The sequence below is a fragment of the Ochotona princeps genome, chromosome 4 (assembly GCF_030435755.1).
Source record: "Ochotona princeps isolate mOchPri1 chromosome 4, mOchPri1.hap1, whole genome shotgun sequence".
Classification (NCBI taxonomy): domain Eukaryota; kingdom Metazoa; phylum Chordata; class Mammalia; order Lagomorpha; family Ochotonidae; genus Ochotona; species Ochotona princeps.
This window is the reverse complement of record NC_080835.1, coordinates 614,551-683,367: the sequence shown is the minus strand read 5'-3', so window position 1 is coordinate 683,367 and position 68,817 is coordinate 614,551. Positions and strand designations below refer to the sequence as shown.

General features: G+C 59.7%; 3 protein-coding genes across 3 annotated transcripts; all 3 read right to left on the bottom strand.

Annotated features, from left to right (window-relative positions):
• Positions 1–10,236: 10,236 nt before the first annotated feature.
• Positions 10,237–11,114, bottom strand: MRGPRG (MAS related GPR family member G). Its single transcript, XM_004599253.2, is given in 2 exon segments — positions 10,237–10,337; positions 10,340–11,114. Coding segments are annotated over 2 exon segments (876 nt in total).
• A 5,528-nt stretch (positions 11,115–16,642) lies between these two features.
• On the bottom strand, positions 16,643–17,584 carry MRGPRE (MAS related GPR family member E). The gene has a single exon (XM_004599252.2). It carries the CDS (start codon positions 17,582–17,584, stop codon positions 16,643–16,645), a length of 942 nt encoding a protein of 313 aa, XP_004599309.2.
• A 19,602-nt stretch (positions 17,585–37,186) lies between these two features.
• Positions 37,187–66,115, bottom strand: LOC101522851 (mucin-2). The gene is given in 60 exon segments (XM_058662649.1): positions 37,187–37,454; positions 37,549–37,675; positions 37,764–37,803; positions 37,910–38,038; positions 38,565–38,663; positions 38,832–38,951; positions 39,114–39,154; positions 39,368–39,472; positions 39,651–39,828; positions 40,329–40,360; positions 40,455–40,552; positions 40,666–40,735; positions 40,863–41,041; positions 41,371–41,593; positions 41,831–42,014; positions 42,177–42,424; positions 42,607–42,781; positions 42,877–43,286; positions 43,475–43,672; positions 44,687–45,315; positions 45,688–48,658; positions 49,013–49,786; positions 50,141–50,652; positions 50,936–51,137; positions 51,653–51,842; positions 51,898–52,021; positions 52,023–52,444; positions 52,739–52,921; positions 53,045–53,107; positions 53,235–53,325; positions 53,792–54,038; positions 54,361–55,428; positions 56,043–56,237; positions 56,448–56,491; positions 56,992–57,139; positions 57,316–57,447; positions 57,811–57,967; positions 58,456–58,695; positions 58,784–58,963; positions 59,045–59,155; positions 59,358–59,496; positions 59,609–59,760; positions 60,042–60,142; positions 60,224–60,276; positions 60,448–60,703; positions 60,789–60,915; positions 60,995–61,089; positions 61,330–61,494; positions 62,037–62,174; positions 62,280–62,349; positions 62,462–62,572; positions 62,671–62,809; positions 62,882–62,999; positions 63,187–63,312; positions 63,607–63,817; positions 63,911–64,020; positions 64,108–64,195; positions 64,339–64,453; positions 65,040–65,310; positions 66,003–66,115. Coding segments are annotated over 60 exon segments (14,205 nt in total). The 5' UTR covers positions 66,079–66,115; the 3' UTR covers positions 37,187–37,249.
• Positions 66,116–68,817: the final 2,702 nt, after the last annotated feature.

The window sequence follows — 68,817 nt, the reverse complement described above, 5'->3', positions numbered from 1 at the left end:
GAACACACAGGGAAGGAACACACAGGAAAGGAGAGGACCGCAAGTGGGAAGGACAAGCTGGGTAGCAGAGACAAAGGCTTTATGCCCTCTCTGACATGGGTGCTGGCATCGGCCCTGCTGAGGTCCTGATAGGACAAGGAATGTTGACCCTTGTCCATCATTGGCCTGTACGTGGCCTTGGCTGCCTTCGGGGTGTGCCAGATCTCTGGCTGAGGTCACTGTGCTTTCCACCCACTTCTTGTAACCATGGTAACCATCAGCAGGTTTCTTTTTTTTTTCTTTATTTTTGACATTCTTTACATAGTTAATTAGGGCAAAAAGGTTCAAGGGCTACAGAAAAGTGGGTAAGACTATTATTCTCCACCCCTCCCAGGTCCCTGATGTGGGGCATGCTCTGAGGGTCTTGCTCAAGTGGTTTTGATAGTTCAACAGTTCTGAATTGCTGCCAATCTCACCACTCCAAGCACGATGAGGTCGTTGAAGAATCGACTGACTGACATAGTCCATCTTAGAGTCTCCATTTGCCCAGTTTTTCACTACCAACATATGGCTGGTGTAGGAGGACAATGTGACTCTGGAAGGTCAGCGAGCACAGGATTACAGTTGATTGGATAATATTTGCATGAGAACAACCAAATGGCTACCTTTTGTATACCTGATTGGATATCGTTTGTATAAGGACAGTTGAGTGGACCTCACGTGTATGAGAACACTTGGTGGAATATACAAGACAAAAGGAGTTCCAAACAAGAGTTCAGAAACAGTTCATGGATTTTGTTGCTAAGTTCAATACCTCCATCCTTATCCTGTATGACCCTCAGTGTATAAAGTCTGATGCCACTAATAAACTTCGGCTTTGACCATCAGTCAGGGTCCACGCGTGCTATTACTGGCTCCGTGCACCAAGTCCATCGCTGCGGGACAGCGACAGCTGGGGTAGTTGACTTGTTCTGTCCTCTGTTTTTTCTTTTCTTTTTTTTTTTTTTTTTTTTATCTATTTTATTGTATTGTTGTTGACAATCTTTACATAGTTAATTACAGTTAAAGGAAAAAGAAGAAAAGAAAAAAAAAGGTTCAGGGGGATAGGGAAATGGGTAATGCTATTATGTCAATATTGTTTCCATCATGTATCTGAGGTAAAGGGGGATATTGAGGGAGAAGCCCCACTCGGTTTCCCGCCCACCCCAAGTCCCGGATGTGGGGAATGCTCTGAGATATGTGCTCGAGTGGTGTTAATAGTTCTCCGGTTATGAATCGCTGCCAGTTTCGCTCGATGAGGTCGTCCACTGATTGATATGGTCCATCATAAAGTCTCCGTTTGCCCCATATTTCGCTGCCAACATATAGCTGAGATGAATGATTGTCCTGTTCTGTCTTCTGTCTTTTCTTGGTTAGAGTTCTGAGTCCAGCAGTTCGATTGGGGAGATCTCCAAAGATACTTTGAGGTATTCCCAGATTAGTTTCTTGTATGTTCCAGCAAGCAGAGGGCCTGGTACAGTCCATCACCCCGATCAGCTGGTGGTTGCCATTGCTGTGTTGGTTCTGTTTTCGGTCCCGAGTTGCACTGGAACCAATGTCCTCTGTTTTTTCGTGGCTAGGGTTCTGAGTCCGGCAGTTTGATTGGGGAGATCCCCAAAGAAACTTAGTCTGAGGTGTTCCCAGACCAGATTCTTGTATGTACTAGCAAGCACAGGGCCCGGCACAGTCCATTGCCACGATCAGCTGGTGGTCGCAACTGCTGGGTCGGTTCTGTTTCCAGCTCCGTCTTCCACTAGAACCAATGGGTGTGGCAGTCCAGCCTGATTCTGCCCAGCACACTCTTGGCCCTCACATAAACCAGTGGGAGATGCAGCCTAGTCGGAGAGACCCACAATAACCCCCACCAGGCCCGACCCCTACCCTGGTTCCCATGCTTGCCAATATATACTGCAGACTAGTCCAGTCTGTTCCACATCTCATTCAGCTCTCATACATGTCAATGGGCATTAAAACCTAGTTCAACCCAACCAGCCTAACTGTCCAGCCCACACACATGCTGTTGGGTGCCTTTCTGTCTAGCCACCCCAGCCCCTGTCCTGGTTTTCGTGCCTTCCAGTGGGAGTGGTAACCCAAGAGGGAGAAGCCCACTATTTCCCTTCCAGGCCACTGCCACTCCCGAATCATGCCCTCTCCAGGTGGTTCCATCAGCAGGTTTCCAAGCTGTGTCACCCACAGGCTTACAATTTGATTTTACGAATTGTGGTTGGCACATGGCTCTTTGTTTGCAGTCACTTATGCCACTCCTTCCAGTAAGTTCCATGTCTGGGTTCTTATGTTAGACTTCCACCATGATCTACGTAACCCCAACTCCTGGCTCACCACTCTCCATCTACTGTGATGTTGCGCTGAGGTGCACCATTGTCTGTACAACCTTTTTCCCGCTTCCTGTTAGAGTAGTTCCCAGGATTAGGGAGATACCAGGTGTCCTATATAACTCGATTGTTGGTGGTGCTAATCTTGCAGGAACCTATTGGCTGTTCTTTCTGAGGGCTACGCGGATCTATTTTGATCTGTACAATGCTAAAGTTGGTATTATTTTCCCGTGGGACCAGTGCAATGCACTGAGCTCTGTGAGGTCTCTCCCAGTTCAGCACATGTGCTGTTCATTGTTGCTCCTGCTGTCTTAACACCTTTACCACACTGTACAAAATGGTACCTGATGTGCCAGTAGTAGAGTTCTTGATCTGTAGGCCATCAGATCTGAGGACTACACAGACCTATTTTGGGTGGAACCTGTAGGATACTATGTTGTTGCAGTTCACTGAGCCAGGAATGAATTCACTCCCAGCTCAGTGCATGCACAGTACTGTCCATAGCCATTGCCTCCTTACACATAATGGCACCCAATTCAGCTCTAGAGGGCAGACTGGGCTGTGAAATCTACTCTGCTACCACACCATCCATATGGGATCTGCTGCTCTGTCTGCTCCTGGTCAAATCAAACAGACCAGCAGGGTGGTCAGTTCTTTGTCTGGACTCACCTCCCAAGCTCCCACTCAAAGTCCCTTCCCACCTTGCTATTGGTGGACTTCTGGCTGCCAGTGGGTTTCAGATCGCTGTTCGCTGAATGCCGCTGGGGTATTGGTCGCTGCAACACCACATCGTTGTGTCTGCTGCTTTCCTGTGACCGTCAGTCTCCAGGTGCCCCTCTGCTGTTGGTCTGTCCCCTCCTATTTCTTGTCATCTGCCCTCTCTGTTTTATACTGGTTAATGCTTTCCTTCTGTTTAAACATGTAATTACTCTATTCTGCCATCTTGTCTCCATTGAACTGTCCAGTCATTCATCCATTATCCATTTCTCCACCCATCCTTCCACCCACTCACCCATCCACCCATCTATCCACCAATCATCCACCCCCTCCACCCATCAATCTAATCATCCATTCACCCATTCATCCACTCACACATTGATAAATCTGTCTGCCCACACATCCACCATTTATACGTCTACACATCCACACATTTACCCATCTATTCATTCATCCACCTATGAATGTAACAATTCATACATCCACCATTTATCCATCCTGCATTCACTCTTACAACCACCTACCAATGAATCCATCCACCATTCACCCGCCCAGACTTTCAATGCTCATGTACTGATAAACCATTCATCCATCCATCCACCCACCCAACCAACCTTGCACCATTAATTCCCCCACCCATCAACCCACTCATCTACGTATTAATCCAACCACTCACCAATACACCAGTTCACCCATCCACCCATCCATCTGCCATTCATAAATATACCCATCCAACCACCCATCCATCCCTTCATCCACCCAACCACTAACCCATCCACCCACCCACCAATCCATCCACCATTCACTCACCTACCTTGCACCCACCCATCCATCTGCCATTCACTCACCCACCCATCTACTTGTCCATCCAGCCACCCATCCAAATGAACATCCACCCACCAAGCCACCCAGCATCTATTCATCCAACCTGTATATTCATCCATAATTTATCTAGCAATCATAAACGCACCCACCCACCCATTTATCCATTATTTACCCATCCATCCACCCATCCCTCCCTCCATCAATCCACCTATCCACTCACTTATTGACCAATGCATTCACCCATCCACCCACCAATCATTGTATCAATCCTTCCACCCTCCAACCCACCCACAATTCAACCATAAACACATATAGCCATCCATTCATTCATCCATCCAAACACCATTCTCCACCAACCTGCCAACCCACCATCCACTCACCCATCCATCCATCCAATCACATACCCATCAGTTCACCCACCAACCCATCATTGGGCCATCCATCCATCCATCCATCCACACACACCAATTCACCTGTTGATTCACTCAACCACACAAGCATCCATCCATTCATCTGTAAACCATCCACCAATCATAAACTCATGCATTCATCCATCTATTTACCCACCAACCCATCGATTCACACTTCCTTTTATCCAACTTTCCACTATTCATCTACCCACCCATCAGCACACCCATTCACCTATCCTCCCTCTTAGTCCTCAATCCATCCACACAGCCACCATCCAACCATCCATGCATTCACTAATCTATCCATCCATCCATCACCCATTCATCTTGCTCCCCTCTGCACACCCATCCTCCCATCCATCCATCCATTCACCCACTCATCTATTCATCTACCACCCACACACCCACCCATAACCCATCTATCTATCCATCCAACCATCCCTCCACAATTCATCCCCCACAGATCCACCCATCCATCCATGATCCGTATATCCATTTTTCATTGAGGAATCATCTGCCAATTCATTCATCCATTTCCCTATCCATGCACACACCAATCCCTCCAAGCTTCCCTCCTTCCCTTCCTCCCTCCCTTCATCCACCAATCCATTCATCCATCTACACATCTATCCATTCATAAACCCTTCCATCAATTCATCTACCATTCATCTACCCACCCACACATACATCAATCCATCCTTCCACCTATTCATCATCCACTAATCCATTTGTCCATCTACACATCCATTTATCCATCCATAAACCCACTCATCAATTCATCTACCATTTATCCAACCGCTCATCCACACATCTACCCATCCACCCATCCATCAATTCATCTGCAATTCATTCACACACCCTCTCACCCATCCATCCATCCATTCATCCATAATTTATCTACCAATTACAAACCCACCCAGCAGCTCTTCCACCCATCTAATTACCATTTACCCATCCACTATCCACCCATACATCATCCCATGCATTCACCCATCCAGTCAGCAACCCATCCATTTAACCAAACATCCACAAACACGTCCAGCCATCCACCCACCATCCACCATTCATCCACACACCAATCCTCCCAATCATCCTTTCACCCATCCATACATCCACCCAAGCATCCATCCATGCAACTGCACACACCCACCAATCTACTCACCTATTGTCATATACATAACCTTTCATCCACCCACCCTGTCACCCATCCACCCATCCATTCACCAATCGTCCACCCATTCATCTATCCATCCACCTTCCCATCCGTCTGTCTATTCATCCATTCACCATTTATTACACACATATTCACCCACTAATCCACATTCATCTGTCTACCACTTAAGCACAGAAACATCTGCCAATACATTCATCAACCTTCCCGTCCCTACAACAACCCATCCATCCATCCCACCACCCATCCATCATTCCATCCACAATCATCCACAAATTCATTCAGCCATCTATCCAAGCATCCGTCTATATGATCACCCAGCATACATCTACCAGCCATCTACCCATCCATCCATTAACTAACCACATTCATCCATACATACATCCACCAATCATCTCCAACCATCTTGCTAGCCCATCAATTCATCTACCATTCATCCTCCTACCAATCCATCCACCCAACATTGCACTCATCCATCCACCATTGATTTATCTACCCAATCACCCACCCATCAAACCATCCACCCATCAGTCCATTCAAATATTGGTTCATCTACCATTCACCCATCCACCATTCAATGTCCCATCTATCCAGCATCTACTCACCCCTTCCACTAATCCACCCATCCATCCATTCATCTACCCATGTATCCATCTATCTAAAGATCCATGCATATCACAAATTCACCCCTTCTTCCATCCATCCTCCACCATCCATCCATCAATCCACTCATTCACACACCAAACTACCCATCAATTCACCCATCCATTCGTAAATTCATCTATACATTCATTATTCATACATTCACTTATCCATCATTGTGTCAAAGCATTCATCTATCCATTCACCATTCATTCACCCAACAATCCAGTCAAAAATACATCCACCTGCCCATCCCCCTACACATCCATCCATCCGTTTATTCACCCATGAAACCAATAATCCATCCATTAACCATTTATCATTCCCCATCCACAATTCTCCATCCATCTACTCATTCACACACCATCTGCCAACCAATCCATCCACTGCCAAGAATCCATCTGCCATTTATTCACCCACCCACCCAATCATCCATCCATCCATCATTGATCCACACACCCATTTGCTCATCCTGCATTTGCTCATTCAACCACCCATCCACCCAATCAACCACCTGTCAATTCATCCATCCAGCATTCACCCACACATCCTTCCAGCCAACCACATATCAATACAACCACCTGTACACTCATCCATCCATCCGTCAACCATACCACCCACCCACCCACCCACCCAACTTCCATCAATCATCCATCTGACCATCCACTATTCCCTCACCCACTCATCTATATATTCATCCAACCACCCACCTAAACACACATCCATCCATTTACTCATCCACAAACCATCCATCCGCCCACCTACCACAAATCCATCCAGGCAGCCATCCATCCATTTAGCCAGCTACCCACGCAAAAGCATACATTTGTCCACAATTCATCCCATCACCATGTCCCATTCATTCCTCCACCCACCCTTCCATCAATATACCAATCATCACCCCACCAATTGACTCACCAATCCACCTGTCCAACACCCATCACCCACCCATCCATTCATCCACAAATCATGCAACATTCTTCCAGCCACACATCCATACATAACCATTCATTCAACCCACCCACCCATCTACCTATGAACCCATCCACCCGCCATTCATACACACATCCATACATCAATCTATCCAATGCATCCACCCATCCAATCTCCACCCATCTATCTATCCATACATATACAATTCTTCCATCCACTTAGCACCCACCCACTTAACCATTCATACATTTACCATTCTTTCACCCACTGATCCATCCACTCACCACACACCATACATATATACACTTGCAATTCATCAATTCATGCATCTACCCATTAATCCAACCACCCACCAATTCATATCCATCCATCCATCCATCCATCCATCCATCATTCATTCACTTAAACATCTGCCAGCCCATCCATCCACCTCTCCATCTACCCATCCATCCATAAACCCACTATTCATCTACCATGAATTCACCCATCCTCCCAAACACCCACCCTCTAGCCTGTCTCCATTCACCCAGTCATTCTTTCACTCACCATCCATGTATCCATCCTTTTATCCACCCATTCATCCATCCATCAACTCATTCTCCAACCATCCATCCTCCCATGCAGCCATCCATCTATCCAATATTTATCCACCCATGCATCCATGAATTTTTTAATCCATGCACCCATCCATCCACCTATTCATCTGCCATTCTTTCATCTATCCATCAACCCATCTATTCATTCACCATTCTCCCAACCACCCATCCAACCACATACTGCCATCCATTCACCCATCCATTCACCCACCCGCCCATCCATCCAACATCCATGTATTAATCCATCACTCATAAACCCATCCTTCCAGCAATTCACCCATCCATCAATATGTCCACCTATTCAGCTATCTTCCATCATCCAGTCATGATCCATTCACCAATCATCCACCCATGCATTCACCATCCATCGATCCTTATATCCAACCACCAATTCACCCATTCACCCAGAAATCCATCCACCCATCTACTATTCATACACCAACCCAACTATCCATCCACCCAACCACCCATCCATCCATCTATCTACCCATTCACCCATCCTCCCATTCATCCATCCTCCCATTCATCCATCCACCCATCCCTTCAACCAGCTGATTGCCCTTTTATCCATCCATCTACCCATCTACCCACCCATTCCCTCATCTATCCATACACTCATCCAGCCAGCCAGCTATGCATCCACCCATCCATTCACCCACCCAGCCATCCAACATTTTTCCACCCACCCTATCCACTCACCCTTCCGCCCACTCAACTAGCCTCACACCCACCCACGCTTCCACCTAACCTTCTGTCCATTCACTTGACAAGTACTTCTCAGGCCTCTCCTGCTGGTCCTTGGAGATAGCAGCAAACAGATGCGTGCTCTGTGGCTCAGAGCTCACCTTTCATTGAGAGCCCAGGTCTTTGAACAGAACAGTTTGCATGTGACCTGGCTTGAAGCCTAATGTGTGACTGGTGCGCTGCTAAGGCGTGGGAGACCTCCCCAGGTCTAGGTGCTCACACAGGGCAGGTGTGCATCAGAGGAGCTGAGAGTCCCAGGCCAAATTAGGTTGTTGTCGGGGCAGGCCTTCAGTGTCCAGGAGGAAGGTGGCAGGAACTGAGAGGCCAGCAGGCGGTCTGGAGGCCATGGGACAACAGGCGGGCTGTGTGCCTGGCCTGGAGTCTGCACAGGCTGCTCTCTGCTGGGACCTGGCTTTCTGCCTTTTCCCTCAGCCCTTGGCTCTGAGTGGCTAAAGGATGCCCTCATCGTCCCCTAGCTCTGCCTGGGCTAGCATCGCTTTCATCCTGCTTGTCCCAGCTCGGGTAGTGCCCTCACAGCACAGCATGCCCCCAGGCTCCTGATCCCCTTGCAGGAGGCCTCCAGTGCAGGGTCTCGCTGGTTCAGGGACCCACTGGTGGCGGCGCACTTCCCGGGGAAGAGACATGGCAGGGAATCAAGACTACCCTGGGCCCCGGAGGCAGACATAGCATGGTCTGAGGTCTCCTCCCCCTCTGTAGCCCTCCACCAGATCTCTCCACCCTCACAGTGAGCAACACAAGGCGTTGCTTGAGGGGACAGCACAGCTTTATTCAGATGTCCACGGGTAGGTGTATGTGGGCAGGTGAGTGAGCAGGCGTCTGTGGGCAGGTGAGTGCGGGCAGGTTGCGTGGGCAGGTTGCCATGGCTTGGCTCACAGTCAGGCTGTGTTTGAAGGAGGAGGGAACTCCTCAGCCAGGTGCTCCCTCTGGGCAGAAAACACTCAACTCTCTTGCCCTGTTTCCTGCCTCCCAAGGAGCTTGAGGTTTTGAAACCCCAGAACATGCATGAAGCGATCTGTTTGGGAAACTCTGAGGCTCAGCTTCTAGTTCCCCCTCCCTCCCTCCAGCCTCCAAAGCTGGGCCGGGCCGGGCCAGGCCAGGCCAGGCCAGGCAGAGATGTGTTGAGCTGAGCTAGGCTGGACTGGACTGGACTGGGCTGAGCTGAGATCGGCTGGACTGGACTGGAGTGGGCTGGGCTGGGCTGAGCTGGACTGAACTGGGCTAGGTTGGGCTGGACTGGGAGGATCCCAGGAGCCCCCTAGGCGGGCAAGGAGTGAGGGGGGCAGGGGCCAGCTGAGTCTGTTTATTGACAAAGCAGTGCCATCTGGTGGCCTCTGCTGGGAGCGCAGCTAGAGCCTCCTTGCCGGCTGACCAGGCAGGTGGCCCTCGGTTAGAGGGTCAGGAACAAGAAGAGGATGTGGGCTTGGTCCTGAACAGGGAGGTTCTGGGGGCACACGTGGCACAATGACACAGGGGGCGACTCAGCACCTGACCTGGGAAACCCCTCTCCCTTCACCTGACCTGGCCTTGTGTATTCAGGTCCCACTAGGGCCTGGGGGCCAGCTGTGTTCACAGCTGGCAGAGCATAGAAGGGGTGGGCGAGTGTTGGCCGAAGGGTGCATGTGTGTCTCCCTCCCCTTCCCAGGCATCTTCCACCTCACCCTTGCTGGCCTCTCCAGCTCAGCCCCCTCCAGCGGGACAGAGCTGGGTGACAGGAAGGGTGGGCCTGGGCCCGGAAGCGTTTGGGCTGGTGTGGGCTAGGGCAAGCACTTCCTGGGTGTTCCAGTGCGTGGGCGGGGTGGGGACTGAGCAGGAGGGTCCGGCTTCCTCTACATGCGGCCCAGGGGCAGGCCCAGCCCCCCAGCACCTCCCAGCGCTGGGGCTGCCTCCTCCAGGGCCCTGCGCAACACCACTCCCAGCGGCTCCCGCTCCCGGGCCGCCGGCCCACCACGAAGTACATCAACGGCCGGGAGCTGCTGCAGACACAGGCCAGGAGCGAGGCCAGTGGCCGGAACGGGGGCAGCAGCAGGTCCAGGACGGGCCGCAGGCTCCAGTACAGCAGGTAGGGCAGGCCGCAGGGCAGCAGCAGCAGCGTGGAAGCCAGAACAATGCCGTAGAACTGGGGCCTGGGGCGCCCAGAGCAGCAGGCCACCCAGATGAACAGGGCCAGGCCGGCCCCACAGGCCACACAGGCTGCAGCAGCCAGCCAGGTGATGCCAGCTGCGTGCAGACGCAGGCAGGCGAGGGGGCGAGCCTGGCGGCCCAGCAGTCCGCAGGCGTTGGCCGGCAGCAGCACTGCCAGCGGGGCCAGTGCCCACACCAAGGCACAGAGCACAGCTGAGGTGTGCCGGGGGCGGCAGCGGGTACAGCAGCCGGGCACGATGTCCGAGAGGCAGCGCTCTGCCGCGAAGGCCGCCAGCAGCCAGAGCCCGGCTGCGAACCACAGGCAGGTGACCACCAAGTGCAGTGGGTCGCGGGCAGAGCCCAGCACGGCCTGGGCCACGGAGAAGCCCAGCTGGCAGGCTAGGAAGAGGGTGTCGGCAACCGCCAGGTGTAGCAGGTACATGTTGAGCGGGCCCTTCCTGAGGCGAAGGCCTAGGTTCCAGAGCACGGGCGCCTGGCCCAGCAGCCCCCCAATGCCCACAGCCAGCGTCAGGTAGAAGAGTACAGTCTGGAAGGTTCTCCACAGGCCAAGCAGCCGGAGCATCCCGGAGGGACCTGCGACAGGGTGGCGAGGAACCCTCACTGCCCTGAGACATGCCCGCAGCCAGCATACCTCCACCCAGGCCCCCCGGCCAGCATGCCCCGACCCAGGCCCCGGCCAGCACACCTCCACTCAAGCCCCCCGGCCAGCACGCCCCAACCCAGGCCCTGGCCAGCACGCCCCCACACAAGCCCCCAGCCAGCACACCCCCACCCAAGCCCCCAGCCAGCACGCCCCGACCCAGGCCCTGGCCAGCACGCCCCCACCCAAGCCCCCGGCCAGCATGCCTCCACCCAGGCCCTGGCCAGCACGCCCCCACCCAGGCCTTGGCCAGCACGCCCCCACCCAAGCCCCCGGCCAGCACGCCTCCACCCAGGCCCTGGCCAACACACCTCCACTCAAGCCCCTGGCCAGCACGCCCTAGCTTATGTCCCTGGCCAGCATGCACCCCCTCACGCCTCCTGGCCGACACATCCCCATCTCATGCCCCCTTCACCCTCCCAGCCAACAGCTACCAACCCCACCCGCACACACTCCTGCCAGCACAGCCCACTCCTGGGGGCAGCTGAGGGTCTCTAAGAGTGAGGGGCCCCTTTGGCACAGTACTGGGCCAGTGAGGGTGAGGGGCTTTATGAAGTCTCAGACCAAGAGGGGAAGGTGGCCACATGTGTTTCTCCTGGGCATTCACAAGGGTCACCCAGGGACACCCCTGTCCAGTTCAGCTCAGATCCCCCTCCAGGGCCCTGGATGGCTGGGCATGGCCCGTTCCTCTTTAGCCACCACCAAGAGAATCCAATTGGACTGTTTTGGTTGTGGGCAGATGAGGCTGGGGGCATGAGGCACAGGTCCTGACTAGGGGTGCTGGAGCAAGAGTCACAGTGGAGAAACAGACACAAACGGAGGAAGAGAAGGGCAGAGGGATGGGGTGGGGAACTGAGTGGAGGGGACAGAGGGGGACGGGGGACAGAGGGACAGAGGACAGAGGGACAGAGGGGGACAAGGACAGAGGAACAGAGGGACAGAGGACACAGGGGGACAGAGGACAGAGGGACAGAGGACAGAGGGTGATAGAGGGACAGAGGGACAGAAGGATGGAAGGACACAGGGGGACAGAGGGACAGAAGGATGGAAGGACAGAGGTGGACAGAAAGAGTTAGTTCCCTCATCTTCCCCCTGCCTGGTCTCTTCCTGGTCCCCATGATGGTTGGAGGTGGCAAGATCTGGCGGTGTGTGATGAGAGCAGGGGACAGTCCCTCTCTGTGGCCTCAGTGCCCCCATGACACACAGGAGACACCTAGATCCTGTTGTCCTCAGTCTAGGGCAATGGATGGTGGGAGGGGTCTCTGCTCCAAGGAGACACGGCAGAGTGGACCCCTGTGGATGGGGCACTAGGAGACCCTGTCAGCCCTGTCACCTGCAGGGGTGCTGCGGGAGAGCTGGCCATGCCTCCTTTACCTGCTGGAGCACGTGCCGCGGGAAGGATGGAGCCTTCGCAGCCTCAGGGCCCACTCTCCTGGGCTCCCGTGGCCTTCTCCAAGTGGGTCCTCGGAAATCTGCAGAACCTGGGGCTGTGCTGCTCCCGGGCCCTAAATGGCCTCAAGTCCTCTGGGGACCAGCTAGTTGTAACTCGGGCTGCCGTCCAGTTCCCAGGAAGTGCAAGGGCGTGGCACTGATTCGCAGGAACTAAGCATGAGCTCAGTGGAGTGGCTGTCAATGTGGGTGGGTCTCCCTGGCCTGGGAGGGTTATTGGTGTGAGAAGTGGAGGAGGTGAGCAGGGGTGAGTGTGAGCATGAGGGAGCAGGTGAGCAGGGGTGAGTGTGAGTCTGAGGGAGCAGGTGAGCAGGGGTGAGTCCTGAGGGAGGGTGAGCAGGGGTGAGTGTGAGCTTGAGGGAGCAGGTGAGCAGGGTTGAGTCCTGAGGGAGGAGGGTGGGCAAGAATGAGTATGAGCCTGAGGGAGTAGGTGAGCAGGGGTGAGTGTGAGCCTGAAGGAGGAGGGTGGGCAGGGATGAGTGTGAGCCTGAGGGAGGAGGGTGAGCAGGAGTGAGTGTGAGCTTGAGGGAGCAGGTGAGCAGGGGTGAGTGTGAGCCTGAGGGAGGAGCAGGTGAGCAGGGGTGAGTGTGAGCCTGAGGGAGCAGATGAGCAGGGGTGAGTATAAGCCTGAGGGAGCAGGTGAGCAGGGGTGAGTGTGAGCCTGAGGGAGCAGGTGAGCAGGGGTGAGTGTGAGCCTGAGAGAGCAGATGAGCAGGGGTGAGTGTGAGCCTGAGGGAGGAGCAGGTGAGCAGGGGTGAGTACTGAGGAGGGCGAGCAGGGGTGAGTGTGAGCCTGAGGGAGCCTGAGGGAGCAGGTGAGCAGGGGTGAGTGTGAGCCTGAGGGAGCAGGTGAGCAGGGGTGAGTGTGAGCCTGAGGGAGGAGGGTGAGCAGGAGTGAGTATGAGCCTGAGGGAGCAGGTGAGCAGGGGTGAGTGTGAGCCTGAGGGAGGAGGGTGAGCAGGAGTGAGTATGAGCCTGAGGGAGCAGGTGAGCAGGGGTGAGTGTGAGCCTGAGGGAGCAGGTGAGCAGGGGTGAGTCCTGAGGGAGGGTGAGCAGGGGTGAGTGTGAGCTTGAGGGAGCAGGTGAGCAGTGGTGAATCCTGAGGGAGGAGTGTGAGCAAGAATGAGTATGAGCCTGAGGGAGGAGGGTGGGCAGGGGTGAGTGTGAGCCTGAGGGAGCAGGTGAGCAGGGGTGAGTGTGAGCCTGAGGGAGGAGGGTGAGCAGGAGTGAGTATGAGCCTGAGGGAGCAGGTGAGCAGGGGTGAGTGTGAGCCTGAGGGAGCAGGTGAGCAGGGGTGAGTGTGAGCCTGAGGGAGGAGCAGGTGTGCAGGGGTGAGTGTGAGCCTGAGGGAGCAGGTGAGCAGGGGTGAGTCCTGAAGAGGGCGAACAGGGGTGAGTGTGAGCCTGAGTGAGGAGGGTGAGCAGGGGTGAGTCCTGAGGATGGCGAGAAGGGGTGAGTGTGAGCTTGAGGGAGCAGGTGAGCAGTGGTGATTGTGAGCCTGAAGGAGGAGCAGGTGAGCAGGGGTGAGTCCTGAGGAGGGTGAGCAGGGGTGAGTTTGAGCCTGAGGGAACAGGTGAGCAGGGGTGAGTCCTGAGGGAGCAGGTGAGCAGGGGTGAGTCCTGAGGGAGGAGTGTGAGCAAGAATGAGTATGAGCCTGAGGGAGCAGGTGAGTCGGGGTGAGTATGAGCCTGAGGGAACAGATGAGCAGGGGTGAGTGTGAGCCTGTGGGAGCAGGTGAGCAGGGGTGAGTCCTGAGGGAGGAGTGTGAGCAAGAATGAGTATGAGCCTGAGGGAGGAGGGTGGGCAGGGGTGAGTGTGAGCCTGAGGGAGGAGGGTGGGCAGGGGTGAGTGTGAGCCTGAGGGAACAGATGAGCAGGGGTGAGTGTGAGCCTGAGGGAGCAGGTTAACAGGGTGAGTCCTGAGGAGGGTGAGCAGAGGTGAGTGTGGCGCCCCCTGGATTGGGGACCTGTGTGAGCCTGTGGGCCTGCTAGGAGGAAGGTAGAGAGGGTGGCTGGTGCCGGCCTGGAGCAGCAGGGGGGCGTGTGACGGTCAATGTCTCAGCTTCCCAGGCCCCACACCCAGCTGCAGCACGAGGCCCCTTCCTCAGGTTAACCAGTCCTGGGGTGCGGTGAGGTGCCTGGACCCCCACCCCAATGCCAAGGAGAGAGGGTTCCTGGGGCAGGTGTTGAGCACAGCCTGCTGAGTCAGAAGGATCTGGAAGCTGTGGGTTAGGGCTGGGATGTTATAAAATTTCATGAGAAAAATGAACACAGGACTCCACGCCCTGGGTTGGTTGTTTTTCTGGATTCCAAGATGACAGCTGAGGGTGGAGGGCCACCCCACAATGAGGTCAGGACCCAGGAAAAGGCCTTCCATGGGGGTGAGAGGGCCAAGGGGGTGTCTCCAGCCTGGCCAGCCCTCCCTGTGTGCCCTGGGGGATTGGCAGCCCGCGGTGACACCATGGTCCTGGGATTGCATGCCAGCTGAGCTGCCCCGTGGGGATCCTGAGGGCCTCCCTTGGGCACTGGCTCTGGCCTCGGGAGTTGGCCTGCCCTCCTTGTCCCAGACCTCTGGCCCCTGAAGCTCTGGCTAGGGTTGGGGCAGGGCTGGGGCAGCCAACAAGGGATTGCCAGCGAGGGGCAGCCAGGCTACACAGGGAGGCCCGGGCAGGCAGGGGCAGGAGGGAAAACAGGGCCTCCAAGCTGGGTGGGACATGGGGCTGAGCCGGCTAATGGCTGGTCCCAGCACCCGAGACCCCTCATCCCCTCCGACCTCGGGGGCCACAGGGCCACGGCTGCATCCCCGGACGGGTTGCACTGCTGGCCCCTCTGGTCCCATAGCCGAGGGGCGCTGCCCCAGCCCCACAGGCCTGGGCATGCTGGGCACCCGAGCCAGCCCAGGTCTGCGAGGTGGAGCACACGGACTGGGAGCACCACCTGGACGGTCACTTCCTGCCGGGCGGGCACTTCCTGCTGTCTCCGCAGCGGTTCCGTGCTCTCGCGTGGCTGCGCCGGCCCCGTGGGACATGCAGGCTCGTGTGTCCACTCGCAGGCCACTTCCTGTTGTCGTGCGTGTCCCAGGTGGACACTCCTCACAGTATGCTCGGATGGACAGGAAGGGCCTGGCTCCTGGGGAGTGGAGGGCTGAGAGGCACCCTGGGGACCAGCCTTGCCCCAACCTGGGAGCTCCCTTGTGGGCTGGCGGCTGGGCTGGGAGGGACCTCTCTGTGCACCCTGGCGCTCTGCCGGACATCGGCACGGGACAGCATGGGCAGCTGGCCGCCAGCACCTCGAGCTCTGGGTGCGACTGGTCAGGTCTGAAGCTGGGGGGTTGTGGGGGGGCCTGCCTGACTCACTGCCCACTGCTGTGCTCCTCCAAAGGAAATGGCGTGAAACAGGGCAGGGCTCCTGGGGCCAGGGGCCGGTGACGTCACCGCCCGTGCAGCCCTGTTCTGAGCATGGCCTCGTGACCGCCTTGTCCTGCAGGTGGCCGGGACACTTCCAGGCCGATCAGCAGAGGCTGAGCTGGGGCAGGTGTCAGGCGTGTCTCTCGGGATGCCCCGCCCCCACCTGAGTGTGCAGGTGCAAGGTGGACTCCTCTCCCAGTCCCAGCTCCTGCTCGAGCACCCCTGGGAGACAGCAAGATGCCACACGCGTGCAGCTGAGCTGCCAGCTCCTGGCTGTTGCCTGGCCCAGCCCTGGTGGTTACTGGTGCCCCAGCCTGTTCCTGGCCATCACTGGCTGGCTAAGGGGCTGCTGGCTCCTCCCTGGACACAGACGGGCCACGACCTCCACCCACAGCCCCACGGAGGGACGCAGCTCTGACGAAGCTGAGGGAACCCCAGCCTTGGAGAGAGAGGCTGGGGCTGGGGCTGGCCTCCACCCCGGGACCTGCCTCTGCCTCAGGCCCCGGGGCGAGGGTGGCACCGCCGGGGTGAGGGTGGCACCTCCAGGCCGTCAGCCCAGGGTGGCTGGCTGAGTGGTGGGATGCAGAGGACGGTGCTCAAGCCTGGACCTCTACCAGGCCCCTGCGGGAGGCCTCCCTCGCGGGTCCCGGCTCCGCATCGTCCCCCAGCGCCCGCTGCAGCACCAGCCGCAGGGGCTCTCGCAGCCGGCGTCCACGCGCGCTGCCCAGGCAGAAGTAGCTGGCGGGCTTGGCGGCGCAGTGCGCGGCGGCCATGAGGAGGCTGAGGTGGTAGAAGTGGTGGGGGATGTGCCAGTGCAGGTTGCGGGACAGCCAGTAGACACCGAAGGGCAGGCCGCCGAAGAGGAAGAGGAGGGCGGCTAGGAGCAGCAGGGCTGGGAAGCCCCGGGCCTGGGGCCGCGGCAGCCCGCGTTCCAGCCTCAGCAGCAGCAGGAGGCTGGCCACGCACACGGCGCAGCACAGGGCGGCCAGCAGGGCGGCAGCCAGCAGCCAGAGCGTCCGGCACAGGGGCCGGCTGGGCTGCCCAAAAAACTGGGTGCAGGCGCCGCTGAGCAGGAGGTGCAGGAGCAGGCAGAGTGCCCAGGCCAGCGCGCACACGCAGGTGGTCAGGTGGCGCGGGCGGCGGCACGGGTACCAGGCTGGGAAGAGCGTGGCCAGGCACTGCTCTGTGCTCGCGGCAGCGAGGAGGCTGAGGCCCACCAGGTAGCAGAAAAAACGCAACGTGGCCAGGCTGGCCTGCACGAAGTCGGGGAAGTCCAGCCGGCCTCGCAGCAGGTCGGGGACCACGGCTGCCGCATGGCAGGCCAGGAAGATGAAGTCGGCGCAGGCCGCGTCCAGCAGGTAGATGGCGAACGGGTGACGGTACACGTTGCAGCTGAGCAGCCAGAGCAGCAGGCCGTTACCTAGCAGCCCCGCCAGGATGAGCAGCTCCGTGAGCGCCAGGACGGCCACGCTGAAGGCCACATCTTGCTCAGTGCCGCTGGAGGGCGCCCCGTGCCCTCCGGGTTCCTGCAGTTCCATCCCGGTGGACCCGCTCTCTGCCCCTGTGGTACAAGGACAGCCAGGTCAGGGCTGCCCGTGCCCGGAGCCTCCCCATGGCCGAAGGACTGGGCTGGACGTGTGGGTCAGCGCCCGGGGTCAGGGCTGCCCGTGCCCGGAGCCTCCCCATGGCCGAAGGACTGGGCTGGACGTGTGGGTCAGCGCCCGGGGTCAGGGCTGCCCAGGCCTGGCTCCTCCCCATGGCTGAAGGACTGGGCTGGACATGTGAGTTAGTGCCCAGGCGGGGTCAGGGCTGCCCGTGCCTGGAGCCTCCCCACGCATGAAGGGCTAGGCTGGACGTGTGGGTCAGTGCTCGGGGTCAGGGCTGCTTGGGCCTGGAGTCTCCCTATGCTGGACGTGTGGGTCAGCGCCGGGGTCAGGGCTGCCCAGGCCCGGCTCCCCCCAACGGCCCAGGGACTGGGCTGGACGTGTGGGTCAGCACCTGGGGCTCCCCCCACGGCCACGCCAAGTGGGCCTCTCTGACTTCCCCCTAGCGGTGTCCCTGCTGTCCTCAGCTCCTCCCACCTTCTGGGCCCTTGGGTGCTCCCTCCTCATCCACCCTCACGTCCATCCTAGAGGCCCAGGTGGGATGGAGAGCTGCAGAGGCCCCAAGCAGATGGCTCTCGGGGACAGGCCCCAGGAAGCCCCAGGGCCCGCCGGGGGCCCCGACACCCTCACCTGCACTGCACCCCAAACCCCTCCCTGTCGGACTGGGGAGGTGCAGGATGCCTGGCTGGTGTCATAGTTCAGGGCACCATGATGGGGTTGGGGACTGGGAGGAGGGGAGTTTGTAGAGCCCACCCCTCCCTGGCCTCACCTCTGTGTGTCCCCTGTCTTGGCCAGCTGAGTGGCACCCACAGAGGCCCAACTCTCCCCCGTGCAGCCTACAGGTTGTGGCAGCTTATGGATTTGCCCCAACCCTGGATGGCTGGTGTGGCTGTGGGTACGGGGGCCGTAACCACCCCTAGGTGGGCGGAGCTACCACCTGCTGGCGAGGGTGGGGTGGGCGAAGACAGTGTAGTTGGGGTCCCAGGTTTAGACTGATGAGTTTGAGATCCAGACCCCATCCAGCCCCCAGACCCTACAGCAGTGGCTGGGGCTCAGGACCTGTGTCCTGCTCGGACGAAGGTCGGTTCCAGCACTCCTCCTGGACACCCAGCCCAGGGTGGGGTTAGGGCCCAGGGAGGGCCTTGAACAAAGGCAACAGGGCTGGGGACGGGGGGGGGAGGGGCAGCCACATGGACGCGACAATGACCCTGGGGGTCAGGACAGGGAGCCTGAGTTCCACCCAGGCCCAGCTGCTGCCCCACCTGTGTGTGACCCTGGGCCAGGCAGGGAGTCCCTGGGCACCGTCCTCCCAGCTGGGGCTGTGAGTGGGGCAGAGTGTGTGGGTGGGGTCCTGCAGTCAGTTCCAGGATCTCGGGTGGGTGGGCGGCTTTGTCACATCCTCCATGTTAAGGAGGAGGGGGCTGTGTGGGGAGGAAGCTCAGAGGCCAATAGGAAGGTCTGGGCGTGGCCGGCCCGGCCTGAAGGTGGGCGGTGGCCACCCTCTCCCTGTATGGTCAGTGGGGACCAAGGGACCAAGGCTGGGCATGGCCAGCCCTGCCTGCAGGTGGGCAGTGGCCATCCCCGTCTCTGTGTGGTCAGTGGGGACCCAGGGACCAAGGCTGGCTATGGGTAGCCTAAGGTTTATGCCTCCCTGGGGGGTGATCCTGGACTGAATCACCCCTTAGCTGCTGTCCAGGCTTGGGTGGGGGCTGATGGCTTCAGGCCCCACCTGCTCACGCCCCGCCCCTTGCTGGCCAGCAGGAGCATCCAGAAGGTGGCCCAGGACCCACCCTGTCCCAGCCCTGACCCAGCTCCCACCCAGCCCTGACCTAGCCCAGCCCCAGCCCAGCTCTGTACCAGTCCCATCCCAGCCCCCATCCAGTCCCGTCCCAGTCCCATCTCAGCCCAGCCCCGACCGAGCCCCATCCCAGCCCCGTCCCAGCCCCGTCCCAGCCCAGCCCAGCCCAGCCCAGCCCCAACCCAGCCCAGCCCAGCCCCAGCCCAGCCCCGTCCCAGCCCCGTCCCAGCCCCGTCCCAGCCCCGTCCCAGCCCCGTCCCAGCCCAGCCCAGCCCCGACCCAGCCCAGCCCAGCCCCGACCCAGCCCCGACCCAGCCCCGACCCAGCCCCGTCCCAGCCCAGCCCAGCCCAGCCCAGCCCCGTCCCAGCCCAGCCCAGCCCAGCCCAGCCCCAACCCAGCCCAGCCCAGCCCAGCCCAGCCCAGCCCCGTCCCAGCCCAGCCCAGCCCAGCCCAGCCCAGCCCCGACCCAGCCCCGTCCCAGCCCCGTCCCAGCCCCGTCCCAGCCCTGTCCCAGCCCCGTCCCAGCCCAGCCCAGCCCCGTCCCAGCCCCGTCCCAGCCCCGTCCCAGCCCCGTCCCAGCCCAGCCCAGCCCCGACCCAACCTGAGCTGCTCGTCATTCCAGTCCTGCCTGCTCCTCCCAAGCCCAGAGCTGTCCTGTGGCGGCTGTGCACAGCTCTGGCCCAAGTCAGCTGCCTGCGGTCACGTGGCATCTGTCTGGGAAGGAGCGTCCCTGAGGACACTGAGCCCCCACCCAGGTGTGGGCAGGAAGAGAGCTCAGATGGTCTCCACAGCCTTCCGGGGGCAGCCGCGAGCTGGCTGTGTGGAACCTGGCCAAGCAGTGACCTCACCGGCGCCTGCTTATGGCTCCCGCTTCTCCCAGCCCAGGACTGGGTGGCCAGCAGGGGCCCGCAAGGCGGCACCCGGTGCCTGCTCTGCCTGAGGCTGCAGCTCTGGGTGGGGGTCCCCAGGGTGCAGCAAGTGGGGTGGATCGCCAGGTGTGTAGCAGGTTGGGGGGAGCGTCCCCAGGGTACAGTGGGTAGGGGTGGGTGGGGGTCCCCAGGGTGCAGCAGCCTCAGCACCAGCTACACGTGGCTGCTCCAAGCCCTGTGTCCCCCGTCCACCAGGGCTGTGCCACGAGGTCACAGTGTCACGGTAGACACCAAAGGATGGGGTTGTGGCCCCGCACTCCACCCCCTCCCTCGCACACTGCCGCCTCTCGCTGCCTCCCAGGCACCAGCTTTTGAGATCCACATATTCCTAGAGTGGGCAGGCAGCCCACGGGACACACGCACGAGCAGAGGACCATGCACAGGCTTCAAGCCTCTGGTGTCTCAACAGACGCTCTTATCTGAGATGCTGAGGTTCACATCCCACAGTGCCCACATGGCCCTTGGCGGGGGTCAAGGCCAGCAGCTGGACACTCAGTCGGGACTCCCACGTGGGTGGCAGGGCCTCACCCCTGGGGCCCCTACCCGCACTGGCTAGAAGCTGGGGACAGAGGTCAGGGGTCAGATGCCGGTGCCAAAGGTGGGAGACAGCAGGCCGTGGTCCTCACGCCTCCTCCCTTCCTTCATTTCACAGTTACAGGGAGAGCGAGAGAGATCTTCCATCCACTGCTCACTCTGCAGATGGCCAGGGCTGGGCCGGAACGAAGCCAGGAGCTCCCGCCGGGTCTGTCATGTGGGTGCAGGGGCCCAAGGACTTGGTCCATCCTCCACTACTCTCCCAGGTGCACCAACAGGGAGCTGGATGGGAAGTGGAGGGGCTGGGACTAGAACTGCTGCCATGGGGATGCCAGTGCTGCAGCAGCTTCACCTGTGGCCGTTCTGACACTCAGATCCCTTGGAAGCTGCGTGTGGGACACCGGCTGGGGGCGGGCGTGACACCGGCTGGGGCGCGTGGGACACCGGCTGGGGGGCGGGCATGACACCGGCTGGGGGTGCGTGGGACACCGGCTGGGGTGCGTGGGACCCAGGAGCGCCAATCTCCTCCTGTCTCAGGAGGCTTGCTCCACCCAATGAGAGCCACCAAGCTGGATTTCGGTTCTCTCCACATTTGCAGCTCAGGCAGTAGCCGTGAGTTGCCAAGAGTACCTGGGAAAGCACAACACACACATGGCACACACCTGAAACACACATGACATTACAGCATATATGTGACATGCCACACAGCACTGCAGACAGGACATCACACAACACATGTGACATAACGCAAACAGATACACTTGTGAGCCCATAAAACCACCCATGTACGGCCACGAATGCATATGTAGGACCACATGCGTGTGAACACAGGCAAAGCCCGTCCACAAGGAGCCCCCCCCCCCCCCACGCACACACACGCATCCCCTCTGGAGTCCCGCAGGGAGCCCAAGGAGCCGTCTGACCCCTGTGTCACAGACATGCACACTGACCCATCTTCAGGCTCCCTGCTGAGTCCCTGCACCCAGCTGGTGCTGGCTTGGTCCCTGTGCCGGGCGCCTGCACCGGGGGGCAGGGGCATAGCCACCCAGCAGGACACAGACCCCCCCGGGACCCCGAGACACCGCAGAGACGGGCATCAGGTCGTCCTCACCCTCAGCGGGGACAGGGGCATAGCCACCCAGCAGGACACAGACCCCCCGGGACCCCGAGACACCGCAGAGAGGGGCACCAGGCCATCCTCACCCGCAGCGGGGGCAGGTGCCACGTGGGGTGCCTGCAAGTGAGCGTGGGGCGCCCCGGGAGCCATCCCTGCAGCCCTGCAGGGACAAGGGCGGCCCCGGGACACGCACGGACACGTGGCACGTGGTGTGCATGCGGGACTCCGAAGGAAATGGGCGTTTCTCCTGACTTCTGCGAGCATCTGCGGACTTCACAGTGCCAAGCGCAGTGGTGTTACTCCCCAAAGGCCACGCCCCGGGATCTGACGTCACACGGTCCGATTCCGACGTCATGTGACCCACCCTTACGGCTGTGTCCCAATGGCGTCACTCCCAAAAGGCCCGGCCTCTGAGCCACGCCCATAGGATGCTCTACTCTGTCGTCACATGGCCACACCTCACGTCAAGCGGCTCCCTCTGACGTCACGCCCCCACACCCAATGGCGTCACTCCTCAGGGGTCCCACCCCCAGTTGCAGCTGCAGCCCCGGCTGCTGTGGTCCTTGGGGACTAGAGGACATAGTCCCCAGCAGTTCCTGCAGAAACGAAACTAAGGTGTGAGTTTATTTGGGGGCAAGGTCTTTTTAAAGACTCATTTATCTGAGCCTGCGGAGGGAGAGAGAGACAGGCCTTCCATCTGCCGTTCACACCCCACACGGCTGCTACTGCCAGCTCTGGGCCAGGGGCGAGGCCCTCCGTCCAGGGGTCCCCGTGGGCGCCGCAGGTGGGCCCTCCTCCGCTGCCTACCCAGACATGAGCTGGGAGCTGGGCCAGCATGGGTAGCCGGTGTGGCAGGCGCAGCACAGCCCACATGCTGCCACCTTGTCCCTGCTTGTCCTTGGACTGCACCAGGGGACCTGCCCCAGCCCGGGGCTTGGGGAGTGGTGGGAACTCGGGAGCCAGCTCCCCCACTGTACGGGGTGCCATGTCGGGATCCGACTCCCCAAGGCTGGGAGAATGTTCTGTCGGCGCCCTCGGCTGGGCAGCTGTCCTGGCAGGACCGTGGGGCCGCAGCGCGGTTCACAGCCATGCTGCACCTGGCAGCCCAGTGGAGTGCGTCCACGGAACTGTAGGCCCGGCCACCAACCCACCGCATCCCTCAGCACCCGCTATGAGGCTGTGTTAAATGAATATGTGGCTGGAACAAGAGGGAGAGAGGCAAGAGCTGAGGGGCCCCGAACCCCGGAAAGGAGTGGGGTGTCTTCTGTGTCCTGAGGTACCTGCTGCCCACGTGGGCTCGGGGCATGGATCAGAGAGACCCATGTGGCGCCGTGGCCTAGTGCCCACCTTCCCGGGGGACTCATGGGCAGGAACCGGGTTCTTGGCCATTGTGAGTCCAGAGGACCTTGGCGGTCAGGACTGGCTCCTGTCATCTGCAGGAGGGAGAGGTGGTGACCTGGGCACAGCAGAGGCATGGGGCAGGTGTGGGCGGGAGCAAGGCCAGCGGTCAGCTGAAAGTGACCAAGTGGCTCCCAGGCTGGGAGGCAGGGCAGTGTCTGGGGTCACCGGGGTGCCCCCGCGACGCCCGCAGCCTGTCCTGTGCTGGCCTGTCCTTGTCGCCGTGGTGTGTGGCCTGGGGATGCTGCTGACGTCACAGGCCTCCCCTGCCCCCACAGACCGCTGCCGCCTGGCACTGCCCCAAGACACCCATTAAGGATAAAAGATAAAATGTCCTAGTGCGGGGGGCAGGAGCAGCAGGCAGCAGGGTGGCTCTGCAGTGGGCAGAGGAGAAGGCGGTGCCTGCAGACCTCCAGGCTCACCCCCTAGCCTTGCTGAGGGCTCTCCGGGGCCCCGCATGGCTTCAGTTCCTGTTTTCAGCACAGGGTGGCATCGAGGGAGAGACTTACTCTTCAGTGGGCAGGTCTAAGGATGAGGCTGCACCCAGTCACCGTGCAGCCGGCTGGCCACAATGCCAAGCCGGGGTCAAGGTCATATTTCCAGGTTGGACCCCAAGGACACCAGGTCTCCACTCAGCCCTGGGGTGGTGCTGCTTGAGCCCGAGGCAGTTCAGGCATCTTCCTACCGGCCTGCGTGGCCCTGCCCACGGCTTCTTACAGATGCAAGCTGTAGCCACATGGGAAGCTGAAAACAGCAGGCTATTCACTTATTTATTTGAAAGACGGGGTTACAGCAGAGTGAGCAGGCCACAGGCAGCAGCAGCGATGGGCGGTTATTAAGTACCAACGCGTCCTCAGCGTGGGAGTTTTCTCATGATGGAGATTGGAGTCGCCAAGCTGGAAGAGCTGTGCCCCACCCATGAGCAGACACCCCACAGAGGCAAATGGGACAGCGCCACAGCTCTGTGGATTAAGCCACGGCCTGTGACGGCAGCATCTCCAAAGAGCCGAGTCCCGGCTGCTCCACTTCTGCGGCTCCAGCTAATGCGCCAGGGAAAGCTCCAGAGGATGGCCCCGCATACTCGGGGGAGAGCGGAGGGAGCTTCTGGCTCCTGGCTGTTGCAGAGCAGGGGGCAGTGAGCCAGCAGATGAGGATCTCTATGTCTCTCTTTCAACCAAGACAAATTTTAAAATGTTGGTAGCTACGTTCAGCTTTGGAAACAAGGCTGCAGATCTGTGGACACTGAGCAGGACAGAAGCACTGAGGTGACTGGAGGTTGTGACCGAGCAGGAGGGCCGCAGTGGGGGTCCCAGCTCCCCGATGGCTGCAGGAGGCAGCGCCACGCCCACCCCTGCCAGTGCATGCCCAGCCTACATGTTTGTGGCAGCCTCAGCTCGTGCCTGGTGGGGGAACGCCCGGGGCTATGTACCCACCAGTGCGGTTCAGGGAGGCAGAAAGACAGCAACGAAGCCAGGAAGCGAACCATGAGATAGTCGCGCAGTCGGGCAGGGGACAGTGCACAAAACTGACCAGCTCAGGCACACTCGTGACACGGGTGGGGCGCTGCACAGACACGAGGGGCATCTAGGGTTGTGGTCACTACTGTGGGGTGGTGGACTGCTGAAACGTTCTGGGAGTTTTTAAAAATTATTTTTGTTGAAAAGGTGTTGTGGGGTAAGGAGTTGATTAACGCTCGTTGGGATGGGCAGGAACTGGGCTTGTGGTTAACAACACCTAGCCTAATTAGACTCATCTGTACCCAATATCTTGCTAAATGAGGACGTGGGGGGAAGAGTATATAAGGAGAGGTGAAGGAGCAATAGAGAGACTTCGCAGAGACTTCCACCATCACTGGTCTCCTGTCGGGGCTTCATCCCCACTCTCCCCCTGTCCGCGTTACTGGCTCTGCTGGCCGGAGCAAATGGCACCCAATGTGGGGCACTGCACGAGGGACAAACTGAGGGACCCCTGGACCTACGAAGGTAAGTTTAGAATTAAAAATTTTGCAGGGGCATAAGTGATTTCATTCCCAGACCCTCTCCTTGTCCTGGGTGCGAGGGACAATCTGAGGGCCGCCTGGAACTCTGGAGCGGCATTAATGATTTCATCCCCAAACCTTCTCCCCATCCTGGGGCACGAGGGATAATCTGAGGGACCCAGGAAATCCGGAGGCAAGCTTAGAATTAAATATTTTGCAGGGGCATAAGTAGAAGTTGTCATGGGACCAGAACTTGCTGAACTGCAGGAGATTAAGGGAATCTGAGATCTGCTCCAGTCACAAGGCACCGACACTAAGCCTAAGACTGCGCCCAAGTTCGTGGAACTGTCTGCGAAATATTCCCATGGTTTGCTCTCCTGGTAGCCACCTTTTTTCTCTGGCGCTTGGTAAAAAGTGCTTTGTCGACACCTCAAGCAGTGATGCAACCCTGCCTTGAAAAATTATCTGTTAGAAGGGGGAGAGAGCCACAAACCAGGATAAAAAAAGACCAGGAACCCCAAACCAGACACAGTCTGGAGAAACTGCATGAAGAAGATTCGCGGTCCTCTTCTGAGAAGGAGGAAGGGGAAGAGGATGGAAGTGAGTTTGTCGAGGATCCTCCACCTGTAGAGCGTGTGCTGAGCAAAAATCTCTCTTGGACAGGCATGGAGCCCTCTGCGCCACCTGAGCCATTGGCGCCATCATATCTGGGTGCAGCTGTGAAAGGTTTACAGGAGCAGCTTCAGCGCCTCTCCCTTCAGCTGAGGCAGGAACAGAGTGGATGCACTGCCGGGGCTTGCACTGGATCCCTGCTTTCAGCTTCCCTTTCAGCTGTGCAACGTGCAGTACAGCAAGTGCAGGAGCAGGGAGACCCTGAGGCAGCTGCCATGGCTAGGAGCTTTGCCTTCCCGGTAGTTGAGGTAGACCAGCAAGGTCAGAGAATCAGGCAGCCCCTGGCACTGTCCTTTAAGGACATAAAGGGTCTGAGGGACGCTGTTGCCACGTATGGCCCATCGGCCCCCTTTACTGTTTCCATGATTGAAGCCTTGGCACCTACCAATTTGACCCCGGCTGATTGGAAACAGCTCTGTAGGGCTCTGGATGGGGGCGATATTCTAATGTGGAAGTCCAAGTTCTACGAGCTTTGCCTTGACACAGCATGGCAAAATGCCCAGGCAGGCCTTCCTGAGAGAAATCATGGTATGTTGAGAGGAGAGGGGAATTTTGCTAATGTACAGGATCAGCTTAATTATGACCCAGGGGTTTACGCACAGACCGCTGCTGCTGCAGTGAGGGCCTGGAAGTCTTTATTGCCAAGGGGCTCGCCACATGCACATCTCTCCAATTGCCCAAGGCCCGGACGAGCCTTACCAGGCGTTTGTAATCGCCTGCTGGTAGCTGCAGGTAGGGTATTCGGTGATGTAGATCAGGCCATGCCTTTTGTAAAGCAATCAGCATATGAAAATACCAACAAATGGTGCCAGGAGACATTAGGCCTTGGAAGCATAAGCCCCTTAGTGTGTATATTAAACCTTATAAGGACATCGGGGAAGGACAGATGATGGGTGCCTTCATCGCAGAGGCATTGCGTGGTGGCACCACTGTATTCTTAGGGGCCCAAAACAGGGATGTTTCAAATGTGGCTGGCTAGGGCATACCCCCCGGAACTTCCCAATCCAGGGTCATGTACAGGCCCCTGTTAAAATGGACAGGCAGGCCCCAGGAGTGTGCCCCCGATGCCAACATGGGAAACATTGGGCGAATGAGTGCAGGTCTAAGGTAGACATCTCTGGTCAGCCATCTGTGCCGGGAAACAGGAGCAGGGGCCAGCCCCGGGCCCCGCGAGCACCAGTGTATGGGGCGGCGTTTCAATTTGTCCCTCAGGGACAAAGGCCATTCATGCCCTCGTCCGCGGGAGCCCAGGCAGTGGGGGATTGGACCGCCACACCACCGCCTACATCATATTGACACCCCAAATGGGGGTACAGGCTATTCCTACAGGAATTTATGGGCCACTACCCCCTGACACTATAGGGCCCCTGCTGGGACGTAGCAGCACGGCCTTGATAGGAGTTCACATTACCCCAGGAGTGCTTGATGCAGACTATACAGGGGAAATTAAAGTTCTAGCCAGTGTTCATGCTGGAGTTGCAGTTTTGCCCCAGGGGGCACGAATAGCACAGTTAGTGCTGCTCCCGACAGTGAAGTCAGATAATGCTTGCAGGGCTGGGCACAGGAAAGGAGGGTGTGGTTCCACTGGTGAAGCCTCTGCTTACTGGGTAGCTCCTATAGCAGGCCGCCCTACCTTGGAGTTGAGTATAGAAGGCAAGAAACTTACTGGGCTCCTGGACACTGGCGCCGACACCACTCTTATTTCACAGAAGCGTTGGCCCCCAGGTTGGCCTGTTACACCCACCATGACTGCCCTGCAAGGATTGGGGCTGACCCAAAGCCCCCTAGTTAGCTCCAGACCACTAGCCTGGAGGGATAAGGAAGGAAATGGTGGCCATGTTACTCCCTATGTAGTGCCAGGGCTGCCAGTTAATCTATGGGGAAGGGATGTTTTGCCACAGATGGGGGCAGTATTAGTATCTGGTCAGGAATTGGCTATGCAGCAGACGGAGAGGTACGGCTACATTCCTGGAAAAGGTATAGGGAGACAGCTGCTAGGACTCGCACATGCAGTCTCCATGGAACCTAGGAGGACAGGAAGCGGCGAGGGCATGTTCCCTAGGGGCCATTGTGATTGCACGGGCAAGTTCTCAACCCGTTTGGATTGACCAACGGCCCCTTTCTACAGAAAAAATAGCCGCCGTTAAGGAAATAGTTCAAGAACAGCTAGCTGCTGGACATACTGTCCCTTCCACGTCACCATGGAATACACCTATTTTCATGATTACAAAGAAATCAGGGAAGTGGAGACTTTTACAGGATCTCAGAGCAGTAAGTGCTACCATGGAGATAATGGGATCACAGCAGCCAGGATTACCACTGCTTCCCGCCATTCCAAAAGACTTTAACATTGTTGTGATTGATTTATTTTTTCATTTTTTATTATTTATTATTATTATCATCTTATGAAACAGTTCCATAGGCTCCTGGGATTTCCCTTATCCTACCCACCCAGTTCCTCTATATCACTACTGAAGTATAGTTCTTCATACACAGCCATATGTCCATCATTGCAGGCATGGACAGTGGAGGAGTCCAGCATCCTATTGTTAAGATATAGTAAACAGTTTGACAGCTGAATGGTACCTTATAGCCATTTTAAGGTATATAGCAGCCGGTCCTGTCTATAAACTAAAGTTGAAATGTCAATGAGCTAATCAGGTTGTGGTTAAGAACTTGCTTTTTTTTTTTTTTTTAACATACTGGTTACTCAAAGCCATGTCAATTCCATAATATTGCAAATTGCTGTTGATGTTATATTGGGACTCTTAATTGACTGGGATGATATTCTACCAGCTCTAACTTCAGACCAGAAATGGTCTCCCCAAGAAACTGTTCAACCCATCTGGACAATACGTAGCTGGACTCTATGCTTGGTATACGTTTGCAAGGAAAGAATCTTGATCGAATTTGAACTGTAATACTGCATCAAGGTGGAGGAATCCACCAGGGGGGAGGGACGTGGGGAGGGGTGGGGGATTCCCAGAGCCTATGAAACTGTCACATAATGCAAAACAATTAATTAAAAAAAAGATATAGTGAACAGTTTCATTGGGAGTCCATCTTGGTCTGGAAGTAGAGATGCCTGCTGCATTGTATCCTCACATCTGGATAGGATAGTCTCCGTCACACAGTTACTGTACATCCCCTTCAATAAAAAGCCACAAAACAAAATCAACAACAGGAAGAAAAAAGAAATTAGCAGCACTATGAAGTTGAATAACATGCTACTGAATGATTAATGTGTTGCTGAAGAAATGAAAAGGAAAATCAAGAATCTTCTTGAAGAAAGTGATGCTACTGTGTGATCTACGGATCATTGAATGATTTAATCAGAAGAAAGTGTTTTGAAGAGATGAAACTAACAAAAACAAAAACATTAAAGTCCATGAGATATAACTTCCTCCGATCTTTGTTGGTGAGATGTGTCTCTTCTAGACAACATAGGTGAGTTTGGTTTTTTAATCCAGTCTACTAATCTACGATGTTTGATTGAGCTTAAGCCAATTACTTTGAAGGTCAATATGTATGGGTGGTAATTTGATCCTGTCATTTTAGCAATGGGTTGTTCATTGATTTAGTCTTCTGTTGTCATTTTGCTGGGATGTTCTTCACATTTGCCTTTGGTTTTGTTGGGTGCTATTCCTCTTCTCTGTCAAGAGAACATCTTGAAATATCATTTGTAGGGCAGGTTTGAAAGAGGCAAATTCTTTTAACTTTTCTTTACTGTGCAAGAATTTTATTTCATTTTGGGCCCGGCGGCGTGGCCTAGCGGCTAAAGTCCTCGCCTTGAAAGCCCCGGGATCCCATATGGGCGCCGGTTCTAATCCCGGCAGCTCCACTTCCCATCCAGCTCCCTGCTTGTGGCCTGGGAAAGCAGTGGAGGACGGCCCAATGCTTTGGGACACTGCACCCGTGTGGGAGACCCGGAAGAGGTTCCAGGTTCCCGGCTTCGGATCGGCGCACATTGGCCCGTTGCGGCTCACTTGGGGAGTGAATCATCGGACGGAAGATCTTCCTCTCTGTCTCTCCTCCTCTCTGTATATCTGGCTGTGATAAAATGAATAAATCTTTAAAAAAAATTTATTTCATTTTCAAAGACAAAAGAAAACTTCGCTGGATATGTTATCCTGGGCCGACAATTTTTTTCTTTTAGAATCTTCTGGCCTGTAGAGTTTCCTGTGAGAGATCTCCTGTGAGTTTAATTGGCATTCCTTTATATGTCAGTTGATTTTTTTTCACGTGCACATTTAAGGATCTTTTCTTATGTTCAATTGAAGGGAGCTTGATGATCATGTGTCGTGGTGAAGATCGCTTTTGATCAAGCCTTTTGGGAGTTCTGTGCCTCTCCTGGATCTTGTTTCCCAATTCTTTCTCTAGATTAGGGAAAATTTCCCTTATTATTTCATTAAATACATCTGTAAAACTAGTTTCTCTTTCTGCACCTTCTGGGACTCCCATAACTCTTATATTTGGCCTCTTAATAGTGTCTTTCAATTCTTGAATACTTTTTTTGGCCTGATCCAGCTCTGCTTCCAGCTTTTTGTTTGCTTCCCCCGATGATAGGAAATATCTTCCAATTCTGGGATTCTTTCTTCTGCTTGCTTCATTCTATTTTGGAGACTCTCCACTGTACTTTTAGTTAGCTCTACTGTGTTCTTAATTTCTGATGTATCAGCCTTGATTTGCTTTATTACTGCTGTTTCTTGTGCGATATACTCCTTAAATTCTTTGAACTCTTGTATGTGCTTCTCATTGTTGATCAGAAGGTTTAAAATGAGTTTTATGAATTCTGTGTCCCCCATTTTCTCGATGTCTTCCTCAGTTAACTCTGAGGTTGGCATAGGATTTTGCTCCTTTGCAGGGGAGTCTTCAGTAATATTCATTGTGCCTTTGTGTCTTCTTTTGCTCTAGATCACTGCACTTCTAGTTATCAGAGTCTTCTCCTTGGGGCCGGTTTCTAAGCTCTGTCACCCACAGGTCTACAGTTCGATTTTACTTAGTGCAGTTGGTACTCAGCTCTTTGTTTGCAGTCACTTGTGCCACTCCCTCCAGCGAGTTCCAGGTCTGGGTTCTTATGTTAGATTTCCACCTTGGTCTCAGTAGCCCCAGCTCCTGGCTCACCACTCCCCACCTCCTGTGATACCGTGCTGAGGCTGCACCGTTGTCTGTACAACCTTTCTCTCACTTTCGGTTGGAGCAGGTCCCAGGATTAGGGAGACACCAGGTGTCATATACAGCTAGGTTGTTGGTGGTGCTGATCTTGCCGGAACCTGTTGGACATTAGGTCCGGGTGCCACACGGACCTATTTTAACCCATACGATGCCACAGTCAGTATTATTTTCCTGCGGGACCAGTGCAATTCACTGAACTCAGTGAGTTCTCGTGAGCTCAGCACATGCGCAGTTCACTGTTGACCCCTGCAGTCCTAAACCTTTGCCACACTGTACAACATGGTGCCCGACATGCCCCTACTAGAGTTCTTGATCTGCTGGCCATCAGGTCAGAGGGCTACCCAGACCTGTCTTGGGTGGAACCTGTAGAATGCCACATTGATGCAGTTCACTGAGCCAGAAATGAGTTCACTCCCAGCTCAGCGCATGCTCAGTCTTTTCACTTTCCTTTGCCTCTTTAGGCAAAATGGCACCCAATTTGGCTCTAGGGGCTGCCTGGGCTGTGAAATCCACCCTGTTCTCGCACTGCCCGTCTGGGTTCTGCTGCTCTGTCTCTGCTCCTGGTCAAATCAAACGGACCAGCAGGACAGGCAGTTCTTTGGGTTCACCTCCCAAGCTCCCAGTGAAAGTCCCTTCCCACCTGGTTGCTGGTGGAGTTCAGATCGCCATTAGCTGGATGCCACTGGATTATCAGTCACTGCAACACCACACCGTTGGGTCTGCTGCTTTCCTGTGACTGTCAGTCTCCAGGTGCCCCTCTGCTCTTATGTCCTCTCTGCTTCATTCTGATTAAATGGTTCTCCCTCCTTTAAATATGTCCTTACCATATTCTGCCATCTTGATTCCTCTTGTTGCGATTCATTTAGGATTTTTTGTTTTTTTTTTTTTTCCATTAACCTTCATCCAGAGGATTCCCCTGATTGTGCTTTCATTGTGCCCTCTGTAAAAATTTGCCACAACTATTTTAATGGTGTCAATGGAAATTTTTGCCCAAAGGAATGGGCAATAATCCTACTATGTGTCAGATTTACATGGCTGCCACCTTAAAACCGATGCACAGCACCTATCCCTATGGGACAAATGAATTATGGATGGCATTTTACTGGCCGCTCTATCTGCTACTGCCCCTCTGTGCATCATATCAGACAGCTCTTCTGCGAATCACAGCACACTGCTCCGTCCACACAGCACACTGCTCTGTCCACACAGCACACTGCTCCTCTGTCCATCACAACACATTGCTGCCCTGTCCATCACAGCACACTGCTTCCCTGTCCTATACACACCCAATGTCTGTGGCTTTCTGCAGTTCCCCGTCACACTTGCCCCACCTTCCTATTCAAGCAACCGTTGTGGTCCGATGAGGGAAGCGCCGTCTCCCTGCCCTTGGGCGGGAGAGCAGGGACAGCAGCTCTGTTCTTTTTCAGTGATCCAGTGAAATGTATCTCATTGTTTTTACCTCCTTCTTCCCAATTTCGTGATATCCCATCTTCTGCCTGCGTCCGTTATCTGTCAGGACAAGTGTGACTCCCTCTTCTCACACCTTCCTGGAGCTGCACTGCTGGACTGTCAGCTCACTCCCTGCTGCTGGCCCATCCAGTACGTTGCTGAAGGGATCGGAAGGGTGCCTTCCACTCGACGCGCTGCTGCGTGATTGCCCTGAGACCAGCGGAATCGTCCCGAGAGTTGTCTGTGTCAAAGGAAAAGGCGTGACTCCACAAAAGCCAAGTTACGGTGCCTTTGTTGAAGCACAAGTGACAAAGCCAGTGAGGCCACCAGCTGGCTTTACTATCAAGCAGTAAACAACAACCTTGTCACCAACCAAAGCGCAAAGCTTGCAATCCTCGTTTTTATTGAGGTGGATGGTTCTGGAAGAAACACCCTTGGCTTCCCTGTGGCTGTGACTGGTCCATGGCCTCCTCTGACGCCAGAACAGCTGTGTTAGGTAATACAGATGTATGCAAGTCCCTGGCTGGGCTGTGACATCAGAGCAGCCGTGTTAGGTGTTACCGGGCTGTGACGCCACAGGAGCCACTGGCTGGGCCTGGATTTTTCTCTGTCCTGACAGCGAGCTATTTCTGGCGGCCTTGTGATTTGGTCACACCCACCCGAGTTCCCGCCTGTAAAAAGCTGCTTTTTTAGGGTTATTGGTTCCTTGTCCTCCTTGGTCTCTTTGTTTAACGTTTGTCCCACTTGTTTATTGTTGGGCCCGGCTGGCCTGCTTGGCAGCTCTGTTCTCTTCACTAACGCCCCTCTTAGCGCAGGTCGGTCTCTTAGTGTGACTGTCTTCTCTTCTTGTTTCTGGCCTCCTGGCGATCACTGCCACTGGCATCACCGTGCAGTCAGGGCAGGTGGTGTGAGCCATCGCATCCACAGGCAGGCATCCCTCCCCCCCGGCCCCCTCTGTGTTGCTGGCTGTCGCAGGCAGGGAGTGGCCAAGCTGGTCATTGTGAGAGGGCAGACAGGCGCCACGGAATGGAGGGATCCCGGCATTTCCAGCCTGCCCTGGACGGGTTCCACGTCCTGGATCCCCTCACCTCGGGCAGCATTGGCTTCTACCTCGGCCCGCAGGAGCCACAACTCCCACCTCATCCTGGAGTCCACTCAGCACTCTCCCTTTCCAGGCCACCCGCAGGAGGAGAGGGGCCCAGGTCCCAGTCCACACCCCACGCCAGCATCAGGAGCCCTACAGAGCTGGAAACTGCCCCAACACGAGCCCCTGAGGAGGTTGAGAGCCCAGGCTGTGCCTGGCACTGACAGAGGGTCAGCAGGGCTCCTGGGAGCAAGTGTGGCCACCCAGTGGTCCAGCTTGGATGCTGTAGGCACACTGCCGGTGGCGGAGAGGAGGGGCCCAGGCTTCCGGGAGCTTTCCACTGCCTGAGGCTTTGCACACGCTGAAACCACAGCTGCACAGAGCACGGGGCCTGTGTGGCGTGTGGGGCCTGTGTGGTGTGTGTGTCCCTGGGGCATGGGGCCTGTGTGGGGCCTGTGTGGGGTGTGGAGCCTGTGTGGGGTGTGGGGCACAGAGCCTGTGTGGAGAGTGAGGCGTGGGGCCTGTGTGGGGGTGTGGGTACCCAGAGCACAGGGCCTGTGTAGTGTGTGGGGCGTGGGGCCTGTGTGGTGTGTGTGTCCCTAGGGCATGGGGCCTGTGTGGGGTGTGCGTCCCTGGGGCACAGGGCCTGTGTGGAGTGTGGGGCATGGGGCCTGTGTGGTTTGTGTGTCCCTGGGGCACAGGGCCTGTGTGGGATGTGGGGCGTGGGGCCTGTGTGGCGTGTGGGGCCTGTGTGGTGTGTGTGTCCCTGGGGCACGGGGCCTGTGTGGTGTGTCAGTCCCTGGGGCACGGGGCCTGTGTGGAGTGTGGGGCACGGGGCCTGTGTGGTGTGTGTGTCCCTGGGCACCGGGCCACCTTGAGGGGGACAACTGCTGTCCTTCCCAGCTGAGTGGGCCCTCCAGCAAGGAGAGACAAGGGTGGGAGTGCCCTGGGCTGGGTGAGGGAGGGCTGAGGCAGAAGCTGCTGGCCCAGGCAAGGGACCCAGTGGGAGGGTCAGGCTCTGGGGGTCCTAGCTCAGCAGGGAGACCCTGGACTGCTGTGACATACACAGCAGCAGAACTGAACCTGTACAATACCCACCTGCACCCCAGAGCATGGACCCCAGGTGGGCAGGCCCCCAGTGACCCACATGCAGAACAAGATACCCCTGAGGACCCTGGGCCCTGACCTTGCTGTGTGCAGGAGGGACCAGCTGCAGGTGCAAGCCAAGCGGGTGGGCACAGCAACACAGCTCTCATGTCCCAAGCACCAGTGTCGCGAGGGCTCTGCTGGCCAGGCATCCTACCCCAAGGTTGCCAGCCCAGGGACAGGCCCTGGAACCAGGAGCCCCACAGGTGGCCTGGGCAGGGCCCCCAGGAGTCACTGGGCTGGCTGCCCCAGCCTGGTCTGACCTCTGCACCAGGGCCAGGTCCTCTCCTGGGAGCAGTGGCTCCGGGAGGTGGAGGTGTCCCTCAGGGAAGGGCTGTGTTGCCTGCTGTAAGGGGACATTGCACTGAGCGGTGGTGGGGCCTGTCCTGTGTCCCCTAGCGGGGCGGGGCCTGGCAGGGGCCTGTCCTGTGTCCTCTGTGGGGGCGGGGCCTGACAGGGGCCTGTCCTGTGTCCTCTAGGGGGGATGGGCCCTGGCAGGGGGCAGGGCCTGTCCTGTGTCCCGGGCCTGTCCTGTGTCCCCTGGGGGGGCGGGGCCTGGCTGGGAGCAGGGTCTGTCCTGTGTCCTCTAGGGGGATGGGGCCTGGCAGAGGGCGGGGCCTGTCCTGTGTCCTCTAGGGGGATGGGGCCTGGCAGAGGGCAGGGTCTGTCCTGTGTCCTCTGGGGGGGCAGGGCCTGGCTGGGAGCAGGGTCTGTCCTGTGTCCTCTAGGGGGATGGGGCCTGGCAGGGGGCGGGGCCTGTCCTGTGTCCCCTGGGGGGGCGGGGCCTGGCAGAGGGCAGGGTCTGTCCTGTGTCCTCTGGGGGGGCGGGGCCTGGCTGGGAGCGGGGTCTGTCCTGTGTCCTCTAGGGGGATGGGGCCTGGCAGAGAGCGGGGCCTGTCCTGTGTCCTCTAGGGGGATGGGGCCTGTCCTGTGTCCTGTAGGGGGCGGGGCCTGGCTGGGGGCAGGGCCTGGCAGGGAGCAGGGTCTGTCTTGTGTCCCCTAGGGGTGTGGGACCTGGGTGGTAGTGGAGCCTGTCCTGGACAATGGGACCTGACAGGGGCGGGGTCTGTCCTGTGTCCCCTAGGTGGCAGGGCCTGGCAGGGGCCTGTCCTATGTCCTCTAGGGGGTGGGGCCTGGCAGGGGCCTGTCCTGTGTCCTCTAGGGGGATGGGGCCTGGCAAGGGGCGGGGCCTGTCCTGTGTCCCCTAGGGGTGTGGGACCTGGGTGGTGGTGGAGCCTGTCCTCCTGGGCAATGGGGCCTCGGGGACCTGTCCTCTGGCCTCCTGTGTGATGGGGCCTGGCAGGGGGTGGGGCCTGCCCAGCTGGTGTCCCAGGACCCCCACATTCTGAGGGAGAGCTCACAGGCACCCCCTGTACTCTGGGCTAGCAAGGCTGGCCCAGACCCCACCCTGCAGCTCTTGGTTGCGTTGGGGCCCCGTGGGCTCAGGTGGGAAGGTTACTGGGGACCCCCTGTGTCCCCAGTCCCAGGGGCCCTCTGGTAGCACTGTTGGCCTCTGGCCTGATGCCCACTTCTGCCCTCCTGCAGGCTGTGGGAGGGGAAAACAGTGATGCAGGAAGTGGGGTCCACCCGTCCAGCAGAGGGGACCAGCCTCCCAAGACCTCAGCAGGTGTGGGGACCAGACGGGCCGCCCAGGTTGAAGGTTGCGGGGACCCCCCACTCCATATGCTGCTTGCACCAGAGGCCAGCTTCTGCTGAACCCTGACACACCCCCACAGATGCACACACTCGTGGACACAGGCAGCACGGCTAAACCCACAGAGCCGGGGCCGAGAGGTGGTTACTGTCACAGAGCCCATAGGGACAGTGCCGAGGTCCCCAGGGCAGGCGAGGGTGCTCACACGGGGACACACAGCCACGTGTGTACACACGTGCTCCAGCACAGACACGCACACACACTCCCAAAGATCTCACACCCACAGTAGCCCTGGAGTTGGCCCAGACAGAGCCTGGAACCTTCCTGGTGGCTTGCAAGAAGGGACAGTCCAGCCAGGACCTGCCCAGCCTGGGAGCGGCCTGTGGAAAGCCAGGAAGCCGCCCCTATCCCCCAGCCTGTCCTGTGCAAAGGCCTGGAGGCCCGACCCTCCCACACCCCCGCTTCCACAGCCTGCTGAACCTTGGCCGGGAACGGTGACCAAACAGCTCCAGCCACACAGACACGGCCTTTCAGCACGAGTTTATTACGGGAAAGCCAAGCAGCTACAGACTGGAGAATAAATACACTGAGAAAGGACGCAGGTGCAGGGCGCGGCGGGCGGCAGGTGGCGGAGGCGGGGGCGGCGGGCAGCGGCGCGGCCGGCTCACTGTCCACCCAGCAGGCGAGGTACGGAGCGCCGGCTGCGCTGCTGGCACGTGGACTCCTCGCAGAGGCAGCTGTCCACGTGCGTGTAGGTGTAGGTCAGCTTCTTGCCGTTGGGGCAGTCCAGCAGCACCTGGCGCTGGCTGGTCTTGTACTCCTGGCAGCACGAGCACCGGGCCTCCACGAGCTTGGCTTTGCTGGAGTACCTGGGGTGGGAGGCACCGGCAGGTGAGGCCGCGCCCGCGCCCCGCGCCCCGCGCCCCAGCCCTGCGCCCCAGCCCCGCCCGGCGCAGCGCGCACCTGGCGAAGGTCCCACAGGAGCCGGAGCAGCCGTTGACCGTCACATTCTTGCTGCAGCCGGAGGAGGAGAGCTCCAAGACAACTGGCACGGTGGAGCAGGGCGCCTTGGTTTGGTTGAGAGGGGTGCCTGGGGGGACGAAGGCAGAGGCTCAGGGCCGGGGCATCCCGCACCCCCAAATCCCGCAGCCCTCCCCGGGGGCGGGGCCCGCACTCACATTGCTGGCAGCAGCCGTTGTCCATGAGTGAGATGGAACCCTGCAAGAGAGAGGACAGTGAGGCAGGACGCCCGGCCCGCCCCGCACGGGGAGCAGCGGGGGACCCCTCTCTCTGTGGCCCCTGGCACCCAGCAAGGACCACTCACGGGGGCGCAGCTGCTGGGGTCGAACTCGGGGCAGGTGACGTTGGACAGCGACGAGATGAGCTGGCCGCGGATCTTCACGCAGCTGAAGAAGGTGCATTTGTTCTCGGGGTCCTGATGTACCTCCCCGGGCTGTGGGCAAAGCAGCGGCCGTGTGAGGGGCTGCGTGGGGCGGGGCCTGGGAACGTCAGGGTGCAGGCTGGGGTGTGGGAGGGGGCGTGTTGGGGGCGGGGCATGTCAGGGCGGGTTGTGGCGCAGGGTGGGGGGGCGCAGGACGAATCCGGGTGTGCGGTAGGGTGAGGGAGTGGGGACTTGTTGGGGTATGTGGGGGTAGGTCGTGTTGGGGTGCAGATGTGTTGGGGCCTGTTGGGATGCCGGGCAGGGCGTGTTGGGGTGCGGGTGTATTGGGGTGTGTCGGAAGTGGGGCCAGTGTGTGGCGGGGCTATGGTGGCAGGGCATGTCAGGGCACCGCGGCGGCCCCAGTACCCACTGCCAACTTCCCGGGCAGTAAGAGGGCCTCGGCCTGTGGAGGTGAGGCCGGCTGCAAGTGTGGACCCCGAGCCTCAGTGAGGGGCAGCAAAGGGGCCACTGGCACGGAGGGGACGCCTCCCAGGGGCGGACACAGGCAGCGGCCAGTGAGCCGCGGGGCGGGGCCCACCTTGAGGACCAGGTACGGGCTGCCCGGCACTTGTATGATACAGTGGGTCTGTTCGCACTTCTGGCAGCATTCTCCAGGGACGTCCACGGGCTCGAACCCCTACAGACACAGACACAGTCCCCGCTGAGCCCTGCCAAGTTCCCGGGGTCCTGGGCTCAGCGGGGTCCAAGTGTTCCTCCGGCAGAGGGAGAGTGGCCAGGGCAGGGGTCAGAGGTCAGGGCAGGGGGCACTGAGGCTGGGGCAGGGCGGGCTGGGGTGTCTGCTCACAGGGCTGCAGGAGACATTGCAGGGCACGGGGGAGCAGGAGATGACATTGAGGCCACTGCTGTCCTGGCTGCCGGTGCACACGCAGTTCTGGCACTTGGATGAGTACACTGGGGAGCCGGGCTTCAGGCACAGGCACAGTGGTGAGCCGGCAGGCAGGGCACGCACCAGCCCCACCCCCCACCCGAGGGGACCCTATTCCCTGCCCCAGGGGACCCCATCCCCCACCCAAGGGGACCCCATCCCCTGCCCCAGGGGACCCATCCCCACCCGGTACTGGCTCACCTGGTACTCAGCTTTCTCGTGGACACACACACCCTTAGGAACTTGGGGGTAAAAAGAGATTGAGAGGGCAGGTCATCAGGTGTGGCCCTCAGGCCAATGACCCCAAGTGAACAGCACCCAAGGGCGTGAACCACGGGGCGTGGACCCCCGGTGGACAAGACCTCAGGGCATGGACCCCCGGTGGGCAGGACCCCAGGGCATGGACCCCAGATGGGCAGGACCGCAGGGTGTGGACCCCAGACAGCCTCACTCACCACATTCGTACACAGGGCAGCACCGTCCGCTTACAACGCGGCTCTTGGGCTCAAAGCCCAGGGAGCAGGTGGGTAGCTCCTGGCCACACAGGCTGGCATTGCACTCTGGGGAGAGGGGAGGGCACAGGGGTGAGGGCGGCACCCAGGTCATGGCCCCACCCCAGGTTCCTGGGGCACCCAGCACCCCCCTGACACAGGCGGTCCCACGGGGACACAGCCCTGTCTGCTCTGCCCACACCCGGCAGCCCCTCGATACAGGCTCTGCCAGTGCCCGGGGTCTTACTGCAGGAGGTGAGGGTACAGCAGGTGTCGGCCGGGTTGACCTCAGTAACCAGGTAGGTGCCCTCCTCCGTGCAGGCCGTGGGGCCATCCTGGCTGCACTCCTTGGCCCGGCAGACAATGCCGCTGCCACCCTCCAGGCACACACAGTCATTGCAGGCAAATTCAAAGCGCTCCCCAAACTGCAGGGAGAGGAGGCAGATCGTTGGGCCAGGCCCCAGAGCCCCTGCAGTCAGCTGGCAGAGCTGGGGTGGCTGCCAGGGTCCCCCGCACCACCACCTGGCATAGGGACCAGCGACTGCTCACTCAGGGTAGCCTGCAGAGCACAGGACCACCACCTGCTTGATGGCATCAGGTGTGTGCTGGGCACACAAAGCCACGCCACGCCACGTGCTTCTGCTGGGGCACAGTCGACCACGTAGCCACAAGCTCGTGTGAGAGACACCGCCCCACACACACACCAGGAGTCAACACTGAGTGCATGGACGGATGGGTGAGTGCTGGATGGCTGGGGGCAGGATGGACAGGCAGGCAGGTGGAGGGACAGGTGCAAGGAGGGGCTGCCCCAAGGAGTGAGTCAGGGGTGTCTCAGCCAGCTCAGTCTCGGACATGCTGACCCCGTGCTCTGGGGGCCTCCAGCTCACCCCCGTCTGGCAGGGTCTGCATACGCCCCTGCGCCTACCTCTCTGGGCACGTTGTCGGGTCCCACGCAGCCTGTGGAGGGAAGAGAAAGTGGTCAGTGTGAGTGGCGTCCCAGGGGCAGCGGCTCACGGCCCCAGGCAGGGACAGTGAAGAAACAAGTGCCTACCGCAGGTCTTCACACACACATCATAGCCAGGTGCAAAGTTGATGGTGCCCTCAGGACAGAAGCAGCCTTCCACCAGACGCGTGGAGTTCTGCGGGGTGCTGTGGGAACAGAGGTGGCGGGGTGTGAGGGACGGACTGGGGAGGGGGAGGGCTGGTGGGTGTAGTCTGTGTGGATGGGGGCCAGCCAGACCCCCATCCTGGCAAATTCCTACCCAGACTGGCAGGTGGGCTCCTCCGGGGGTCCACAGGCCTGGTACTCCCTGTGAGACGGGCAGGTCACCGCTGCAGGAAAGAGTCGCACATGAGGGCCACACCCTGGGCAGCCCCTGGAGTGGCAGTGCCGCCCCCCCGCCTTGGTGCCCTGGAGTCAGCCCACCCGGGCTTCCATGTGACTGCCCCACACACTCACGGCAGGCGTCGCCGGCATGGTGCCGCCAGTCCACGCAGAAGCCCTCCTGTGCACACAGGGCAGCGTAGGTCTGCAGGCTGGCACACTCCAGGCTGGCATCCGGCACAAAGCAGGTGTCATACACACAGGCCTCGTAGTAGTGCTTGGGCGGCACCAAGGCGTGGCACCCGGCGAACAGGCTGCATGGGGAGCACCGGGTCACGTTCTGCCCAGGAGACCCCGCCTCTCCTGCTGCTCAGCCCCCAGGAGCCCAGTTTAGGCCCCCGGTGACAGCAGAGGAGTAAGAAGAGAGGGCTTGAGGGAGGCACTGCCTGCAAACCCACCCCCACCAGGCAGCAGGTACCTAAACCCTCTCCTGTGCCAACTGTCCCCTGCCCTGCCTGTCCAGCTGGGGCCCTGAGAAGGCACAGGGATGTTGCTCTGTGACCCAGCTTCACCTTGGGCCTCGCCCCCTCCCTGGGACCCTGGGAGAGGGGACAGAGGCCACAGCCAGGCCGGGCAGGGTCACCTGTCCTGGATGAGCTGGCACACAGGGGACCCAGTGCAGTTCTTGGGTGGCGTCCTGCTCGCCTGCGTGGTCACAGCGGGGCTCTGGGTGGTGAAGCCACCTGGAGTGCACTGTGGCTTGGAGGGGTCCTCCACCACCCACTCGTCAGCTGCCACCTCGCAGTTGGAGATGACTTCGCCGCTGGGCAGCATGCAGTCATCCGCTGTGTTGTTGGTGCAGGTGCCTGGTGGAGCGGAGAGGGGTGATGAGGCCGTGAGGTGCCAGGGCCACCTGCCCAGATCAGTGGGCCAAACAGAGCCCATTGTCCCCCTTCAAGGGCAGCCTGGCCAATGGCTGCAGCAGCCTGAGCAGAGCGGCTAGAGACCCAGTGCCAATGGCAGACACGGCCCCCTCCCAGGGCAGGGAGTCTGCGGGGCCACGAAGGGCTCAGGGCGGAGTAGGGGGAGAGTGCAGGGCTTACCACACTGTCCCTTGGTGTTGTTGCCAAACAGACGGTAGGGCAGCTGGACGGAGAAGGTGAGGCCGTTGTAGGAGACAACGACGCCCAGCTCGGGCACCTCCACCATGATGTTGATGCCCGACTCATACACCTGCAGCCCGAACTTCTTGTAGGGTAGCGCCACCATCTGCCTGTTGACCTGCACCTGTGGCCAGCGGAGGTCAGCGTCAGTGCAGGGGCTTACCTGGCCCTGCCCACAGGGACGAGGTGGACTCTTGCCCAGCCGGTCCCAGGCGTGAGTTGGGGCAGACCCCGCCCCGTCCCTGGGTCACAGGGCCAGCAGAAGCACCTGGCCGTGTCCACGCACCTGCACCTCGATGGGCATCATGTTTACAGTTCGGATCTGCACCTCCTGTGTCTCGTGGCGCACCACGAGTGTGCGGGGACAGGACACCTTGTCTCTTTCGTCGCAGTGGTAGTTGTCGATGTAGACCCCGAAGTTGTCCACCGTAGGCACGATCTCCTCCACCAGCACGTAGGAGCAGTTACCCTGGTAACTGTAGTACAGCCCGTCGAAGGTGACGTAGTGCGGGTCTCCCCAGCCCGTGCAGAAGCCTGTGGAGGTGCTCGGTGAGCAAAGGCAGGCAGGTTCAGCATCGCCCACTGGGCTCCCGGCTTCACTTCTGACCCCAGCCCTGCCCCTCCGACTCGGCAGCCCCGAGCCCCGGTGCTCGCCGGGGTGAGCCGTGCAGAAGCCCCCCTGGCCGCCGCAAGTGGGGCGGGCGGGCGGCACTCACAGTCACACTCCCAGTGCCAGCAGCAGCCATCCTCGTCCAAGACGCGCACGGGCTTGAGGCCGTTGGAGCAGGTGGGTTGGGGTGGGGGCTCGCACTTGACCTCCACTATCTCCACCGTGTTGTCGTCCCGGCACACGGCCTTGGTGCAGTTGCACAGCCACCAGGACTCGTTCTCCTGCGGTGGGAGGGGTGGTTACGGCAGCTCGGGGTGGGGTGGGGGCGGTGCCGGGTGCCCTGGAGGCCGGGACGCCCACACAGGGGCACACTCACCTCCCTGGGAGGGTTAAAATCAGGGCACCCTGGCTTCTTGGTGGTTGTCGGCTTGGAGGTGCTGGTGGTGGAGGTGGTGGTGGGAGAGGACGTGGTCGTGGTGGGAGAGGAAATGATGATGGACGTGGGGGTTTGGGGAATGGGGGTGGTGGTGGGAGAGGAGGTGGTAGAAGTGGGGGTGGTGGTGGGAGCCGGGGTGGGAATGGTAGTGCCTGTCGTGGAAGTGGAGGTGGGGGTGGGAGTGGGGGTGGTGGAAGTGGGGGTGCTGGTGCTGGTGGTCGTGGGCGTCGGGGAGGTAGTGGGAGAGGGGGAGGATGGGCAGGACCAATTGAAGTACTGGATGGTGCAATCGACCGAGCAGTTGGCGTAGTAGCAGTGGTCGCCTTTCTTGCCGTTGTACACCTCTTCACCTGCAGGGGCAGAGCGGCCGAGCTCTTAGGCCACCATCTGTTCCTGGGACACTGGGACGTCCTCTCCTTCCCAGCCTGCACCCTGGGCAGGGGGGTTCCAGCCCTGCAGGGTGGGCTGGCCCCAGAGACGCCCCCTTCCCTGACGTGGACCTTGGCCCTGGTTCCTGCCCCATCGCAGACCCAGGTACCTGGGGAGTAGTAGGTGACGTTGTTGCTGGCGGTGTCGTTCACGATGCAGCAGGCGACCTGGGTGGAGGAGCTGACCCCACTGGTGCTGCCCGTGCCCGTGCTGATGACCACGGTGGGAGAGGAAATGGGGGTGACCGTGGTGGACTGAACTGGTGTCGGGGAAGTCCTGCTGGTGATCTTGGAGGTGGTGGGACTGCCTGTAGAAGCTGCAACAGGAAGGCCAATGGCATCTGTCACTCTGGGTGCTGCAGGGGGCCTGAACCACCCACCTGAGCAGCGAGAGGTGAGGGCAGGACCGGAGCAAGAAGGAGCAGGGCCAGACGGTGAGGAGGGGTGAGACCTGAGAAGTGAGGGGCAGGACCTGAGCAGTGAGGGGTGGGACCTGAGCAGTGAGGGGTGAGACCTGAGCAGTGAGGGGCAGGACCTGAGCAGTGAGGGGCGGGACCTGAGCAGTGAGGGGCAGGACATGAGTAGGGAGGGTGGGAACTGAGCAGTGAGGGGCAGGACCTGAGTAGTGAGGGGTGGGACCTGAGCAGGGAGGTGTGAGATCTGAGCAGTGAGGGGCGGGACCTGAGCAGTGAGGGGCGGGACTGGAGCAGTGAGGGGTGAGACCTGAGCAGTGAGGGGCAGGACCTGAGCAGTGAGGAGCAGGACATGAGTAGGGAGGGTGGGAACTGAGCAGTGAGGGGCAGGACCTGAGTAGTGAGGGGTGGGACCTGAGCAGGGAGGTGTGAGATCTGAGCAGTGAGGGGCGGGACCTGAGCAGTGAGGGGCGGGACTGGAGCAGTGACGGGTGAGGGGCAGGACCTGAGTAGTGAGGTTTGCCAGCGGCCCCAGGCTGGGGGAGCCACCACAAACCTGAGGTTGTGGGGCTGACAGAATGACCAGAGCAGGGTATATAGCAGGGCAGGAGTTCATGTGAGAGGGCCAGACTAGCTACCCTCCAGGTGGCCCACCTCTGGCACAGGGGCCATGATGATTCCAACAGAGAAGACAGAGAGGAGGCTCTACTAGCACCTCATTAGCAGTCTCCAACCCAGCCCTGGCATCACACAGAACTGGGGCATGCTAAGATGGGCTGTGTGCAGGCTGCCAACCAGAGCAAGGGTGAGGATCAGTGGCATTCCCTCGGTGGCACCCCCATGGCCCAATTGTGCCTGCGCTGGATGGACACAAGACTGCAGGAGGAGGCACCCCAAAAGTTCACTCACCTGGAGGGGTTGGGGTAGTGGAGACAACAGATCCGGTCCCAACTGTGGTGGTGGTGGGCGTTGCGGTAGAGGTCTCAGTAGTGGTGGTGGTGGGTGCTGTGGCTGGAGTCTCTGTGATAATAGTGGTAGTGGGTGTGGAGGTGGTAGGTGTTGTGGTGGGTGTTGTGGTTGGTGTCACAGTGGTGGTGGTGGTGGTAGGTGTGGTGGTGTGTGTTATGGGCGTCGTGGTTGCGCTAGAGGTGGTAGTGGGTGTGGTGGTGGGTGTTATGGTTGGGGTCTCAGTGGATATGGTGAGTGTGGTGGTGGTGGGTGTTGTGGTTGGGGTCTCAGTGGTGGTGGTGGTGGTGGGTGTACTGATGTGTGCTTTGGGTGTTGTGGTTGCGCTAGAGGTGGTAGTGGGTGTGATGGTGGGTGTTGTGGTTGGGGTCTCAGTGGTGGTGGTGGTGGTGGTGATGGTGGGTGTTGAAGAGATCTCAGTAGTGGTGGTTGTGGGTGTGGTGGTGGTGTGTGTTATGGGTGTTGTGGTTTGGCTGGAGGTGGTGGTGGGTGTGGGTGTGGTATTGGGTGTTGGGGTTGGGGTCTCAGTGATGGTGGTGGTGGGTGTTGAGGTTGGGGTCTCAGTGGTTGTGGTGGGTGTTGTGGTGGAGGTCTCCATGGTGCTCTCTGTTGTGGTGGGGGTGCACTCTGCCTGCTCTGTCTGATTACAGCACAGCACGTTGATCTCATAGTTCAGGCAGTAGGGCAGTGGGAAGGGCCGTCCTCCAGACACTTGGTCCTTATTCCTGCACACCAGTCCATCATGGAGGTTGCACACCACAGTCTGTCCAAGCTGGTCCAGTGGCAGGCTGGGAAACATGGCAGCTCTGCAGGAGATGTTCGTTGCAGTAAAGTGTGGTGCACAAAGTCCTTCCACGGTTTCATTATCTCCACCTTGTTTGGTAAAGTCAGGTTTGCCAGAATCGTGCCAGCCAGTCCATTCACATACTTTCTTTGGAAAACATGTAGTGGAAGTTATAGTAGGTGTTATGGTGGTTGGGGTCTCAGTGGTGGTGGTGGTGGGTGTGGAGGTGGTGGGTGTGGTAGTGGTGGGTGATGTGGTTGCACTGGAGGTGGTATTGGGTGTTGTGGTTAGTGTCTCAGTTGAGGTTGGGGTTTGAGTGGGTGTGATAGTGGGTGTGGAGGTGGTGGGTGTTGTGGTGGAGATCTCAGTGGTGGTGGTGGGTGTGGTTGTTGGGGTCTCAGTGGTGGTGGTGGTGGGTGTGGTAATTGGGGTCTCAGTGGTGGTGGTGGTGGGTGTGGTTGTTGGGGACTCCGTGATGGTGGTGGTGGGTGTGGTGGTATGTGTTATGGGTGTTGTTGTTGCGCTGGAGGTGGTAGTGGGTGTGGTTGTGGGAGTTGTGGTGGAGATCTCGGTGGTGATGGTGGGTGTGGTGATTGGGGTCTCAGTGGTGGTGGTGGTGGGTGTGGTGGTTGGGGACTCCGTGATGGTGGTGGTGGGTGTGGTGGTGTGTGTTATGGGCGTTGTTGTTGTGCTGGAGGTGGTAGTGGGTGTGGTTGTGGAAGTTGTGGTGGAGATCTCGGTGGTGATGGTGGGTGTGGTAATTGGGGTCTCAGTGCTGGTGGTGGTGGGTGTGGTGGTTGGGGACTCCGTGATGGTGGTGGTGGGTGTAGTGGTGGGTGTTATGGGTGTTGTTCTTGTGCTGGAGGTGGTAGTGGGTGTGGTTGTGGGAGTTGTGGTTGGAGTCGGAGTAGGTGTGGTAGTGGGTGTGGAGGTTGTGGGTGTTGTGCTGGAGATCTCGGTGGTGGTGGGGGGTGTTGGGGTTGGGGTCTCAGTGAAAGTGGTGGCTGTGGAGGTAGTGGATGCTGTGGTTGCGCTGGAGGTGACAGTGTGTGTTGGTGTGGTATTGGGTGTTGTGGTGGAGGTCTCCGTGATGGTGGTGGTGGGTGTGGAGGTGGTGGGTGTTGTGGTAGATGTTGGGTTGGAGGTCTCGGTGGTGGTGGTTGGTGTTGGTGTCGAGGTTGAGGTTTCAATGGTGGTGGTGGGTGTGGTAGTAGGTGTGGAGGTGGTCGGAGTTGTGGTGGAGATCTCAGTAATGGTGGTGGGAGTTGGGGTTGGAGTCTCAGTGGTGGTGGTGGTGGTGATGTGTGTTATGGATGTTGTGGTTGAGCTGGAGGTGGTAGAGGGTGTTGTGGTGGGAGTTGTGGTTGCGCTGGAGGTGGGTGTGTTAGTGGGTGTGGAGGTGGTGGGTGTTGTGCTGGAGATCGCTGTGGTGGTGGTGGGTGTTGGTGTTGGGGACTCACTTGTGATGGTGGTGGGTGTGGAGGTGATGGGTGTAGTGGTGGATGTGGGGTTGGAGGTCTCAATTGTGACTGTGCTGTGTGTTGAGGTTGGGGTTGGGGTTGAGGTCTCAGTGGTGGTAGGTGTTGGGGTTGGGGTCTCTCTGATGGGGGTGGGTGTTGAAGTGGCTGCTGTAGTTGGAGAGGAAGTCTCTGTGGTGCTTTCTGTTGTTGAGGATGTCGATGGTGTCGTGGAGCACTCTGTCTGATAACAGCACAGCACGTTGATCTCATAGTTTAGGCAGTAGGGCATTGGGAAGGGCCGTCCTCCAGACACTTGATCCTTATTCCTGCACACCAGTCCATCATGGAGGTTGCACACCACAGTCTGTCCAAGCTGGTCCAGTGGCAGGCTGGGAAACATGGCAGCTCTGCAGGAGATGTTTGTTGCAGTAAAGTGTGGTGCACAAAGTCCTTCCACAGTTTCATTATCTCCACCTTCTTTGGTAAAGTCAGGTTTGCCAGAATCGTGCCAGCCAGTCCATTCACATACTTTCTTTGGAAAACATGTAGTGGAAGTTATAGTAGATGTTATGGTGGTTGGGGTCTCAGTGCTGATGGTGGTGGGTGTGGAGGTGGTGGGTGATGAGGTTGCGCTGGAGGTGGTATTGGGTGTGGTGGTGGGAGTTGTGGTTGGGGTTGGAGTGGGTGTGATAGTGGGTGTGGAGGTGGTGGGTGTTGTGGTGGAGATCTCAGTGGTGGTGGTGGGTGTGGTAGTTGGGGTCTGAGTGGTGGTGGTGGTGGTGGATATGGCCGTGTGTGTTATGGGCGTTGTTGTTGCGCTGGAGGTGGTAGTGGGTGTTGTGGTGGGAGTTGTGGTTGGGGTTGGAGTGGGTGTGGTAGTAGGTGTGGAGGTGGTCGGAGTTGTGGTGGAGATCTCAGTAATGGTGGTGGGAGTTGGGGTTGGAGTCTCAGTGGTGGTGGTGGTGGTGATGTGTGTTATGGATGTTGTGGTTGAGCTGGAGGTGGTAGAGGGTGTTGTGGTGGGAGTTGTGGTTGCGCTGGAGGTGGGTGTGGTAGTAGGTGTGGAGGTGGTCGGAGTTGTGGTGGAGATCTCAGTGGTGGTGGTGGGAGTTGGGGTTGGAGTCTCAGTGGTGGTGGTGGTGGTGATGTGTGTTATGGATGTTGTGGTTGAGCTGGAGGTGGTAGAGGGTGTTGTGGTGGGAGTTGTGGTTGCGCTGGAGGTGGGTGTGGTAGTAGGTGTGGAGGTGGTCGGAGTTGTGGTGGAGATCTCAGTGGTGGTGGTGGGAGTTGGGGTTGGAGTCTCAGTGGTGGTGGTGGTGGTGATGTGTGTTATGGATGTTGTGGTTGAGCTGGAGGTGGTAGAGGGTGTTGTGGTGGGAGTTGTGGTTGCGCTGGAGGTGGGTGTGTTAGTGGGTGTGGAGGTGGTGGGTGTTGTGCTGGAGATCGCTGTGGTGGTGGTGGGTGTTGGTGTTGGGGACTCACTTGTGATGGTGGTGGGTGTGGAGGTGATGGGTGTAGTGGTGGATGTGGGGTTGGAGGTCTCAATTGTGACTGTGCTGTGTGTTGAGGTTGGGGTTGGGGTTGAGGTCTCAGTGGTGGTAGGTGTTGGGGTTGGGGTCTCTCCGATGGGGGTGGGTGTTGAAGTGGCTGCTGTAGTTGGAGAGGAAGTCTCTGTGGTGCTTTCTGTTGTTGAGGATGTCGATGGTGTCGTGGAGCACTCTGTCTGATAACAGCACAGCACGTTGATCTCATAGTTTAGGCAGTAGGGCATTGGGAAGGGCCGTCCTCCAGACACTTGATCCTTATTCCTGCACACCAGTCCATCATGGAGGTTGCACACCACAGTCTGTCCAAGCTGGTCCAGTGGCAGGCTGGGAAACATGGCAGCTCTGCAGGAGATGTTTGTTGCAGTAAAGTGTGGTGCACAAAGTCCTTCCACAGTTTCATTATCTCCACCTTCTTTGGTAAAGTCAGGTTTGCCAGAATCGTGCCAGCCAGTCCATTCACATACTTTCTTTGGAAAACATGTAGTGGAAGTTATAGTAGATGTTATGGTGGTTGGGGTCTCAGTGCTGGTGGTGGTGGGTGTGGAGGTGGTGGGTGATGAGGTTGCGCTGGAGGTGGTATTGGGTGTGGTGGTGGGAGTTGTGGTTGGGGTTGGAGTGGGTGTGATAGTGGGTGTGGAGGTGGTGGGTGTTGTGGTGGAGATCTCAGTGGTGGTGGTGGGTGTGGTAGTTGGGGTCTGAGTGGTGGTGGTGGTGGTGGATATGGCCGTGTGTGTTATGGGCGTTGTTGTTGCGCTGGAGGTGGTAGTGGGTGTTGTGGTGGGAGTTGTGGTTGGGGTTGGAGTGGGTGTGGTAGTAGGTGTGGAGGTGGTCGGAGTTGTGGTGGAGATCTCAGTAATGGTGGTGGGAGTTGGGGTTGGAGTCTCAGTGGTGGTGGTGGTGGTGATGTGTGTTATGGATGTTGTGGTTGAGCTGGAGGTGGTAGAGGGTGTTGTGGTGGGAGTTGTGGTTGCGCTGGAGGTGGGTGTGTTAGTGGGTGTGGAGGTGGTGGGTGTTGTGCTGGAGATCGCTGTGGTGGTGGTGGGTGTTGGTGTTGGGGACTCACTTGTGATGGTGGTGGGTGTGGAGGTGATGGGTGTAGTGGTGGATGTGGGGTTGGAGGTCTCAATTGTGACTGTGCTGTGTGTTGAGGTTGGGGTTGGGGTTGAGGTCTCAGTGGTGGTAGGTGTTGGGGTTGGGGTCTCTCTGATGGGGGTGGGTGTTGAAGTGGCTGCTGTAGTTGGAGAGGAAGTCTCTGTGGTGCTTTCTGTTGTTGAGGATGTCGATGGTGTCGTGGAGCACTCTGTCTGATAACAGCACAGCACGTTGATCTCATAGTTTAGGCAGTAGGGCATTGGGAAGGGCCGTCCTCCAGACACTTGATCCTTATTCCTGCACACCAGTCCATCATGGAGGTTGCACACCACAGTCTGTCCAAGCTGGTCCAGTGGCAGGCTGGGAAACATGGCAGCTCTGCAGGAGATGTTTGTTGCAGTAAAGTGTGGTGCACAAAGTCCTTCCACAGTTTCATTATCTCCACCTTCTTTGGTAAAGTCAGGTTTGCCAGAATCGTGCCAGCCAGTCCATTCACATACTTTCTTTGGAAAACATGTAGTGGAAGTTATAGTAGATGTTATGGTGGTTGGGGTCTCAGTGCTGATGGTGGTGGGTGTGGAGGTGGTGGGTGATGAGGTTGCGCTGGAGGTGGTATTGGGTGTGGTGGTGGGAGTTGTGGTTGGGGTTGGAGTGGGTGTGATAGTGGGTGTGGAGGTGGTGGGTGTTGTGGTGGAGATCTCAGTGGTGGTGGTGGGTGTGGTAGTTGGGGTCTGAGTGGTGGTGGTGGTGGTGGATATGGCCGTGTGTGTTATGGGCGTTGTTGTTGCGCTGGAGGTGGTAGTGGGTGTTGTGGTGGGAGTTGTGGTTGGGGTTGGAGTGGGTGTGGTAGTAGGTGTGGAGGTGGTCGGAGTTGTGGTGGAGATCTCAGTAATGGTGGTGGGAGTTGGGGTTGGAGTCTCAGTGGTGGTGGTGGTGGTGATGTGTGTTATGGATGTTGTGGTTGAGCTGGAGGTGGTAGAGGGTGTTGTGGTGGGAGTTGTGGTTGCGCTGGAGGTGGGTGTGGTAGTAGGTGTGGAGGTGGGTCGGAGTTGTGGTGGAGATCTCAGTGGTGGTGGTGGGAGTTGGGGTTGGAGTCTCAGTGGTGGTGGTGGGTGGTGATGTGTGTTATGGATGTTGTGGTTGAGCTGGAGGTGGTAGAGGGTGTTGTGGTGGAGTTGTGGTTGCGCTGGAGGTGGGTGTGGTAGTAGGTGTGGAGGTGGTCGGAGTTGTGGTGGAGATCTCAGTGGTGGTGGTGGAGTTGGGGTTGGAGTCTCAGTGGTGGTGGTGGGTGGTGATGTGTGTTATGGATGTTGTGGTTGAGCTGGAGGTGGTAGAGGGTGTTGTGGTGGGAGTTGTGGTTGCGCTGGAGGTGGGTGTGTTAGTGGGTGTGGAGGTGGTGGGTGTTGTGCTGGAGATCGCTGTGGTGGTGGTGGGTGTTGGTGTTGGGGACTCACTTGTGATGGTGGTGGGTGTGGAGGTGATGGGTGTAGTGGTGGATGTGGGGGTTGGAGGTCTCAATTGTGACTGTGCTGTGTGTTGAGGTTGGGGTTGGGGTTGAGGTCTCAGTGGTGGTAGGTGTTGGGGTTGGGGTCTCTCCGATGGGGGTGGGTGTTGAAGTGGCTGCTGTAGTTGGAGAGGAAGTCTCTGTGGTGCTTTCTGTTGTTGAGGATGTCGATGGTGTCGTGGAGCACTCTGTCTGATAACAGCACAGCACGCTTGATCTCATAGTTTAGGCAGTAGGGCATTGGGAAGGGCCGTCCTCCAGACACTTGATCCTTATTCCTGCACACCAGTCCATCATGGAGGTTGCACACCACAGTCTGTCCAAGCTGGTCCAGTGGCAGCTGGGAAACATGGCAGCTCTGCAGGAGATGTTTGTTGCAGTAAAGTGTGGTGCACAAAGTCCTTCCACAGTTTCATTATCTCCACCTTCTTTGGTAAAGTCAGGTTTGCCAGAATCGTGCCAGCCAGTCCATTCACATACTTTCTTTGGAAAAACTGTAGTGGAAGTTATAGTAGATGTTATGGTGGTTGGGGGTCTCAGTGCTGGTGGTGGTGGGTGTGGAGGTGGTGGGTGATGAGGTTGCGCTGGAGGTGGTATTGGGTGTGGTGGTGGGAGTTGTGGTTGGGGTTGGAGTGGGTGTGATAGTGGGTGTGGAGGTGGTGGGTGTTGTGGTGGAGATCTCAGTGGTGGTGGTGGGTGTGGTAGTTGGGGTCTACAGTGGTGGTGGTGGTGGATATGGCTGTGTGTGTTATGGGCGTTGTTGTTGCGCTGGAGGTGGTAGTGGGTGTTGTGGTGGGAGTTGTGGTTGGGGTTGGAGTGGGTGTGGTAGTAGGTGTGGAGGTGGTCGGAGTTGTGGTGGAGATCTCAGTAATGGTGGTGGGGAGTTGGGGTTGGAGTCTCAGTGGTGGTGGTGGTGGTGATGTGTGTTATGGATGTTGTGGTTGAGCTGGAGGTGGTAGAGGGTGTTGTGGTGGGAGTTGTGGTTGCGCTGGAGGTGGGTGTGTTAGTGGGTGTGGAGGTGGTGGGTGTTGTGCTGGAGATCGCTGTGGTGGTGGTGGGTGTTGGTGTTGGGGACTCACTTGTGATGGTGGTGGGTGTGGAGGTGATGGGTGTAGTGGTGGATGTGGGGTTGGAGGTCTCAATTGTGACTGTGCTGTGTGTTGAGGTTGGGGTTGGGGTTGAGGTCTCAGTGGTGGTAGGTGTTGGGGTTGGGGTCTCTCCGATGGGGGTGGGTGTTGAAGTGGCTGCTGTAGTTGGAGAGGAAGTCTCTGTGGTGCTTTCTGTTGTTGAGGATGTTGATGGTGTCGTGGAGCACTCTGTCTGATAACAGCACAGCACGTTGATCTCATAGTTTAGGCAGTAGGGCATTGGGAAGGGCCGTCCTCCAGACACTTGATCCTTATTCCTGCACACCAGTCCATCATGGAGGTTGCACACCACAGTCTGTCCAAGCTGGTCCAGTGGCAGGCTGGGAAACATGGCAGCTCTGCAGGAGATGTTTGTTGCAGTAAAGTGTGGTGCACAAAGTCCTTCCACAGTTTCATTATCTCCACCTTCTTTGGTAAAGTCAGGTTTGCCAGAATCGTGCCAGCCAGTCCATTCACATACTTTCTTTGGAACACATGTAGTGGAAGTTATAGTAGGTGTTATGGTGGATATCTCAGGAGTAGTGGTTGTGCTGATGGGTGTTGTGGGTGTTGTGGTGGAGATCTCAGTGGTGGTGGTGGTGGGTGTGGTAGTGGTGGGAGTTGTGGGAGTTGTCGTGTGAGGTTTCAGTGGTCGCAGTAATTGCTGTTGTAGTTGGGGACTCAGTGGTGGTGGTGGGTGTTGTGGGTGTTTTTTTGGGGTCTCAGTGGTGGTGGGTGAGTGTGTGGAGGAGGTGGGTGTTGTAGTTGGTTTTGGTGTTATGGTCACAGCGGTGGTGTGTGTTGGTGTGGAGGTTTCTGGGGTGGCGGTGGTGGGTGTTGTGGTTTTGGTCTCACTGGTGGAGAATGTTGTTGCTGATGTCTCAGTGGAGGTTGTGGCAGTCGGCTGAGTTGAGATCTCCGTAGTGGTGGTAGGTGTTGTGGGTTTTGGGGTTGGAGTCCACAGAGGTGGTGGGTGCTGTGGTTTCTGTCACAGTAGTGGTGGTGCGAGTTCCTGTTGAGGTCACTGTAGTGGCAGTGGTGGATATCGTCGTTTTGGTTTTCTTTGGTGTGTGTTGTGGTTGGGGTCTCAGTGGTTTGTGTGTGTGCTGATGAAGAGGTCTCTGTAGTGATGGTGGTGGTGGGTGTTGTGGGTAGGGTCTCAGTGGTGGGTGTTGTGGTTGGTATCACAGTGGTGGTGGATGTTGGGGTTGAGGTTGTTGTCTCAATGGGGCACTCACAGCACAGCACGTTGATCTCATAGTTCAGGCAGTAGGGCATTGGGAAGGGCCGTCCTCCAGACACTTGGTCCTTATTCCTGCACACCAGTCCATCATGGAGGTTGCACACCACAGTCTGTCCAAGCTGGTCCAGTGGCAGGCTGGGAAACATGGCAGCTCTGCAGGAGATGTTCGTTGCAGTAAAGTGTGGTGCACAAAGTCCTTCCACAGTTTCATTATCTCCACCTTCTTTGGTAAAGTCAGGTTTGCCAGAATCGTGCCAGCCAGTCCATTCACATACTTCATGCTGATTACATGTAGTGGGTGTAATGGATGTTGTGGTTGGGCTTTCCGTAGTGGTGGGTGTGGTGGTGGTAGTGGGTCTAGTGGGTGTTGGTGTTGGGGTCTCAGTTGTGGTTGGTGTGGTGGTGGTGGGTGTTATAGTGGGTGTTGTGGTTGGGGTCTCAGTTGTGGTTGTGGTGGGTGTTGGGGTTAGGGTCTCAGTTGTGGTTGTTGTTGTGGAGATGGTGGCTGTTGTGATCAGCGTTGCAGTGGAGGTCTCTCCTGATGTTGTTGTTGTTGTTGGGGGGGGGGCACTCACAGCACAGCACGTTGATCTCATAGTTCAGGCAGTAGGGCATTGGGAAGGGCCGTCCTCCAGACACTTGGTCCTTATTCCTGCACACCAGTCCATCATGGAGGTTGCACACCACAGTCTGTCCAAGCTGGTCCAGTGGCAGGCTGGGAAACATGGCAGCTCTGCAGGAGATGTTAGCTGCCCAACCCGGTGCGCAGACACCTTCCACGGTTTCATTATCTCCACCTTCTTTGGTAAAGTCAGGTTTGCCAGAATCATGCCAGCCAGTCCACTGGCATTGTGCTGCACATGGAGGGGACGGGGTGGTGGAGGGGGTGGAGGGGGTAGTGGTAGGTGGGGTGGAAGTGGTGGGTGTTGAAGAAGAGGGGGTGGTGGAGTGGGTGGAGGGTGTTGGTGTTGAAGTAGAGGGGGTGGTGGAGGGGGTGGAGGGGGTGGTAGAGAGCGTGGAGGGGGTTGGTGTTGAAGTAGAGGGGGTGGTGGTGGGCGGTGTGGAAGGGGTAGTGATAGGCAGGGTGGAGGTAGTGAGTGTTGAAGTAGAGGGGGTGGTGGAGGGGGTGGAGGGTTTTGTTGTTGAAGTAGAGGGGGTGGTGGAGGGGGAGGGTGTTGAAGTGGAGGGGGTGGAGGGGGTTGGTGTTGAAGTAGAGGGGGTGGTGGAGGGGGTGGGTGTTGAAGTGGAGGGGGTGGTGGAGGGTGTTGGTGTTGAAGTGGAGGGGGTGGTGGAGAGGGTGGAGGGGGTTGGTGTTGAAGTGGAGGGGGCGGTGGAGGGGGTTGGTGTTGAAGTGGAGGGGGTGGTGGAGGGTGTTGGTGTTGAAGTGGAGGGAGTGGTGGAGGGGGTTGGTGTTGAAGTGGAGGGGGTGGTGGAGGGGGTGGAGGGGGTTGGTGTTGAAGTGGAGGGGGTGGTGGAGGGTGTTGGTGTTGAAGTGGAGGGGGTGGTGGAGGGTGTTGGTGTTGAAGTGGAGGGGGTGGTGGAGGGGGTTGGTGTTGAAGTGGAGGGGGTGGTGGAGGGGGTGGGTGTTGAAGTGGAGTGCGTGGAGGACGTAGTTGTTGGTGGCAGTGTTGTGGAGGTCGGACACTCTTCTCTGGGCACACAGCAGTTGACACGTATCTCGTAGTCGTAGCAGAGCTCAAACACTCCTTTGCCATACTGGTCGGCGTTCAGGCAGCTGAAGCCCTGGGAGACACTGCACACCGCATTTTGGCCCAGCTTTTCCCAGCTGAGGTGTGGTTCCGTGGCCGACCTACACTGGATGTCGACGGGCTGCTTGCACACGCCGTTGAACGTCTCATGGTCACCACCGTCAGGGCCGCTGGTCGGGTGGTCCTCATTGATCCAGTCAGACCACCAGCAACACGGACCTGGGAACCAGAGCCACGTGGGACACCCAGCCCTGTGGCCACTCCACTCCCCTCCTGTGGTCACCAATGGACCTGGGCATAGCCCAGGGCCCTGGAGCTGGCCCACCTGCAGCTGGACAGCTGGGAGCCAGAAGGCAGGGCCCACCAGCCACACCCGTGTGTGAGAGCCATGGGTGCCCCTTCCTCAGCTCAGGGTACAGATAACATGAGGGCGGCCCAGCTCAGGTGGCAAGCACAGGAGAGGGCTCTGCCTCCACTTCTGACCTGCGCGGCAAACGGTGAACACAGTCCCCAGTACCCACTGGACCCCAGGCAGCATGGACCCCCGCGTGCCCTGCATGTCCTGTGTGCCACTCACCTATTGGCATCGTGGGAGCTGTAACAGAGGCGGGGGAGGGGAAAGGCTGTTGTTACATGGTCACAACTGTTCATTGGTGTAAAATTCTGTCCCCCCCCTTCGCCTGGCCTCCCGTTTCCCTAGCGGCTTTTTCAGCAGGGGCCGTGATGCCCACCAGAACCAGTGCCCAGGGATGGGAGGCATTTTGACCCACTCCCTCAACACTAACACGGGGGACCCAACTATGCCAGTGAGGTGTGTGTGGCGGGGGGCATACCTGAGCTGCTGGTGCTGGTGGTGGTGCTGGTGGTGGTGCTGGTGAGGAGGGTGCTGGGCGTGGCAGGGGTGCTGGTGTGGGTGGTCGGCGGCGGGGTGGATTCGCAGACATTGAAGTGCTGATACACTGTCCCATTGGGGCCACAGATGTCCCAGAAGCAGAACCCGCGGTCCTGTGTCCGGTTGACAACCTTCCCTGGGGACAGTAGCAGGCCAACCGCCGGTCAGCAAGGCAGGCAGAGGACGGTCCCCAGGGGTGCAGGCACAGACAGAACCACTGGGTCATCAGGCGGGACCACAGGAACCGCCAAGAATGCAGAGTAAGGGGGAGGCCCCGCCCCAGGCTCTCCAGGCCCTGCCCCTGGCCCGCCTTGACTCCGCCCCCAGGCCTGGGCGTTCAGCTCACCTTCCTCCCAATGGCAGTGGACCTTTGAATGCTCCGTGCAAATGCTACAAGGCAAGGGCACTGGCTGCAGGGCCTCCCCCACCCACATCCGGGTCCCCAGCCCCATCCACAACACTGTCACCATGACCCCTGTGGGCCCTCACCTGTGAGGGGGCAGAGGCCCTGGGCATGTGCCCTTCATGCCCTGTGCACTCTGTGTGCCCTGTGTGCCCTGCATGCCCCGTGTGTTCCCTGTGTTCCCTGTGTGCCCTATGCCCTGTGTGTTCCCTGCATGCCCTTTGTGCCCTGTGTGCCCTATGCCCTGTGTGCCCTATGCCCTTCGTGCCCTGTGTGCCCTATGCCCTTTGTGCCCTGTGTGCCCTGCATGCCCTGTGTGCCCTGCATGCCCTGTGTTCCCTGTGTGCCCTGCATACCCTGTGTGCCCTGTGTTCCCTGTGTGCCCTGCGTGCCCTGCGTGCCCTGTGTTCCCTGCATGCCCTGTGTGCCCTGCATGCCCTGTGTGCCCTGTGTGCCCTGCACACCCTGTGCACTCCCGGCTCAGTACCAGGACTTGCAGATGTCCTCCGTGGGCACGTGTTCTCCCGGAACGTAGTGGTTGTCCTCAATGTAGCACCCACAGCGGCTGGCGGTGACACACTTCTTCAGGTCCTCGTCATAGATGGGCTTGTGCTTAGGGCATCGGGGGTAGCACCCTGCAGGCGACAGGGATGGCTCGCCCACCAGGTACCTCTCCTCACTCAGAGGAGTCCCCAACTCAGCAACAAAATGTCACCAGGTGAGCCAGCCCATCCTGGGTCTCAGCTCCAGCTGCTTGGCTGCTCTGGAGAGGCGGGGTGTCCGCCAACTCCTGGCCCCCACCCCTGCTTACCCTCCAGGTAGGACACGGAGATGTTGGAGTGGATGCCATTGATGGTCCTGCAGGTCTCAAAGCTGCGATTCCCACAGGGCTCGTAATGCCACTCACACTCATTGGGCGGGTTGTAGTAGTCACAGAAGATGGCTGAGTGGGGAACAGGGACAGGTGACGCCTGGACTCCCAGCAGTGCCCAGGGCAGAGGGGACAGCCCTGGGCTCCCAGCAGTGCCCAGGAAAGGAAGACCCGGGCTCCCAGCAGTGCCCAGGGCAGAGGGAACAGCCCTGGGCTCCCAGCAGTGCCCAGGAAGGGAATACCCAGGCTCCCAGCAGTGCCCAGGGTGGGAGGGAACAGACCCGGGCTCCCAGCAGTGACCGAGGCAAGGTTAGTTTGACGATGACACAGTAGGGACATTCTAGGGCCCCAGTGCCCCACAGCAGCCCTGAGGTAGGATGCAAGGACACCCAACCCACGGCCTGGAGTCCCATGTGCCGGAGCCCGGACACTCACGGCACAGATCCGGTGTCCTCCAGTACACGCAGGCGCCAGCCTTGGTGCATTCCTGGGCGTAGGCGGCCACAGCTGAGCAGAAACACTCGCAGTCGCCACCCGTGTCGCAGGAACAGGAGTCAAGCACGCAGGCCTCATAGAAGACGGTGGGGTCCACCTGGGAAGGCACCCGCTGAGACCTGGGCCCTGCCGCCCTCACAGGTCCGCAGCTCCGGCCCGCGAGGCTGGTGCAGCTGCCAGGTAGACAGCTCACCCAACCCTGCAGGAGCAGGGCAGGGGTTCCTGGACCTGCCCCCCTGCACTCCCCAAGCTCCTTCTTCCTCCACAGTGAGTGGGAGGGCAGAGGGAGGCTGTGGGCCCAGCCAGGGGTCAAGGGGACAAGCCCTGCAGGGTGACCTCCCAGCGTGCCTGGGCCGCAGCCAGCGCCATCAGCCCAACTACAGGCCTCTTAGAGGGCAGCATGTCCCTGACTAGCCCCAGCACAGCAGATCATCTTGCTGTGGCCCCGCCCTCCATGCTGAAGCCCCGCCCTCCGTTCTGTAGCTCCGCCCCCACCTGCGGCCCCGCCCACCTCGCCGTGGCTCCGCCCCACCCTGCGGCCCGCCCCCGTTCTGTAGCTCCGCCCCACCCTGCGGCCCCGCCCACCTTGCCGTGGCATGGGCTGAACACGGAGCTCTTGAGGATGCTGCATTGCTTCTGGGCCCACGAATGGCGGTGCGGGTTCAGGCTGCAGGGCTCGGGGGTGCTGCTCACGTCGGGGCAGGTGGAGGACTCCTTCCAGCTGTTGCCGAAGTCCAGCTCGCCGCTCACCAGCATGTGGTCCCTCGTGGTGAAGTCGTTGGTGGAGCGGTCGTCGAAGTTCCCGCAGAGGCCGCACACGGTGCCCTGCAGGCCAGCACCCGGGCTCAGACAGGCGGCCGCAGGGGCCCGGGGGGCCGGGGGTTCGGGGAGCAGCGGGGCGGGGGGCGCCCACCTTGTAGGAGGGAGCCAGCTTGATGAATATGGTGGTCTTCTTGTCCCAGATGACGATAACGCCAATGCTGGCCTCCACCACCAGGTACTGGCCAACCTCCCGCGTGGTGAAGGCCGCACGCCGGGCGGCGTCCAGCTGCACCACCCAGCGCCGCTTCTCCTCCAGCTTCAGCTCTGTGCCCTGCGGGGGGACAGGCTGGCTCACTCCCGCCCGAGGCCCCCAGCCCAGGGCGCGCGCATCCCGCCAGCCGCGCCCACTCACCCCCAGAAAGATCTTGATGGCCTTGGAGCAGGTGACCCCTGTGGTGCCGCAGGGCACGTTCTCCGTGATGATGCGGAAGGAGCCAGCAGAGGAGTTCTGGCCACAGTAGTCCTGGGGGCAGGGTGGGGTCAGGGGATCCCGCAGAGCACCCACGCATGCCCGCACAGGCCCCCTGTGCCCAGGCTGCCAGTGCTGCTGCAGGCACGGCCCACAACTAGAGGGCAGAGGGGTGTCTGTGCCCCCTGCCCTGCTGCTGACTGGCAGGAGCCCTGCCCGGCAGGGCTACCCACATCCCCGAGAGCAGCCAGCTCACCTGAGCAGCCACGTAGGAGCAGTGTCCATCAAAGTCGTAGTACTTCCCATCAAAGGTCATGTAATGGCCACTCCCGTGGATGGAGCAGGAGCCGTGGCACTGCAGCTTGGTGCACTGCCACTGTCCTCCGCGGCAGGTGCTGAGGAGGCAGTGCCGGGCACTTAGAGGCACCTGGCCCGGCACTGCGGGGCAGCCCCAAAAGGGCTCCCTCCCCCCAGCTGCGACCCCGGCCCGTCCCCGCCCCGCCTCACCAGGTGTTACAGTCCACTTTGATCTTGTCTCCAGGCGAGTACAGCGAGGTGTGGTACAAGCAGGGACAGTCGTCCTCCGCTACGCAGCCGCCGCGACCATCATCAATCAACCCGTCGGGGCACATGCAACCGCTCACACACTCCGTGTGGTACTGGGGGAACAGGAGTGGGTTGGGGGGACAGGAGAGCAAGCCCTCCTGGGGAGATGGGCCCACATGCCGGGCAGGGGAAGCAAGTGTCACCCCAGGCTGGGGGGTGCTGGCCAAGGACCCTCTGCTGACCGCTACCCGGGACTGCCCTGGATACAGGGAGTCGCACAGGACCCCCGTCCCCTCCACTGGGGCCCAGAGCTCCGCCCCAGCTCAGCACACTCCCGGCTTGCACACACAGGCACACACACAGGCAACATGCAGCAGCCCGTCCCAGCACGCACATAGCTGGCCACCAGCGTCTTGCAGCTGCGAGGGCGCGGCCTCAGCGTGGTCAGAGCCGTCAGGTTGTTACAGTCCACCAGGACCTTCGGGGCAGCACAGCCTGGGGGCAGAGGGGTGCCCTCAGCATGAGCGGAAGGAGGGGCCCCGGCCGGTGGTAAGGGGCGGGGCAGTGGCCACTTACTCTGGGCAAGCAGCTTGACCTGTGTGCACTGCAGCCTCCCGTTCCGGCAAACGCTGCAAGAGGCAGGCGGCAGGTGAGCGGGGCTCCAGGTCCAGCTCAGGCTCGGTCCTGCCCCTGCTGTGTTCCAGTCGCCCTGGAGCGCCCCAGCTGGGAGTGGGAACAGCACAGGCCTACCCCCACCTGCTCCACCCCACTCCCCACCCTACCACGGCCGGGCAGCCCACCAGCGCTCCTCCTGCCGCAGCACCACGTCGCCCGCCTCCAGGTAGAGACCACTGTGATAGCAGGAGCACTTGGCCAGGGGCACACAGCGGCCCTTCTCGTCCAGGAAGGTGTGGTCGGGACAGCCGCAGCCGTCCACAGGTGCGAAGCCTTCCAGGCAGTGGCTGCTGCCCTCAGAGAGCGAGCGGCAGGTTGGCTGGCACGTGGTCAGGTTGTACAGGAAGACCTGGGAGCTGGGGCAGGACCCCACCTCCTTGTCTGTGGACAGGGCAGGCGGGTGCGAGGGTCAGCACTGCGGGGGATGTCCCGAGGGGCCCCGCCGCCCCACCAACGCCTCACTCACTGCAGACTTGCTCCCGCCAGCCCCACAGCATGACGCCCTTGGCGGCGCAGGCGTGCGCGTAGGACGACAGCGCGGCACACAGGCAGTCCTCGTTCTTGTCACAGTTGCAGGTGTCGTACTTGCACCTCTGGGGGGGAGACGGGGGCCGTGAGCCAGGAGGCGCGGTGGACTCAGCAGGCAGCTGCTCCCGCGCAGGGCCCCCTCACCTTGTAGTACTCCGTGGGGTCCACTGCCGGGTGGCACTTGCCAAAGGGCGTCTCGGTCTTCTTGAGCAGGGAACACCAGTGCTCGGCATAGTTGGCTGAGGGGCGACAGAGCCTCAGCCTGGGCAGCACACTCCCCTGCCCCCTCTACCCCAGGGGCCAGGCGCCCCCAGGCATGCCAGGGCAGTGGGCAGGAAGGCGCCAGGCCCGCCCAGCAGCAGCACCCAGCCATGTGTCACCCAGCAGCCCCATAAACCAGCTGCGTGGCGGGACATGGCAGGTGGCCCCAGGGTGGTGACCTCTGACCCCCAGCCCTGTGCCCAGAGCGGAGGCCTCACCACTCTCAATGCTGAGGGAGCAGGGGTCGTCCAGCCAGTCCAGCTTGTCTTGGCAGCTGGACTGGGCCTTCCAGGTGTTGGCGAAGCCGGCCCCCGTGGCCTCCACCAGCCCGCTGGCTGTCTGGAAGTCGTCACTCTCCTGGCCGTTGAAGTTGCCGCAGAGGCCTGTGGGCAGGGCAGGGTCAGGGGCTTCGTGCTGCCCAAGGGGAGTGCAGGGCAGGGTGGGGGACTCTGTGCTGGGTAGGAGGGGTCAGGGTTGGGGGCTCCGTGCTGACGAGGGGTGCAGGGTTGGGGGCTCCATGCTGATGAGGGGTGCAGGGCAGGGTGGGGGGCTCTGTGCTGGGTAGGAAGGGTCAGGGTTGGGGACTCTGTGCTGACGAGGTGTGCAGGGCAGGGTGTGGGGCTCCGTACTGCTAGGAGGGGTCAGGGTTGGGGCTCCGTGCTGGGTAGGAGGGGTCAGAGTTGGGGGCTCCATGCTGACGAGGGGTGCAGGGCTGAGTTGGGAGCTCCATGCTGACAAGGGGTGTAGAGCAAGGTTAGGGTTCCATGCTGATGAGGGGTCAGGGTTGGGGCTCCGTGTTGGCCAGGAGGGGTCAGGGTTGGGGCTCCGTGTTGGCCAGGAGGGGTCAGGGTTGGGGGCTCCATGCTGACAAGGGGTGCAGGGCAGGGTTGGGGCTCCGTGCTGGCCAGGGGACAGGAGCACTCACCTTGCACCTGACCCTGAGAGTCCTGGTCCAGCGTGGCGAAGAGCTGCATGACAGGCAGCAGCTGGATCTGCAGGCGCAGGCCGAAGGCCGTGTGCACAATGATGTGGTGGGAGGACGGCTGGAAGACGGAGAAGCTGCCTGCAAGGCAGGCGGGCAAGGAGCTGGGCATGAGGGACGCCTCTGCCGGGGTAGGGGGAGCCTGGGCGTGGCCAGGGCTGTGCCCCTCCCTGGGGCAAGACTCACCTGTCACATGGGGCAGGTGCACCTCCAGTTCATTGAGCAGAACCCTGCCGTCGGACTTGAAGGTCATGACCTGCAGGGAGGGCAGAATGCAGGGCTGAGGCGGGGAAGGAGCCTGGGAGGAGGGGCGCTGGGGCGAGGGCTGCGCTGAGCAGGCCCCAGGGGGCCGCGGGAGGGACACGTACATCCTTCTTCTTGTCTGTCACCAGCACCACCGTCTTCAGGCAGGTTTGCTTCTCGGTGGAGCCGCAGGGGGCCAGCTCACCCAGCAGTGCGTGGGAGTCGTTCTGGGCACCCTGCAGGGGAGAGGCAGAATGTGCTGTGGCCACTGTGGGTGGCACTGCCCGCGGAGCCCAGTCACCCGCCCTGTGTGGGACACCACCCTACTGCACACCTTGCTCAGCACGTAGTAGCAGTCTCCGTGGAAGGTGAACCGCTTCCCGTCGAAGGTGGTGATGTGGGAGCCGCCCTCCAGGGTGCAGGTACCCGGGCATGGCAGGTCCTGGCACTCCCAGCGGCCAGCATGGCAGACACTGTCGGGCAGGGCACAGGAGTCAGTGGCCAGCGCGACCCCGCCTGCCAGGGCACCCCACACCAAGACTCACCATTGTTCACACTGGTTGGTGACCTCCTGGCCCGGCGCATACAGGTGTCCGTGCAGCTTGCAGTGGCACTGGCTCAGGGGGATGCAGCCTTTGCCCCCAATGTCATCATATACGGTGCCTGCGCGGCAGGGGCAGGCGTCAGCCTGGGCCGGCCACAGAAGGTGCCAGAATCCCAGATCAGGGGTCTTGAGGCTTTCCACACTGTGCCCCTTCTGGGACCTGTCGAGGTGGGCAAGCAGGGAGGCGGTCCCCAGGCCATGGCTACCCCTGACCAAGGGTCCCAGACTGTCCCCCAGAGCACGCACCTTCCGGGCAGAAGCAGCCGTCCATGGGGTGCTCTTCACATAAGTTGCTGATTTCCAGGTGGGAGCAGGTGTCCACGCAGGGCGAGCCGCTCTCCAGGTACACCATGTTCCCCGGGCAAGTCTTGGCTGAGGGCGGAGACGGCGCAGTGAGGGCGCCTGACTCCAGCACCCCCGCTCCTGCGCCCCACACTCCAACACCGGCTCCTGTCCAGCCCTCCCCGACTCCAGCACCCCGCTCCCGCGACCCCCACTCACACTCCTGCGCCCGCTCCTCTCCAGCGCTCCCCGACTCCAGCACCCCGCTGCCGCGCCCCCCACTCCAACGCCGGCTGCGCTCCAGCCCTCCCCGACCCCAGCATCCCGCTCCTCTCCAGTGCTCCCCCACTCCTGCGCCCGCTCCTCTCCAGCCCTCCGGCTTACGGCAGAACGAGGCGGTCCTCCAGGTGCCCGGCCGGCCTCCGGCGTGCGAGCACTGGCGTGAGAACTCGGACACGGTGCTGCAGGGGCAGGACGCGTTGGCCCCGCAGCGGCAGAGGTCCTGCACGCAGGCCTGCAGGTAGGGTTCCAGCGGCACGCGGGCCTGGCAGTCCTCGAAGGCGGTGGCGGTGAGCAGCTTCTTGCACTCTGCGCGCTGCAGGACACACGGGCAGGTGGGCGGCCGCGCCCCCCACGCCCCTCACGCTCCGCTGCTCCGCTGCCCCGCAGCTCCCGCCCTGCGACTCACGTGCACAGAGCAGGACTTGGGGTCGGCTGCGTCCTCCGGGTCCTCACACTCCACCTGCGGGTTGTTGATCTTCTGCTTGTTGCCGAACTCCACGGGGCTCAGGGTCAAGTCTGCGGGCCGGGGTGCAGGACGCAGTGCCGGTCAGGGGGCGCCCGGCGGGGGACCCCGCGCCCCGCCCCGGCTGGCCCTGCCCTCACCTTCGGAGACGAACTCGGAGCCCTGCTGGCCATCGTAGTCCCCGCACAGGCCACAAGTGTGGTTCTGGTACTTGCTGTCCAGCGACAGCTGCCGGCAGAAGGGGCGGGTGAGGGGCCACAGGTGACCCCAGAGGGCGTCCGTGGCTGGGGAGAGGACGCGGCCCGGCCCCCTACCCGCCCTGGCTGCCGCACTGGCCACCCCCCCGACCCCTGCCCAGTTCTGGCGCCCACCATGAGCGAGTCCTCCCGGTTCCACATGAGGGAGAGGCCGGCACGGGAGTAGATCTTGGTGTACACCTCATTCTTCTCAATGAGCAGACCCGAGCTGTAGTGGGGGGTGCTGACCCTGGGGGGGCACCGGGAGTCACTTGCCTGCCCCCCGAGCTCAGCCTGGGCCTCGAGCAGTGGGCAGCAGCCCTGGCCACAGGCTCTTGGCCTGCCAACCCACGGGGGCACCAGCAGTGGTGGCCCACCCAACTCAGTCCCAGCTGACTCTGCTCACCCCTTCACCCTGCAGGCTGGCCCTGCTCCTGTGCCAGCGCTGGCACGTGCCTCCTCGGGGGCCCCCAACCACCCCGGCCCCGGGGAGAGGTGGGTTGGCCTGGACTGGGAAAAGCACTCCGGCAGGTGGGCCCCTGGGTGGGGGCAGGACTGCCTGTGAGGCGACCCATTGTATAGGCCTCTGCCCTGCCCCACGCACAATAGCCCGTGGGGGCAAGGGCTGCAGAAACTCTAGCCGGGCAGCACCGCCCAGCCCCGGGAGGTGGCCACCTTGCCCCTACCCCCCTGCAGCAGTCCAGCTGGGCTCTGATGGCTATGGCTGCCAGGGACCCACAGGGCAAGTGGCTCCCTAGCCTGGGCACTAGGCCTCCAGTCAACGTCCGACCGTGGCTGGGGACAAGCCAGCCCCACCCCGTAGGGCGACCACTCACATGGCCCCGTTCACCACGGTCAGCTGGTTGGTCAAGTAGATGACATCATCCTTGATGATGAGCACGATGGACGTGATCTGAGAGGCCCCTCCGTCAGGGCCCGGGCCCCTCTGCAGGTGCACAGCGAACTCCTGGTACGAGTCTCGGCAGTCGGAGGCAAAGTTGTAGTCACAGAGGCCGGGGAAGCGGAAGACGGCGCCGTCGAAGGTCTTGTAGTGGAAGTTGCCCCATGTACTGCAGACACTGTGGCCGTCGTTCTCAGCCCCGCTTTCTGAGTGGGCCGTGGGGGATACGGTGTGAGTAGGTGGCCCCCTGGGGCACTTGGCGGCCATGTGCACCCACAGGGGTCCCAGCACGGGGTCCCTATGGGAATAGGTCTTGCCTCCAGGACAGCCCCAGGGCACCCCCACCAGGCCCCCCAAAGTGCGTCTCAGCTGCTAGGCCCTCGCGCTCTTGGCCTTCGGCCTCCGGGCCACTTTGTGTCCCTAGCCCAGTGGCCACCCTGCTGGCCAGTGCCACACCCTCTCCCTTCAGTCGGAACACACGGCCTGTGCTAGGCCCCCAGGGGCTGTCAGCCCCCACTGGGTCACCCAGCCCTGGGACAGAGCATCCGGGACAGACTGGGTCCAGAAGGGCCAGTCCTGGCCTTCCCCCCGAGGTCCCACTGCCCCACCCGCCCCTTGCCTCCCCAGCAAGGACACAGCACTGGAATGTTCAGTTGCTTGCGTCCTGAGGAACCCCAGCCCCACTGTCCAGTGGGCAGTGTCCAGTCTGAGGCAGTGGGCCTCAGGGCATGGCAGGTACCACCCGAGACCCTGCTGCCCCTTGCTGTCCCCAAAAGGCCAGCGGGCTGACCAAGCCCAGCAGCCCAGCGGAAGCCATCCAGGCTCCACTAGTGCCCAAGGCTGGGCTGAATGGGCACCCACTCCCGGGGGACTCTGGCTGCGTGCGGAGCCTCCTCACCTTGCCAGGCCTGCCCTTTGCTGGCCAAGGACAGGGCCAGGCTGACCACCGCCAGGCGGGCTAGTGGCAGCCCCATGCTGGCTCGCGAGGGCAGGGTGGGAGAGCGACCGCAGCCAGGGGTCCCCGCCTTATATGCCCGCAGGAGGGGCAGAGCAGGCGGGGTGGGTGGGGCGTCACCCGGATTACCCAGAAGCAGCTGGGTGTCTCCCGTGGGCCGGGCCGGGACGTGGGGAAATATTGACTCCGGTTATCATAGGTTTATCTTTTTATGACCTGCCTGCAGGCCACAGGTAGCCCCCACTGCCCAGTGCTGCCCACGCCCGGGGCACTGCCCATCCTGTGGCCAGGCCAGGGCATTCCTGCCTCAAACGGGTCCTGGCCCATGATCCTCAGGCCTCAGCCTGGCACCTGCAAGGGACCCCCTCCACCACTTAGGGCTGGGACCAGCCAGGGAGTCTGGGCCTGCCCAGCAGAAAGCTGGGGTGTGAGGACCGGCCACGGGGCAGGGGGACACGGGCCCCTGTGGGTCAGGGCAGGGAGTCACCAGCGCCGTCCCAAGTTCCCACCCTCCCCCCTCTAATCCGCTTTTCCCAGGTGAGCTGTTCTGGAATTACCTGTAACTAAAACTTGGGCAGTGCCAGCCCAGCCAGGAGACAGAGCAGGTGTGGGGGGGGGGTCCCAGGACCCAGCTCTCGGCCCAGACAGCAGCCCCCTTGGGAAGTGGGGCCCCACCAAGAGAACCCTGGAGGACAGCACCCCACTCTGGGCACTGCTGGCTACACCTCTCCCACAGGAGAGGTCCTGCCCAGCTCAGTTGTGGGCCCCGTCTATCTAGGATGCTTTGAGGGGACCCCATAACAGACACGCCTACCCCCAGTGCTCAGGGCCCTCTGGGATGCCAGCAGAGAAGGGGTGCAGAGGGGGACAGATCTGGGGGTGCTGCTGGGGTACAGCGAGGGAGCTGGGGAAGTGGCAGGGCTCAGCCTGGCCCTTGGCCCAGGCTTAGTGTGGAGGGGCCCCGTCCTCAGCCGCTGTGCCCCTGCCCGAGCCCAGGTCTGTCTGGCAGGGAACATGGCCAGGTCTCTCTCAAGCTCTGGTGCGGCCCCACGGGACAGCAGCCGACAGGCCGGGGCAGGGTCCCCGCATGGCAAGGATGAGAGTGGCCAGGAGCAGGGGCCCCAGGCAACACCCCTCATCCTGTCCCAGCACATGCGAACCCCATGGGTGGGGCTGAGGCAGGACCTGCAGGGATTAGAAACCAGAGCCGCCAGGCAGTGTGAGGCTGTGGGGCTGCCTCCCCTGCGGCCTTGCTGGCCTCTGGCCCTGGGCCGAACTGGGACGAGGTCTGGCTCCAGGCCCAAGACACCTGGACTTTCCGTGCTAGGCCCCCTCTGCCCCAGAGGGCCCCAGCTCTGGCCTGCACCCACTCTTGGTCACTACAGGGCTGAGGTGTGGCCCCTGGGAGCAGGAGTGAGGGCTCGCTTAGGCTGCCCTGTGCCCCTGGGGCCACGATGGTCAGTGCCCCTGGGCACCGGCCAGGGGAACGGGCCCATACCCTGTACATGATAAAACTGGGCGGGTTGGGGCATGCACACCCCAGTTGGTGCCTCGGATGGAGCCGGGGATCCCTCCCTCAACCAACTCCCTGCTGATGGCCCTCCAGGAGGTTGCGTGGCTGGCTCAGGTGCAGGGTCCCTGCCGACCCCATGGGAGACCCAGCTGGAGCTCCTGGCCCAGCCCCAGTTGTCAGTGTTGAGGGAGTGAGCCAGCAGGTGGGATCCGATGCTTCTGCCTCACAAAGCAATGGATTGACTGCTAAAGCTGAACCAGAGGCTTCTGACATGGCTCTCAGAGGTGCAGGTGAGCTCAGAGCAGCGTGGACAGGCGTGGATGTGAGGGTGGGCCTGGGTAGGCAGGCAGTGGCCTCAGGCCTCCAGCTCAGCTCCCAGGGTTAGGTTAGGATGGCAAATGCCAGGTGGTGTGGCTCGCTGTGAGGAAGACATGGGGCCAGGCCGGCACACTGGGACCCACTGTATACTGGGACAAGATAGTGGTCAGGAAGCGCACGGAGTTGACGCTGCCAGCTGCAGGGAGGGGACCCATGGACGTCATGCGTCCTGGAGCACCCATCCACGGCCCTGTCTACACGCCTGACTCATCAGGAAGTGAAGGGGGCAGAGGGAGGGTACAGGAAGGCAGCACTGGGGGAGAAGAGCAGGGATTCCCCGAGCGCTAGGGACAGGTACCCAAGGTGCTGACCAGGGTGCCCCAGCCCTGCTGCTTCAGGCAGAACCATTACTGAGCTCGGGGCACTCCCAGAGTAGGGGGCCACCTCCATCCACCCAGAGAAAATAGAGGGGCTCTGGGAGGGAGCCCGAGGGAGGGCTGTCTCGTGCTGGTGGGGTGCGGTGTGAACCTGCAGCCCAGGGCACGCCCTGCTGTCACTGATTTACTAAACTGTTTAGAATTTTGTGTCTTGGCCCATGGGAGGCCAGGGTCCCTCAGGGCACCTGTGAGTCTCCCATCCAAGACCCTTGTTCTGTGGTGGGCTGGGCGATCTCCCATCATGGGGTTCCCAGGCTGGGGGCTGGGTGACCTCCCATTGTGGGGTCCCTGGGCTGGGGGCTGGAGGACTGCCCATCATGGGATCCCTGGGCTGGGGTTTCTGTTTCATTCTGACTTGGGGACACAGGGATAGCTTGAATTAACCCTTTTCTGTGGGGAATGCGCGCTGCAGGCCAGCTGGGTAGGCAGGCAGGTGCTGTGCAGGGAAGGGCAGGGCCCCGCCGACACATACACCTTGGCCAGCCGCCAC

What these genes read in the sequence shown, in the direction of transcription:
- MRGPRE (XM_004599252.2), bottom strand. Translation starts at nt 17,584, where the DNA reads ATGGAACTGCAGGAACCCGGAGGGCACGGGGCGCCCTCCAGCGGCACT.